Below are 62,723 nucleotides of genomic sequence, written 5' to 3'. Positions count from 1 at the left end.
GAGAGAAGTGAAACCACCTCAAATCCAATTTGAGAAAAGCTTATTTCAGTGTGTTGCTGAAAAAAAAAAAGGTTCATGTTTTGCCACATGCGTTACGCAAAGGGCCAGTTGCTGTCAGGCAGTGAGCAGCCAGCCCCATCGTGGGAGGCCCCGTGGCTGCCTGGCGGATGAGGACTGGGGCTGAGATGTTTTCCACCTTCTCTTAAAGCAGAGAGAAGTTGTAGTTTTCCTACAGAAAAATTAAAAATCCACATATCCTTTGGGGAGGACGTGGAGACATCTCAGTTCCATCGAAGGTTTGTAGAAATGAAGCCCTAAAGTGTGAACCCCCAAAGGCAAGGGCCGCCCCTGTCCAGGGTAGGGGTCAGTGCCAGGGGGACAAGTTTGTTGGGAGGACGGGGATATCTGACCCTTGTGCCTTCAAGATGGGATTCTGTTCAAACCAAACCAGACCCAACCTCATTCAGCGCACGGAGCTTTCTGGCAGGATTGTACTAGGCAGGAGTAGTGCTTTGGCTGGGGAGGAAACAAGGGATCAGAGGAAGCGCCTCTGCCCCTTCTCAGCTGGTGCCATGGGCAAGTCCCTTAACCTCTCTGGGCCCCATTTCCTCACTGGACTAGGAGGGGTTCTCAACTGCCTTGTGTCCTCTCCTTCAGATGCCTGGCGCTGAGCAAAAAGTCACACATGCACATTGCAGAATCAAGATGCTGTGCAGATTCCGGTTATGGGACGACAAATCTGAGCCACGTCGGGAAGTCCTCCTCTGCTGTCTTGAAATAGCTTTGCCAAGGCCTAACAATGGGCCAGACACTTCATCGTTAGAAACTTACTCCCTGGAGGTGAGAGGCTTTGGATCTTTACGATAGTTTCACTAAAATGTGCTGGGGAGGAGAAAATGTTCAGTTATTTGCTCTGGGCCCCATGAGCCTTGGCTGGCAGCAGCTGAGGCAGGGAGCACAGGGAAAAGACAGGCTAGCATCCTCAGAGGGGGCGCCCCATGACATGTGGGGTGCCTGGGAGTGCGCCCACCCAGGACCTGGGGATGGAGCCAAAATGTGGGTTCCCATTCAGGGGGCCTGGGAGAGGCCTGAGAATTTGCATTTTTCTTAACCCCCCACCCCCGCCATGCCCACAGTGCTAGTGTGGGGACCACATTGGCAGAGCAGAATGATAACTAACAGGGACCCCAACTCTCCTGAGAGACAGGACCTTGATCCAAGACCCACACCCTGCAGCCTGTGCCAGTGGAGGAATTCCGGCAAAAAGCAGTTCTCTCTATGACAGCAGGGTCACTGGAACATGGGGATGTTGTTTCTAAATTTGAATCTGTAGTTCCCTGTGGTCCAGGTAAGTAAGTGCACCATGCTCTGAAGAACTGTGAGCCACCTGCAGGGTGGGGCTGCCAGGCCTGTGGGCCCCACCCCAAGCCCAACCCCACCTCTGCCCCATTTCGTCTTGCTGGGCTGGTCATGGACCCCAGTCGGGTTCTCTCTGTCTTCCTAGCTCTCCACCTGCCTCTGTGCCCGGGTGGAATGTGAGAGGGTTGTTTTTCTGTCCATCTATCTATCTGCCTGTCTGTCTATCTCTGTCTTCTTTTTCTTCTCTCTCTCTCTTTCCCCCGCCCTGCTTCCCAGCATCATCTCTATTTCCTCTCTCCCATGGCTGGCTCCTAGGGACAGGGAACTCAGCAAGGGGTCATCGTTTACTATTCTGAAACCCTTGGCATTTTCAGGATCTTGAAGGCGGACACAGGTGAGCTTCTGTCTGGCGCTTATAGCTCAGCACAGAGCCTGGTATGATGTGTGGACAGAGACCTGAAGATGTCCCCGTTGCTTGTACCAGGTGCCACTGGAAGAGGTGGCTTTTATAGGTCTCACAGCAAGTCACCTTCAAACCCCAGTACACTGTGCTCCCCAAGTGCAGGTTTTCCCACTGAGACTGAAACCAGGAAGAGTCACAATGTATGTGAGATCAGCCGTGGGTCACAGTGTGTGTCCGTGTGTAGGGGGCCGTGAGCTGTGCAGCATCTCCGAAGAGGGAGGTTGGATAAACTTATTGGTCTCTCCCTGTCCTGGGCAGATGGTACTTGTTGGGTTCAAGAGCTGCCTCCACAGGAAAGTGGTTATTTGAGCTCAGGATACTGTTGTAAATACTTCACTTAAATTATTCTTTCTACTTTTGTACAGATGTGACATTTGCCAAAAGGGAAAGAAAGAAAGCAAAAGGAAAAAAATCCAGTGCAACTTTCCAATTGGAATCTCACTGCTTTGCTCTGAGCCACAGGCCCTGGGTGGCTTGGTGAGTGTATTTCCCCCTGCAAAGAAAGCATATGCTGGTGAGGTTGGACCAGCTCTGCTCCAAGTGTGACAGGTGGACCACAGCCTGGCTGTGCACCATTTGTTCCCAGGACGTAAGGAAATGGAGAAATGTCCTTTGTGGTCACTCAGCCTTGCCCTGGCCTCCACACTTATGACCAGTGGCCTGGTCTGGTCTTGGTGAACAGGACTTGGGATTCTCTAACCTAAGGCCCGAGCTTCCTGTGGTGGGCCCTGGGCATTGGTCGCGCCCAGTGGGATCTCATGCCAGACCACAATGGCGTGGGAACTTCTCTGAAAAGCACGGCCTCACAGCACATGGCCTGAGCCGGTGGAAGGTTAAGAGGCATGAATCTCTAGTGACCCTGTGGCGCCCCTAAAACACATTTCTAGACCTCCCCAGGTAAGATCCCCTGAGGAGCTGTGGAGCTCCCAGAGGGGCGGCCCAGGTCACCCCCGACCCTCCCTACCCTGCTCCGAGTCCTTCTCACCCCATTTGTCACCGCAACAGATGCCAAGTACACCCAAGGGCAGGGCCCTTTGTCAAGCCAAGTCTGGGTCCCTCTCTTTTTCCAAATTAAAATGGAGCTGTACTGCAACTACTTTTCCCAGATCCTGCTTCCTGAGAGGGCCTGGCAGGGACAGAGGGGCGCTCTGAGCCCCATGCAAGCTGTCGAGGCTGGTCGGGAGGTGGATAATCTCAGAAACCATGATTTAGAGTGCAGAGCAGCAGGGCTGGAGGCAGAGAGGTAGCTGCTCCCCACGGCGCTCATTAAGCGGCCATAGATTGCATTTCCTGCCTCCCCCCCAGCCCTCCAAAGTGCCTGTTATTAATTCATAAAAACACTGCAAGTGTGATTGAGTCCGCTGATTACTGGAGCAGGCAGACACAAGAGACGGTAAAATATTCCATGTCTCTCTATCAGGCTCTCAGGGGCTCAGGAGGAAGGGGAAAAAAATTAAAAGGAGAGAAAAGCAACAGTGCGAAGAAAGGAATATAGAAAAAAAAAAACAACCTCTGTTGTGAAATATTAATCAGAACTGTTTGCCCCCGGGGGCCAAAAATATGAGGCGGCATAATCAATGTAGCAAGAGCTGCCCGGTGACGCATCTTTGAGAAGCTGATTATTGCGGGTAAACACAGCTAAATATTCTGATCTTTGGACTGCGCCTCCGGTGTGGCTGAAGAAGCTGATTCCCTTATCATCCTCCTGCAGGCGTGGCCCTGGGGAGCCTGGGACCCGAGGGCTGGATGTGGCTTCGTGAGAGGGAGTCCCTTGGGCCCAAGGAGGAGCTGTCTCAGGTCCCTTCCAAATACTGATGCAGGATGGTGGCAGGTGGTGGGGAGTGTGCGTGGGGGCAGCCTCCAGTGGCTACTCTCAAGAGCCAGTGCCCATGCTGGCCATCCCAAGGGACCCCCAGTTTCTAGAGTGGCCTTGAAGCCGGCCAGGAGGAGCCTCGGTGGATTTGGGTGACCCGAGGAGAAGGCATGCATTCAGGAGTCCCCAGCAGGCCTGCAGTCTTCCTACCTAAGCTCTGTACAGGAGAAAGTGTGAGTGGGTGCTGCAGGGTAAGCTTGGCACACACGTTGCGTGAAGGGGCCATGTCTGCTGTGCTTCCCTCAAACTCTAGGACCGGGCCTTGAAGGTTGCAGGTATGAGCAGAAGGGAGCACCTGCCACTGCAGCTGGAATGAGACTTGGGACTGTCCTACCCAAGAGTGGAGACCAACAGGTGGAAATTGACATCAAGGGTGGAAAGTGACGATAGACAGCAGGTGTTCCAACCTCCACATTATCTGTGAAGAGGTCTACAGAGGGACAGAGACTTTCCCAAGGTCACCCAGAAGAAGGATTTTTGTCACACAAGCCAGCACTGGTTAGCATACCACTGGGCATGAAGGAGAAACAGGCAAGTAACCAATATCACTTTGCACCAAGACTTTAGGCTAAACAAGAGCCCTCTGTCAGCTGCAAGGAGATTGAACTGGAAGAGGGGGAGCCCATAGAAGATGGTGCTCCAGAACCCCTGGGTCCTAGCTCCAGCTCCATAAGGAAATGTTTGCAGAATTTTAATCAAGTTACATCCTCTCTCTGAGCCTTAGTTTCTTCATTTATAAATGAGCTTGGCTAAGCAGTGAGAGCAAAGGTATCACCAAATCCATGAGTGAGAACATATGGGGTGGACTGTGGCCAGGGCCTTCACCATGGAGGACAGGAAGAGGACAGGGTTTAGCAAGGCACACAGGACCCCAGCAGCATCCCCTGTGCAAGGGTCAGGAGTGCAGCTGCCACCAAGTGACTCAGGGGAAATTACCCTCTGCCCCAAAGTGCCTTGACTTAGCCTTTCCTCTCCTTGGTGTTTATTATAGAAACTCAGAAGAACTCTGTCTCTGTTCTCCATCAGTCATATAGGCATCAACAGAGAACCCAAGGTGGTGAGGTCCCTGGAAGCCAACGGCTCATGGCTTTGTCAAATGGTTCAGCTTCGAAAACAAGTTGTCCTTCTTGGCTCCAAGTGGTGTTTATTCAAGCTACTTGAGAAGATAATGGTAATTATCACCATCATTCACTGAACAAGTGCTTTATCCCCAATTCTGCCAATTTTATGGAAAGAATATAGAAAGGATTAGCAAGGTTCAACAACTTGCCCCAGGCTGTAGAGCTGGCTGGTGTGGAGCTGGGATTTGAATATGGATCTGTCTGATTCTTAAGGCCTACAGAGCCTTCCTCCCATTCTGCCTCCCACTGATATCAGGGGATAAAGAAACAGATGTTTTCCGCTGCTGGTCTCTTAGGCCAGGAAAGTTTCAGTTTGGAAAGCAGAGCGCCATGTGCTGGGAGAACAGCTGCAATAGAGGGGATGGACTAAGATGACTAAGATACTCTGAATCTAATCCAGTCTATCCTGGGAGGGCTTGAAAAGATCACCAAAGAGCTGGCAGTGACCTCGGAAGGACTATAGAGACAAAACAAAAAACAAAAAAAAAACTGAATACCAATATTGTGTATTCATGAGCTCAATATCAATCCAGATCCAGGGTGAGATTGCAGGACAAGTAATAAAAGTCAAAACTTATCAGTAATTAGATGATCATCAGGGGCCATGATCACTTTTCAATGAATAAATGAGTTAAAATAAGCCTATATCAGAATAAAAGCTCTCTTTGACAAGATTATCAGATGGGTTGTCAGAGAAACACAATAAATGTAATGGACATAATTTCAGTAAAGCAATTAGCATGGACTCTCAGTGTCTCCTGATGGAGAAGGAGAACCTAGGAAAGTGGGTTGAGTGTAACTCTGGGGACGTTGACTTGTGCCCAATGCTGGCCCTCTATAGAGATTCAGCAGCATTTCCCAAGCAGTGTCCATGTGGGCAAGAGCTGTGTTTGTGTCAAATAGTACTCTGTCCTAGTCAATGATTTCATCCATTAACTGATAGAGATAGAAAAGTAAGGTTTAATATTAAGTTGAGATGATTTTTAATAGTATAACTTAGTCTTTGGGAAGCCCTCCCTGAACCCTCAAAATAAAAGGAAAAGTAACCGAATATAAAGGAAAAGTTCTGGGAATCCTGATTTACCTGTGGTAATTGTTTTATAATAAGCCTGTAATCATACATTATGGGAATGGAATTTAGGAAATAAAGAGAAAATGACAGGTCAGGCTGATCGAAGTTTTGGTGACACATGAGCATCACGTATGTTCTTGGCTGAGTGACATGGGAAGTCCCCACCAACCCTGGGCTCTATATACCTTGCTATTACTAAAACCCTTATCCATGGCATTGACCTAGGACACAGCAATCCCTTTCCTACTTTCTGGAATCTGGTTTCCTCTCTTATGAAACAGTCTGGCTTAGGCTTGTAGTTTCCAAGCTGTACATCAGAATCAATTTGATAACCTTTTCTAAAACAAGAGATTCAGGGACCAGCCTGTTCCTGACATTGAATTAAGTGCTGTGATCCTTAATTGTGCTACGTCAATTTGACTTGAATAGACTAGCAGAGTAGTGAGTTCTGGGTGTGTGAGTGGATGACTGATGTGTACACTAGGAAACTAAGGGGGAACCCCACCCCAGTAGCCTGAACAGAATAAAAAGGGAAAGAAGAAAATGTGTGCCCGTCCTTTTTGCAGAAGAGCTCCAGTCTTTGTCTTTGCCTTTGGATGCTTGTCTCCAGTTTCTTCAGTCTCCCCGTGCAGACTCTACCTCCCAGTGTAGACTCACACCAGCAACTCTGCAGTGAGCTTCCAGGCCTTCAGCCTTTGCTACTGGATCCTCCAGCTCCACAGCATGCAGAACGCCATTTTGGATTCTTCACCTCTGATCTCACAGATGGCCATTGTGACTCTTCTGCCTCTGATCCTGGAAGCCTGTCTAATAAATCCCCTTGTGTAATTATATTTTTTATTATATATATTTTCTGTTCCTCTAGAGAACCCTAATACTGGTAGCATCTCTGCCCTCCATTGGGTAGAAAGTACAGGCAGTGATGTGTATTCAGCCTCAGGCGATGAGTTCTCCCTTCTAGTTCCCAAGGCACACTATACAGTCCATATGGCATTACCATCAAAGACACAAGACATGGAGGTGCGGGGAGGTGGAGGCCCACTGGATTACACCAGTCTGGACCTCAGTCCTCAGTCTGGACCATGTCTTACACACCAGGTCATGAGTGCTCAGTGCCACAATGGCTTATCAGGGATGAAGAACAGGTAGAGGGAGATCTCATGGCAGAGGGGGCCAGAAAGATGTGCCTGGTGTGCTGTCCAATCAGGGCTGGTAGAGAGGTGAGATGCAGCCCAAGGAGGAGCTGGGATGTGAAAGCCAGGCCCCTGGAAGGTGGTAGGTGCTGCCTTGTGGCTCTGGGTTCATGACATGGGAGCAGGAGTTGTAGCCTTGGCCTCCTGGGTTTCCCTGCCCACCTCTTGCCTGAGCTCCCTGAGAACAGCTGGTCAGGATGCCAGCAGCCCCTCAGTTACCATTCCCTTACCCTCTGCTGTATACCAGAAGCATGCTGTTCCCAGAAGCATGGGGAAGATGCTTCCCTTCCTGAAGGGGCTCCCAGTGGGGAAGGGGACCCCACCATGCTTCCAAGGAATGCCAAGTAATAATTAAGAAAGTCACTAGCAAGGCAGGGCAGCACCCAGGGGAGGCCCTGCCTGGTGCCTCAGGCAAATGACTCTCCCCAAAGTGGGCTCCAGGCAGCCCAGGTCCCCAGCGCAGGGCACCTGCAACCCCGGAGCAGGCAGCCTGGAGCCCTAGACTCAGAGGACAGTTGCCACCTTCTACCTGCAGGGCTGCTGGGACGACTAATGAGCTCCTGCTTCTAAAGGGCTCTCAGCTCTTCAGAAGGGCTCTGCAGAAGTAGAAGTGGGTTATAATTACCACTGCTGTAATTAATGAGTCCAAACTTCTTAGAGAATAAAAAGTGCTTAATAAAAGGAGGAGTGGGAGGGAAAAAACCCAAAGTGTTTGAACTTGGGATTTTTTTTTCCTTTGTAAAGCAGGCTTTGGTAAGGTATCAAATGTTATTATATTCTCTCCTTTCAACAGTGAGCAGAGGCCCAGATGGGCTGTCCCCATGCCAGGGCAGAGTTTCCAGGAATAATAGAATGCTTTGCAGCTCTTTGAAAAACACTGGGCTGGAAACCAATCTTGCCACTCCTGGTAACTTAGATGCAGTAAGTCTGCATCTGTAAGGGCACGATGTCACCCTACCAGGCAGTGTCGGGGGGTCACCAAGCTCAGGGAAGAGAAGCACCAGGCACACAGCTGGCATTCAGTCAGTACCACTTCTGTGACCACACACGCTCCATGGGGTGAAGGAAATCAGGCCGCCTGCCTGGCCTAAATGGGAAAGGATGTAACTACATGTTTCCAACTCTCTCTTTTATAAATAAGCTTATTTATAATATACATGCTTAAAAGCCTTTTGCTTTGGTAGTGGTGGGGATGTTATTTCCTTGGAATGAATTAGCAGGATTGAAGGGGGTTAGCATCCTCAGGGCCCTTGGAATACACTGTTCAATCTCCCTCCAGGCTATCCAATTGGAAGAGTCTGCCTGTTGTACCACCGTTTCCCCAGCACTGTGTATCATTACTATTTCAATGTGCGTACGTGTGTGTGTTCAAGTAACTAACGCTGGAGGGAACACCATTCCTTTTGTGAGCTTTTGTACCATTGGTACAACTACTGGGAGCCTGGGAATTCTGACCCTGCCTCCTGGTAGCTGCTGATGTTGGTCACAAAATTGTTAGCAGTGCTTTGACCTAGTAAAACAGGTAGTAAACAGAGTTAAGATTGCTTCTATGCAGAAGAAATATCTAGCAGATGTTATCAGGAATCGATATGTATCCAGAAACTTTTGTAAAGAAATTGGATTGTGCCAGGTGTGGTGGCACACACCTGTAATCCCAGCACTCTGAAGGCTGAGGCTGGATTATTGCTGTGAGTTTGAGCCCAGCCTGGGCTACACAGTGAGTTCAAAGCCAGCCTGAACTACATAGTGAGACCCTGTCTCAGAAAAAAAAAATTGGATTGTTTGGAAAACTAAACTAGAAATTAATTACATTGTAAAATGTTATTTATTTATTTTGTAATACTAGAGATTGAACATTTGCACTGAACTACATCCCCAGCCCTTTTTAAAATTTTTATTTTGAGATAAAATCTTGCCAAGTTGCCCAAGCTGGGCTCAAATCTGTAATCCTCCTACCTTAGCCTCTCTGAGTACAAGTCTGCATGTCTTTCATATTGGCCCGAGATTACGAACCACCAAGGCCAAAGACAGTTCTACTTGACTTTTCCTTTCCAGTCTTTGGGAGAGGAAAATCAATGTAGAAACAAGTGTCAAGAACAGCTGGAGTCATCGGTGTAGGATGACAGAGCCGCTCTGGAACAGAACAAATTCATCTAGAGGCCGGAAGGAGTTAGAGAGCTTTTCCACACACCTGGAAGGAGGGCTGAGTTGGACAAAGGCTGGTGAGAAGAGCGGGGACCCATGGCCTCATCGCATCCTGGCTCCCTGAGCTCCCCGGGGGACTTGCCCTGGCCCACATAGCCCCCATCTGACTGAGCCGGGCCAGGTGGGCCACTGGGGGGTCTTATGTTCACTCCAGTGCTAGGGTCTCAGTGTGTCCCCAAATTCCTGCACTGAAACTTAATTGGCACTGTGACAGTAGGACCAGGTGGGTCCATTAGGATGTGCTAGGTCATGAGGACCTCATCTTGAGGGATGGATCAGCACCCGTACTGGGACTGGAGGGAGCCGACCAGGCCTTTTTTGTTCTCATCCTTGGTACCTTCCGCCATGTGAGCACCCAGTGTTTGTCCCCTCTGCAGGCTCTGCCTTGGGAGGAGAGACGAGGCCCTCGTCAGACACAGAATCTGCTAGCATCTTGATCTCAGACTTCCCTGCCTCCAGATCTGCACACAAGAAATGTCTGTTGTTTATAAATTATCTAGTGTTGGGTGTTTTGTTGTAGCAGCACAGGAGGAGCAAGACACCCAAGGAGTTTGGAGGGGGGTCCTGGAGACTTTCCCTGTTGGGACTTGAACTGGCAGGGCAGGGTGACTATTTTCTGCTATGTACACAGGCCGAGAAAACTAAGGTTCAAAGAGAGAAAGTGGGATAGACAAAGAGACACAAAGAGAAGAGATGGGATGGGAGGGAGAAGCCTAGAGCACATTGAAGCAGTCAGAGGAACTGGGGACAGAAGCCCTCTCGGTCAGAGAAAGGGGGAAAGCAGAGCAAGACCAACCCCCCGGGCCAGGTCCCCATTTGGGCCCCTGCCTCAGGCTGAAGGGTCCCTGGATTTTTACCGTGAATTCCATGTTTTACCTATAGCTTCCATGTAGCTTTCTGCTGCTTGCATCTAAATAATATCTGCCTAAGACACTCATGGTTTTCTTAATAACTTGACCTCATTTGCTAATGTTTATGATTTTTTTAATATTTAAAAAGTAAAATCTAATGAAAATATGCTAATCTACCCTATTTATTCCTTCTGCAAGGAAAGGTTCTAGTTGCCTACTTAATATTCGTTCCTCTCTTCCTCTGCTCTGGACATAGCAATGTGCCAAGCTAAAAGGCTGCCTATTCCCACCTATCTTGCAGATACTGATGGCCACAGGAGCTAAAAGTAAAAGTCTTTGGGACAGGCCTCCAAGAAAACCTCAAAGGGCTGACTCAGCTTTGAGGTGACTTTCCTTCCTCCTTTTCTTGTTCTCGTTTTTCTGTCCCCCTAGGATCTTTCTGTGTGGAGTTAGGCACGATAGTCAGGGTTTCAGCAGCCATCTTATTCCCAAGAGGATGGGGCCATACTTTGGGGCTAGCAGAACAGGGAGCTCCAAGGAGCCTGGGTATCTGATGAACGCATGGACCACCCTAAGCAGCCAGGAAATTGTTAGCCAAGCCCTACCAACTCTATCCCAGTTCCGGCCCAGGCAGTCACCATCCCCTCTTCTTCATCCCGATCTATGTCCAAGCTCCCTCTTTCCTTTCTGGGGCCCCCGCCCCGGTCCTCCTGCAGCCCACCCTTCCTGGGCAGACCCCCGGAGAAAGCCTGTCCCCACGCCTCACTTCTGTCCACATGGCCGAAGGTGCTCCCTAGCCGGCCGGCCCCACCTGTCACACAGTACTCTCCATCCCGGCCTCCCTGGGCTCTCCTGACAGCCCCTCTGTGAGCCGGCTCCTCACAGCCTTCCTGCCCTCCGCTCACCTTGGCAGCTCTGCAGCCCTCCTTGCTGCCCCTGCAGTCTCGCTTGCTTCCAGTTCAAGTTCTTCTAACCAACTGTCCCTCCTGCCATGACTTCCAGAGCGATGGAGCCTCCCGGCTGCGTGGCCCCTGTCTTGGTCCCCAGTCCTTGATTGGAAGCTCATGGCCAGGTGTGGCCCCCGTCCACCTGTGCTCACCATCTGGGGGAGCATCTGGCCCAGGGCGGCCTTGGGGACTCTGCAGAGTGGTGGGAAGTAGAAGTTTTGTTCTGGCAGAAAGCAGAAGCCAGCGCTTGGGTCCAACAGAGGGCCAAGAAATTCCAGCATCTCCTGGGTCCCACAGCAATGACCCAGTGCTGCTTCCATCCATGGAACTCAGTGGCCACCCCTGCCTGGGAGGAAAGGCAGCCTGGATCAGGACCGGACGGGGCCCCATTGTCCCCACCATCTAGGCCACCGAATATCGGAGGAACAGGGCTTCCTTTCTGTCTTCCTGAAGGAAACTGGGGACCTTCCCTCCTCCACCAGAAGTCAAAACTCAAGGGCCCGGATGACAACTTGGCATTGGCCTTGGGAAATAATCCTGAAGGGCGGGGTAACCTTGACCCCGATAGACATAGAGCACACCTGGTGTCGGTCAGGGACACCCCGGTGCAGTGCTTCCCACCTGAGCTGCACGCACGTCCCCCAGGAGGCTTGTTAGAGTCAGGAGGGCTGAGTGGGCCTGAGAATCTGCATTCCTAGGTGCTGCTGTTGGCTGGGGCCCCACAGTGAGAGTCTGTATGCTGGGACCTAGGGGATCCAGCCTGGAGCCTCTGCCACCCCCTGAGACAAAGGTGTCCCTGGCGGGGCACAGCTAGCCTGGGGCACAGCATGAGGCCACTTCAGCTACTCCAGGGGTGGCTGTGTCATCCCAGTGCACCTTGGGGTGACTGCTGGGCTCCGTTCAGCTGCCTTTTCAATACCTTCCTAAAACCCTTGAAGAGGAGCAGAAAGATCTAAAGTTCTTACTCTGCACTGTGGAAAATATATTAAGGAATTATCATTTAGCCTTAAACCCTATATATGCAAATGTGCTCATTTGAATAACTGCCAATTTATGCGCCCCATCAAATTAGATATTCAAATTCCAGCCGGTGTACGTACAGTTGTCACCCTTCCTGGTTCAAGCTTAAATAGTCACATGAAGGATGAGCTGCGCTTCTCTTCTGGGCCCCTGTCTCTTTAGAACTGAAAGGAATAATTAGAGATTAGTTTTCTGGGGTGGAAATCATCCCTTTGATGGCTGGGCTGGTGCTTTTTGCCATTGCTTCTCTCATGATAACACGACCATCCCCTTCTCCTGTGCGTGAGCTCTTGAAAATGCGTGCTTTCTAATCCCCCAGTTTTCACAACACCCCTGCGGGGTTGTGGCGTGAAAAATGGGACTCCCATTTCACAGGTGAGGAAATCGAGACCTGGGCTTTGGCCGCTCACATGCTTGGGGTCTACTCAGGCCTCGGTGCTCTGTTAGTCCGTTCATGGTGCGTTTTCTTTTTTGTCCCTCAGAAGATTGGTGATAAGTTTAAAGCTCTTTCTTTCAAAGAATTCTTCAAAAAAATAGGAAAGGTCTCTCACTTGGTTTCACCCTGTGACCCAGAGGGCCTGTGGAGGCAGCTGTTCTTAGCCCTGGCACAGAGGAGCAGGGCAGGTTAGAATCAGGGCAGTGATTAAGAGACAGTGCCACGTTCACCAGGATCAGCTGGGCCAGCCCAGACCTGCCTGCAGGAAGACTGGTCACATCTCTGCTCTGCTCTGCATTGGTGCCCTCACATTGCTGCCTGGAACTGAACGTGGTGGCAGTGTTTGTCCCAGTGGAGTTGGCAGCACCACCCAGAGAGGGCCCTGCGTCTCTCCCGCCCAAGCCTAAGTCCAGCTCCGCTGCTCACAGAAACGTCTAGGACAGAAAGCAGCTTTGTTTTCCTGGCAGCTTTATTTTGGGATCTTCCTGGCTGCAGTCCTCAGCAGCCCACTCTCGTCCCTTCATGCAGGCCAAGCATCACGCTGAGAGAGGTGACCCAAGTCCCCATGGCTGCCTTAACCAGGGGACCGTTCACCTGTCCCTGAATGGCTCTGGTCATAACTTGTGGGATCTGCAAATATTCAAATATTTGAGGGGACCAGGACCCCCTCTGTTCTAAAATTATACACCACCCAAATGCTCCCTCCCTGTACCTCTGACCTCTGTACTAGGACCCTGAGTCAGGACATTCACAGCCTGTCTATTCTTGCCTCTCTCTTTGGAGGTAATAAGTTCCCTGTGGCCAAGCTCCTGCAATAATCCAAGCAGTGTACAGTAGGTAGACCAGGTGACCCAACCTGAGACACCATAGCTGCAACCTTTGGGCTTGACTTTTAACCCTATGTAGCCTTTAGACACTAATGCTGTCTCCTGCTGGGTTAAATGTCCAGGCCTATTCTCTGCCAGCCTGCTCTGTCCCATGGTGACCCAGGACTAGTGTGACACAGGCTGGCCACAAGCTACCCCAGCACCATTTTGAGTTTCTCTTTTTTTTTTGGTACCAGGGATCGAACTTGGGACCTTGTGCTTGTGAGGCAGGCGCCGGAACCACTGAGCTAAATCCCTGGCCCTTGAGTTTCTCTTTTGAGTTAAACAGAAAACTGAGTTAGTAAGATTCCCTTTGACATTCACACCAATAGGAAGGATGCCCCTTTAGACGCAGACTCTGGCTTTAGAAGGCCTCTATTACCTCTCAGGTGCTGCCAGAAGACATGGGCTCAGTTGTGGCTTGAGAAGGACTTTCCCTTTATTTCACTGTGTAGTCCGCATCTGTGGGTCGTAAAAGGCAGGCATAGGACTTCGAGTAGTTAATAATGTTACATCCTTCCTTTCTTGAGGCCCTTGCTCATGGTTCATTCTGGCTCAAACTCTCCAAGTTTCCACATCACTGGGGATTGTTTTAGCAGGTCTCTGATACAGTATGGATCCTCTACCAAAAGAGACCCATGATACCTGCATTTTAATAGAGGTGGGAGGGACTATTTGGTACCTTTGAGGTTGATTTGTTCATGATATATACCCTATCTATGTTCTGAATGTATTTAAGGGAGTTTACAATATTTGAAACATATATAAAGCAGCCCAAAACAAAACTTCAAAGAGGTTTCCTGAATCATTTAGAGAATTGAGGAAAGAACACTTCAAGAACCTGGGATTAGACTTGATTTACATCTGAGCTTCCTAGTGGCCAAAGCAAAATGAAACAACTAAAAGACAAGATAATAGGTAATACGAAGAACTTCGAAATGGACATCTTGTCCTTGTCTGGAGGTGGGGACAGGGTTGATGACTCAGGGAGTCCCCTTAGCATAGGGGGCCTGCTATGTGACCTCTCACCCCTCCTTCACCCAGGTAATGCCAGCACTCCCTAACTGACCTTAACTAAACCCCCAGAAATGACAGCAGTGCCTGCTCTATTTCCAAACCAGCTTCATAAATAAACATGGGCGCCTAGGAGGAATTCCCCAAAGAAAGTTAGGAAATCAGAGCTGTGTTTATATTAAGGAGCCATGCAAATACAGCAGCTGCTTCCATCCGTAAATAGGAGAGGAGAGGGATTTGGCGGTTGTTTGTGATGATCAAGTGTGATCTAGACCAAAATAGTCAAGTGGATTTGGCTTGGGATTTTCATACAGATGAACATGGGGCGGCCCGCTGTATGCCATGACTCAGGCTGGAAACATCGTGGACAAACTGGTTTCTCAGAAGAAGGCTACTGTTTGACATGTGCTCAGGGACTCACCAATTGAAACCTCCATTGGCTGAGCCTTGGTGCAGGCTTGAAGCCATCTGCCTCCTTTATCCACCTGGTGCAGGTGACATTTCCAATGGGTGTTTTGATTGCAAGGGAGTCTTGTGGAACCATTGAGTGCAGTCAGTCCGTTTCCTTGCACCTGGATAGCTGTAAAATGCCTTTGTACCCTTCCCTCTCCGGGCCCATGTTCCATTCTCCTCATTACTGTCCCTCCCAATAGCCTGGTATACCTCACTGCCAGCTCCCCCAAAATGTGTCATTGGAGGGAATCTCTCAGACTGGGACCACCTCCTTACTTCTTCTAGGGCTTCTCAAATGGTGGTGAGTTTTGCACCACAGGAGACATTTAGCAATGTCTGGAGATGTTTTTTTGGCTGTCAAGATGGGTGGAGAGAGGTGGTGTATCTATAGGACAGGGGTCAGAAGCTGCTGAACATACCTACAATGCATGACAGTCCCCCCAAATAAAGACATGGTGACCAGTCTGCCATGTTGCTAGTGCCCAGGCTGAAAATCTCTAGCTAATAAGCTACTTGGCCTCTGAAACTTGGCAAACAGCAGCTCTTGGTCTGGAATAGCCTCCCCAACCCCTGTTGCACTGGGATCCCCATGCTTGGGTTCCCAGTCATGCAGAGCCCAACCTCAAGGGACGAGTTGCACATGGCAAAGAGCTCAGGGCTCATGCATTCCGCTCTTCCCTCCCTGGCCTTCTTGCATCTGCCGAAGCCAGGTCCCAAAGAGTCTGCATGTGGAGTTCTCTGAAAAGTGGCCTTCAGCCAGTCCCTTCTGGCCTCAGTTTCCTCCCTGTGAAAAAAAAAGCACCGACCTTTCCAGTGCTGACCTCATCCCATCCGTGCTCCCTCCGAGGTGACAGCTGCCCACTTCCTCGGGGGCCTCCGTGTAAACAGCTGAAGTGCAGAGGGAAACCAAGATTAACTCCGCTCCAGCAAAACCGTGGGACATAGAGAAGCTTGTTAGAGAGACGAAATGAAGGCTGCGGTTTTAATTAATTCCCACAGAAGAGCCTGCTCTCTGGGGCTGTTGATTTGTACACTTCCAGCTTTTTTCTTGACACACGCATCCCTGCCAGCTGACAGATTGGGCCCACAAGGCTCCTTCCGAGGGACAGCAGCTGAGATCTGGTGCAGAGTCTGGGGAGGGGTTGCGTGGGGTACCAGAATGTGCATGCTGCCACTGGAGCTTGCACAAGTCCATTTACCATTTAGGTCTCAGTTTCCCCATCCATACAATGGGAATGGGAATGCTTTGGCTACCATACAGAGTTATTAGAAAATCAACAGAAGATGGGGAAAATGGGAGTGGATGCAGCTAATATTTGAGGACCCTATTTAAATGGCAGTACCTTTATATGCAATATCCCATTGTTCCTTGTGTTAATTCTCTGTGCTATGGAGGGGAAACTGAGGCTCAGCACTGCTGATGGATATCACAGTTCCATGGTGGCCAGCTGATCTGTGACAGGACCAGGGCCACGTTTCCTCTTCCCACTGGCTGGGGGACACCTGCAGGAACCAGGGGCTGCTTCACACACCAGAGTGTTGCTGGCCTTTGTCATCATACGTGCATCTCATCCTGCACCAGGCCTAAGGCCTGTGGGCTGAGGATCCAGGAGAAGGGAGAGGGAAGAGAGGTATTGAGAGCAGGAGGAAAAAGATTGGAGCTGGGCCTAGGAGGATAGGAAGGGCAAAGCCTAAGAACAAAGCCATGGTGGCCAAAGGGTGTGGAAAGCGCATGGCCCCATGGGAAAGATGGGGAGAAGGTGGCATGGGGCGGGGGTGGGGGTGGGGGGCGTGTCAGGGAACAGGCCACCCTCTCCACCCTCTACCCGGGACTCCAGGCTCTCAGATTCCTCATTCACACTCGGGTCAATGACAGACTGGGACCAAAATTAACATAAAAAAATTAACAAGTAGAACCCTTAGAGATAATTAGCATTTTAATTGGGATCAGTGCTTCAGGCTAAGGGAGGATGCTTTCATGGTGGAATTTCAGGCAGCAGCTGGTAAGTCCAATAGGATCTGGGACACTGTTATGGCACCCGGGGACCCAGCCATCCCTCCTCTTCCTTCCCTCCTACCTTTCCATCCAATTAACCTCACAGGATATTGTCCCCATGCCAGGCCTGGAACAGGTGCTTGGCGTACTGTCTCCCACTGAATTCTCTAACAGCCCCAGAGCTACCTGCACGCTATTTCTACCTGGTCCTCTCTCAGCAGGAGGGAATCGGAGACGAGATTTACCTAAGGTCCCTCTGCTCTCAGTGGCCCAGTGGTCGGGCTGGTGCTAGGATTTGGATCTGCTCAGCTTTCTTCCTGCCTCTTGTGATGGTAACTCCTGGCCTGATAGAAAGAATAAAAAGGGCTCCATGGCCTCTCCCCAGGCAAATGGGAATACTCATTGGCCTTGAGAGGGAGAGCGAACTCCACAAACCCAATTTCCAGTTCATTTAAGGATCTTGACTTGAGGACCATATATTTTTATGAGTATGAACCATTTCATGTGGATATTGTAAAATACCATTCTTCCTGCTCTGCCAAGTGGCAGTTAGGGTTCCCCAGGTGCTATTCCAGAGGCAAAGGAAATCCCTGGTTACCTAGAAACAGGATCCTGCCTGGCCTTTGAAGCTTGGAATTTTGCCTTTGTACTTGGACAGTGAAATCCCATCACCCACCTGTCAGATTTGGTCCCATTTTCCAGGGGAAAGAGAAGGTGGAAAAAGGATTGGAGAGGGGTAAAACCATTCAAGGTGTGTTGATTTCGGAGACTCCTCACTACATTGGGTGTTGGATTCCAAGCAAACACCCCCAAAACAGCAGTTCCCCATAAAACCCACAAAGGGGAGGTGCGTGTGCTTTTTCTTCAGCCTGCAGCATCTCATGGCCACAAGGCCTGGTGGGCAACCCTTGTGGAGTCTCCCTATGTTCACCTCCTGCTGCCCAGCACATGCCCTCTTGCCCTACACCACTGCAAGTTTAGAGGGCTCTCAAGGGCTGCTGTGCACCCCAGCTAGGGCCAGGCCCCCAGCCCCTATTGAGGCCCCCCCCCCGCCAGGCCCTTGCTCCTCCCTGTGGTCCTGGATGTTCTGTTTTGTGCTTTGCCACTGAAGGGCTTGCCTGACCCAGTGCTGCCATGTTCCCTTGCTGCAGGGTGGCCTGGTGGCCTGCACTCTCTGCCACCAGGGTGCTGGTTTCCTGAGCTTCTCCCCTCCTGACCTGCCCTTCTCATGGCCATCCGATGCGCTGAGGCTGCCAGCAGGGTGTCCGCAATCCCCTGAGCATCTCCCCAAGTACACAGGGAGGGTCTGCAGCTTCCCCACATCTCTATCAACTGGCCCAGCTTGGGAGGCCTCCTACTGAGGTATCCAACAGTGGGCCCAGGGGAGCCCTTTGATCCAGACTCTAACTGCACTTTATGAGAAACTTTAAATCACCTTTTATCTTTAGGAGAGGAAACTGAGTGGTGACCTAGGGTCCCACATGTGCAGATGCCAGGCTGACTTGGAGCATAAGCTCCTAAGAGAAGAAACAGGTAGTAGATGGCAGGGCAGGAGCACGGACTCAGCCTCATGCTCCTAGCTGTGGGTTTCTCTATGTAGTTGGCATTTTGGGGCCCCTCCAGTGCCAGGCCAAGGGCTAGGTGTGCATAGATGTGGTCAGATACACATCACATTGAAGACAGAAGCCTCTCTGCAACTTGCAGGGCAGTGGGCTGTGGGAGGCAGGGCGGAAGTCTGCGCCAGGGTTTGAGGGTGCTGCAAAGCCACTGCTCCTGCCTAGTCTCAAATCTGCTTCCACTAAAAGATGCTCTGATGGTCCATGAGCCATGTGCTTGGGCACCGGCCACCACTGTCCTGCCACCCACACCCCACTCCCTCCTGAAATGCCCTGCTCAGAGCCAAGGTCAATAGCAAGCAAAGTGCACGCGTTCTCCTTTATCCCGCCTCTCATCCCCAATCCCACCCTTGATGCTAGGCAACGGATGGGCCTGGCATCTTACTCCTCTGAGAATTGGTAATGGAAATTCTTCCTTGCTAGCATGGGTGGGTGGGGTGGCAGGAGAATTGCATTTGGAAAGAGAAGCTCCATGGGGTGATACTTACCGAAAGCGTTGAGGGGGGAGAGCGTATTGGAGTGTTGTGGGCTGATAATGTCCATTTATATGTTCAGTCCAGGTCCTGCAAGTGATAGGGGTCTCCAGTCCTGACAAAAAGTGTAGGAGTGTGACAAACGATGCCTTCGAGTCTGTATTAGTCACTTTCCCATTACTGGGACAAAAAACCAACACCCACAACTTAAAGGAGAAGAGGCTTATTTGGCTCAGATTCCAAAGGGTTCAGTCCATGGTCACCTGGCTCCAAGGCAGAAACAGTGTGGTGGAAAGGCCTGGCCAAGGAAGGGTGCTCAACTCATGGCAGTCAGGAAGCAGAGCAAGAGAAGGGAGGGGCAGAGACAAAGGACATACCGTTCCAGGTCATGCCCCAGTAACACACTTCTGACCCGCCCCACCTCCTAACAGCACAATCAGCATGAACTCATCCATGGATGAGTCCACTCATGAGCACAGCGCCTCCGAGGTCCAATCACCTTCCACACATAGGAGACTTTGCGGGGGATGTTTTAGATCCCAACCATAGCCGTGTCTGCGCTAATAATGACTGTGCTGATTGCTTAGTACTTCTATTAATTCAGCATAGATTGTCACAATACTCTATCCTATATTTGAGTCTCTAATAAGAGTAGCTTTTCGGTGTTTTTTTTGTTTTTTTCTTTGGTCCCAAGGATTGAACTCGGTCCTTGTGCTTGCACAGCAGCCGGCGAAACCACTGAGCTAAATCCCCGGCCCTAAGAATAGGTTTTTGAGATCACAGACTCAAATATTCAGTAGGACGCCACTGAGGCTGGCCCTGCATGGGTGCTTCCTGTTGGAGCTCGAGGCTGTGTGGGGAAGGCACAGTATGGAAGTAAAGGTGTGTGTGTGTGTGTGTGTGTGTGTGTGTGTGTGTGTGTGCGTGCAGGATTCTAAACAGGAAACCTTAACACACGTGGATGATCAGATCCTTGAGACAGGGATATAAGGTTATAGGTGGGGAAACTGAGGCCCAAAGATACTAAGTATGTTTAACTGGTGGCTGGGGTGATTAGATGTCCTTTTCCCAACGGTGAGTGCAATGTTTTCGTTTGTTTGTTTGTTTTTGGTTAAGCGCAATGTTTTTGAGAGCAACTTCATGGCCGGCACAGGAAGAGACATCAAAATGGACACCCCAGCCTGTCTGTCCATAGCTCCCACAGTTTACATTAATCATTCAGTTTTGGGCCAAGCCCTTGCATGCGTGCAGAAACACACACCCTTGCTCCCAGTCTGAGTTTGAGGACAAGCCCAGATGACACAGAGAAGGCCCAGCTCTGCCTTCCAGTCACTCAGAAAACAAGAACCACAATGGTCCGGGCACCACTTTGAAATCTGATGCCCAGCTGGGCTATGCCTTCCCCTCCCTGTGGTTCCCCCTGGGTGCCCCCTGGGGAAGCCAGCCCTGCCCTGGAGCTGGATTTGATCAAAGTCCCCACAAACCCAAGCTGAAGCCTCAACTCTGTGCATTTTTAAAGCATTATTAAAGTGTTTAATAACTTTCCACGACTTCTTCCTCTCGAAGGCCCCGAGCAGCCTGCCGTTCCTCTTTCCTGCACCCTTCGTGGAGAAGGGGGGCTGGGGGGGCTGGATTCGATTTTCCTCACCGACTTCACAATCATAATCGCCATGTTGGCAATTTCCATGTTCTGGAGAGCTCCTCGCAGTATAACAAATGCCCTCATTACCGTGTTTGCCACCCCTTGATGTGGTTTTAAACACTCCGCTCCATTCCAGTCACCCCGTGACGCGGCCAATCGGTGGCTGGTAGCTTCCTGTGTACAAAACAGGTCTCCAGCCTGCCCGGACCCAGAGATTTCAATCTTATCTGGCAAGCAGAGTAATTTGAAATTTAATCATCTTCCTCCCAAGTGAGAACGTCTTGTTATTACTTTTTAGAGAAAAGAAAAGCCTAGAAATCAATCTCCAGAATTCGAGGGTGGAGGTGGAAGGAGGTGGTGACTCAGGCTTGGAACCCTTGGGATTCTCTGAGTCTCTTCTTCCAGGGATTGGGTGACTGTTCTCAGCTCCAGGGCTTGGGCTGGCACAACTGGAGGGCACAGGGAGGCCAGGACAGTGGCAGGCATGTCCTAGTACAGTCCCTCTATCCAGGAATGCCACACAGCCATTTCAATTGCAGCCTGCAAGTGAGAGGTGAGATGAATATTATACACTATTTAAGAAAACCAAATGCTGCCTACAGATTGTGGAGAAGAAATGAGGTTTAAAGGTGCTGAGTCAGAAGCTGGTCTAAGGAAAATTCTTCCTGTCATTAGCTGTACACGTGCCTAAGAGAGGGATAAGACCCTCAGCAACCTCAAGTGGAAATCAAGTTCTTCCTGCCTAGAACGCTTGATAATCCTGCCGGCACCAACATGCAGCACACTGACAGCCGGATGTGAAGGAAATAGGATGGAGGTTTTCCTGAATTTGAGGACAGTGGTAACATTTACATCACTAACAGCAACGAGTCAGGAAGCTGAAGAAACCTCCTTAAATGATCAATAATGAAGAGAAAACTACATGGGAGGTGCCAAAGGGAAGATCGATTGTCCTTCCATTCTGCCCGCCAAAAAAGTAGTCCAAAATTGTTGACAAGGAAGAGGAAAACAAAATATATAGTCAAAAATAGAGAACAAAAAGAGTATCTTTAAGGGCACATCAGGGAGTTTGTGACAGTCAATACTGTGCGTTTTTCTGGACTTTGTCACGTTTGTAGTTTTGTCAGCTTTTAAAAATGTGATTTGTGACTTGTTGTGTTTTCTCATCATAAATAATAACTTGCTCTCCTATCATATTTTATACGTAGCATTCTTTTTCTTAAAAAGTATTCACACCAAAGCTAGATCCAGCTGAGGGCTGCTGGGAGGATGCATGTGGGTGTGAGAGGTGACCAAGGTCGACCCCAAAGTCATATCTTTCTAATGTTTGGAGGGTCAAAAAGAAAATGTCCTTAATTACAGAATGAAAGGAATACTTGGGTTCTGAAAATGACCTCAGTTGGCAAAGGAAACAGCTGGCTCCTTGTGCTGATGTTGCCTTATGCCTCCCAAGCCCTGGAAGTCCCAGCCAGGCAATATTGGGCAGGATTCTCAGAGGAAGAGTCTGGTGGAAGTGCCATTAGGTGGGAGAGCTAGGCAAAGGCCTGGGCTCCAGGAGGGATGCAGGCGCGGCTGTGTTGAGCCAGGAGTGGCCCCAGCACAGAGCCGGGGATGGTTTCCCAATGGCTGGCCCTCCTGCTATTGATCCCATTCCTTAGGACTGCAGCCTGCTGTCTCCCCAGCAACCCTGCCCACATTTGGATCTCACCTGCTCACACCTTGCTTCATTCACACCCACTCCCCTCCAGTCTCCAAGCTGGTCATGATTCAACTTCTCCAGGCTTTTGTTTCTCAGATTATGTCCATTTTTTGCCCAAGTGCCTTTCGGGAGTCTTCCACATCTTGGCATACTGCCTCTGATTTGCGTGATCTTTAACTGGCTTTTCTATGGTTGAAGAAAAAAAAAATCCACAGAACACATTTTGTGATGTGAAAACTACATGAAATTCCACTGGGAGTGTCCACAAGTAAAAGTGTATTGGAAACAGGAATATATGTTTACGAATTGTCCCCAGCTGAATTCACGGTGTGACGACAGAGATGAGCAATTATGACGGAAGCCATGTGGCTACAAAATGTGGACATTATTTACTAACTGGTCACCCAAGAAAAAGTTTATTGACCTCCGACTCAAGTGCTATGATTAACATTGTGCTACACTTGTTTTAGTATGTAAGCATCCAGCTATGCAAAGAGAGATTTGCAAATCAGACACCAGCAGGGGGCTATGTCCACAGTGAGGGAGGGAGGAGGAGGCCTGGACTTCCTATGGGACAGCTTTGGTGGGGACTAAGGCGTCACCAGAGTGACCTTCAGCTGGACCCTGGGTGCACTGGGAATTGTCTGACCTAAGACTATTATGGGTCCTGCTGCTTTTTCCAGGTAACGGACTGGGCCTGTTGGCCATTGCAAACGTAAAGATTTTCCACAGTGTGTAATTATATATTGGAGAGGCTATTTGAGTAGGATAGATGTTAAGCCCCTGGGAGACTGGTGGCTGCAGCAGTGCTACACACCTCGTGCTCAGCACAGTCTGTGTGCATCTACGGCCTCCATCAATATGAGTTAAGCAAATGAAGATGAGAATCTCTGAAATGGGACATGAGTCTCCAATCCCTGCCTCCACCAGTTTACCTTTGCTTGCCTGAGATAGGAACCTCTGGCCCACTCTGTCACCCAGAACAGCCAGGGGCAGCGGGACCTCCAGAGACACTGGAAGGAAAATGCCAATTTAGTTAGCCATTCACCCTGGGCATAGCCACCTGATGATGGAATGTTCCCTGCACCTGAGATGCTGACAGAGAGGTAAGGGTCATTGTGCCCAAGGAGGAAAGGAGAGCACCCTCTACAGGATGTGGCATGCTGGGGTGGGGGGAGCTGTTTCCTCTAAGCTTTCTAGGTAGCTCCTGAAAACAAACCTCAAGTAGTTCCATTAAAGGAAACATGATTGCAAACAGCTGTCTCAGAAATGCATAATATGGTCTGCTATTCCTGAGTAATATATATATATATATATATATTTTTGGTACCGGGGATTGAACTCGGGACCTTGCGCTTTTGAGGCAGGCGCTGGAACCACTGAGCTAAATCCCCGGTGTGAGTAACATTTTTTAAAAAGAAGAGAAGAGCAGTGAGTTTGGGGTAGTAAAACAGGTCAGGAAAGCGGTGTACGGGAAATGGGTGAGAGGCTGGCCAGGCCTGCAGGCTCTAGATGCCCACTCCTCTGCCACCTAAGAGACAGCAGATACTGCTCTTTGATGGTGGACATGCATTGCCCAAGCACAGAGATTAACTGGCCATGCCCTTGGAGGACAATTCTGATTACATTTATTATTTATTTATTTTCATTTTGCCAAGTTAGAAAGGCTGGAGTGTACTCTCCCCACTGATCTAACATTAATATGAGAAAGATGAATGCATCGGGCATCCATTATGTGTTTCATTATTATGCTAATACTTTCATTCATTCATTCATAATAATTCCACATCCCCTTGCCAGTGAGAGGTTTAAAAATGATAGTGTGACTGAATTTGCATTGATAAGACTTGAGGCATATCTTCTGAGCTTCTGGGAAAGGTTGTTTAGGGGTTCCTTTTGGGGTGATGAAAATGTTTTGTAATTTGATTATAGGTGATGGTTGTGCAACATTGTGAATGTCCTCAATCACTGAATTGTCACCTTCAAATGATCCATCTTGTGTTATGGGAATTTCATCATGGGAAAACAAAAGCATGAACACCAGGAAGGGTCTTTTGCCTTTCTACCCTTTTTCTATTGTCATGTGAGGATGCTGGCCTAGAGTATCAGCAGCCATCTTGTGACCATTAGGGCACCAGGGTAGACCACTGGTATTCTGAGGATGGTAGAGCAGAAAGATGGGGAAAATTAGCCTTGATGGCATAGAGCAGCTATAGGCTAGTCATATATTCGGCTATATTACGTGAGCTATTAAATACCTGGATTGTCGAAGTTGTTTGGAGTCAAGTTTTGTCAAATTTTGTGTTTCTAGCAATGGAAAGCATGTTGATTATACATGGCCTGGTCTGTTTTCTTCAGTCCAAGAGAGCAGGGACTTCCCTTCTATTTAGCATCCTGCCGATATCATATCTAGCAGTTAGCAAATGCTCATAAATTTTTGTTGAATGAACAGGCAAGTATTTTACTGAGTTCATTGAGCTGAAATTTTACAATAACTCTGTGAGATAGATAGAACCATTTGATTTTTTTTTTTTTTTGTACTGGGGATTGAACCAAAGTTTTCACATTGAGCTACATCCCCAGCCCTTTAAAATTTTTTTGAGACAGTCTTGCTAAGTTGCTAAAATGCCCAGGTGGGGCTAGAACTTGCAATCCTCCTGCCTCAGCCTCCCCCAGAGGGCTGGGTGGACCTCTTGATCTTAAAGAAGAAACATCTGAGTCTCAGAGAGATGTGATTTGCCCAAAGTCACAGAGGAACAAATCCAAGCCTATCTGATTATAGTGGAGTGAATTGGGTGCCTGTCTTTCAACCTGTCATTTTCTCATTATAGCTTTGCTTTTTATCATTAAAAATGATTAATCATGAGAACTGTCCCATTTGAAAAGGAAAATAGCCTTCTGGGAAGGGCCCCCAGGTGACAGAAGGTGGCCCAGGGCAGCAGCAGGGCCTCACCTTCCTGAGCTAAGCAAGGGATTCTCCCCTCATTCATGTATTTTGGTGAGGATATAAGATCCCCATGTTAGCTACAGCTAGTGGCTATTTTAGATCCATATTTATGCTTAAATGTTTAGTTGGAAATTCCATGCAGTTGATTCTATGCTTATTCTGTCCTTAGCCAGTTCTCTCTACTTTTTACAAAACCTTCCTGAGCTTCAAGAATCACTCCTGGCCTTATGGAGAAGGAGGTAATCCAGCCAGGAAAATCCTATAACACTTATAGTTAAGGATCTGGAGTCTCCTCACGCAAAACGTTTCGGGGCAATGGCAGTTTCTGTAAGTCGGTTGGTTGGCAAGTGAACTTCATGGATTGAACTGTTGTACTTCTTAACTTGGTCGTTCTTATTCTGAAAATATATGAGGTATGATTCAAAAATACTTTGTTCAATTACGTTTGAAATTTTTCATTACAGTAAGACACATTGCCATAAATCCCCCAAGGGAAACTCCCCCTCACTTTGCATACACTATTCTGTCGTTCTTGCCACTTTGATGAAAGTCCCTGTTCCTGAGTGTCTTTAGATGTGCTATAGTAGCTGCCTTGATGTCCCAAATCAATTCAAAATGTTCACCTTTCATGGTCATTTTGACTTTGGGGAAGATCCAGAAATTGCATGTTGCCAGATCCAGTGAATAAGGTGGCTGAGGACACAGCGCCATGTTTTCATAAGCCCGCCTTTCTATAGGATGGCACTTGGTAGCAGTATTTACTGTATTTTTAAAATCAGACCTCATAAAGGTACAAAAGAGGACTTCTAGAACTACTTCAGAAAGTGGCAAGGGTGAGATAAGTGTGTTCAAAGCAAGGGGGAGTATTTTGAGGGGGATTAATGGCAATGTGTCTTTTACTGTAATAAATTTTCTTAATTCAAACATTCACCATATATTTCCATCACACTTTATATATGAATAATTTAATATACAGTCATGCTCCATGCACATCATTTGTCATAGCAACAATCTGGAAACAAGCTAGATGTCCACCAGTAGAAGAATTCTTAAAGCAGTACATCCTCTTAGACTATTAGGAAGTTGTTAAGAATTGTGCTTGTGAAGATTAAAATAGCATGGATTTGCTTACAATATAGAGTAAAAACAAAATATCAAAATGGAATGCACTGTGATTACTATCTATAAAAATAATCACAACAACCCTACAGATCAGAGTAAAATTGGAGCCCAAGTCATGTCTGTGCCAGGATTCAGGTCTTTTGGAGCAAGTGTGGTCATCTCGTGGGCTTCCAGGGGTCCAAATGGCACATGCTGCTCTGCATGGAGTTTTGGGCAAGGCGCCCCCCATAAGCCCCAGAGGGCCGGGGCTCTGGGGACCAGGATCGCCTACCCCATCCTTTGGGACCCCAGCCAGCCCTGAGGTCGAGGCTCCAGGAGAGAGAGCTGCAGGTGGACACTGGGCCTGTGTGTTCGCAGCAGTGGGACAGGTACCCTGGCACCCAGGTGAGCTACTGTCCTGCAGACCAGACCACGGGCGCACTCTCCACCTTCAGCATCCCCATGCCAGACGACCCATGACTGATACCAGGGCCCTGCCAGTCCCTGTGCCTGCTATGCCCTTCCCAACCCTGACCTGCAACAGTGTGAGGAGCCTGGTGCCCCAGGCATAGCGCTCCATCTCTAGGTCGGTGGCCTGGCCACATCTCTGCTGTGAAGGGAAATGCAGGAGAGAAACCTCTGTGACACTCGCACTGGCGTCAGGGTGGCCCCACACAGCCCAGAGAACCCCTGAAGGCTGGTAGCCGGGGAACTAGAATCATAGGAGCTGGAAGGAAGCTATATGAGTTCACTAGGGCTGTTGCGACAAAGTACCATGGATCGAGGGGCTTCAACAGTAGAAATTCATTTCCCTACTGTTCTGGAGGCTGGAGCTGGTATTCCAGGCAGGGCTTCCCCCTCTTCTTTTTTTCCTTTAGTGGCACTGGAATTGAACCTAGAACCACTGCATAGAGCTACATCCCCAGTCCTATTTTATTTTTTTATTTTGAGACAAGGTCTTGCTAAACCACTAAAATTGTCAAGGCTGGGCTTGAACTTGCAATCCTCCTGCCTCAGTACCCCAGGTTGTTGGGATTACAGCCGTGCACCACCACACCCTGCTGGGGCTGGCTTCACCTGAGGCCTCTCTCTGTGGCTTGGAGATGGCTGTCTTTTTCACATAGTCCTCCCTCTGTCTGTGGCCATGTTCCAATTTCCTGTTCTTATAAAGACACCAGTCTTATTGGATTAGAGCCCAACCTAATGACTTCATTTTACCTAAATCACCTCCATGAAGATCTGTTTCCAAGAAGTCGCGTTCTGAGTTGTTGGGGGTTAGGGTGTCAACGTGTGAATTTGGTGGGGACCCACTTCAGCACGTCATAGAGGCCCCAAGATCAGTACCACAGCATTTCCTCACCCCCAGGATAAACAGTGGAGCCTTGCACAGGCCCAAGGAAGGAAGACGCAATCTGCAATCCACAATCCGGGCCCTGGGCTTGCTTCTTTGGCAGAGCCCACATACCTGACTGTTATGGTCTGTGTTTAGCTGTTTCCCAAAGCCCAGAGCACATAAATTACTGGCGGGGCTTTGGAAGGTGATCAGATTACGGAGCTTGTATCTGATTTGCTGTTAGGAGGTGAGGTCTGATCTGGAAGAGGTGGCCAATGGGGATGTGGCTTGGAAAGGTTTATCCCCTCCCCGGCTCCACCCTTGATCTTTCTCTGCTTCCCTTCCCTCTCCTGGCTTCCTGTCCATCATACTATGAGCAGTTCTCCTCCACCATGCCCCCCCGCCGCCATGCCATTTCTTCTTTGGAACCGGCCAGTCCTGGACTGAAATGTGAGCTCAAACAAACCTCTTCTCCCTTAAATTGTGGGTATCGGGTATTTTGCCCCAGCAGTGAGGAAAGTTACCAAGACACTGACCCTGTGGTCCTCCCCAGCATGACCCTTGCAGCAATCTGCTCCCCAGCCACTGCCTCTCAGACACGCCCAGGCTAATAGCTTGGCAGGGAAGTAACAGAGGGCATGGAAAGGCCTAGGGCAGGCTCTGAGCTCCTCTGGCCTGGGGTGTCCTCAGACTCTGAGCTTATTAGCAGGCTGCCGGGTCGGGATCCAACAATGAGAATGACATCGCCAGTGCGACTCGGTAGCATGGCTGCCCTTCCATTCACACCAGCCAGAGGGGGGCTCTGGTTTGCTTCAGAAAAACAAGAAATTCCAGGAAGGGATTAATGACTTAATTATAAACGCAGCTTGGAAATGTAAAGGTTATTAAGAAGGGGAAAAGATACATGCTAATAAGAGACACGCTATTAACAACAGAATAAAGATTCATTGTTGGCGCCGCTGCTGTAAAGTTTTCCAAGTTTGGTAATAAAAACCACCTGGTCCGCAAGAGGGCTGGCTGCCATGGTGACAGAGCCCGAGCTGGCGCTGTCTAATGAGGCCTGTCTGCCCGCCTCTGATCATGCTCCCCACGGGGCCTGGGCTTCCTGCTGAAATTGCCCAATAGGCCCCAAACCACCCCGGGGAGAGCTGGGCCTGGGTCCATCTGTAGGAAGAGCAGCCCTCTCAGCGCCGCCCACTCTGCCCTCGGTATCCTTGGATCGCCAAGGCGAGTTTGCTCCTGTTTCCAAGGAAACAGCACAGACACGTCCCAGCTGTGTGATCTTGCCCACATTTCTGAGCCTTTCTGAGCCTCGGTTTCTTCATCTATAAAATACAGGAATAATACACCTGACTGTAATACACATTTGAAGTACTCTGCGCAATTGCCTGGCATGGGATCTATTCACCAGGTGGGGGTCCCCAAGCCTCCTTCTTCAGGTACGCCCTCCCCCAGCTTGGTGCCCCCTTTCCCCTGGGGACATTTCTGAGGCCCTTGGAGGAGGCAGTCCCAAAGCTCCCCTGCCCCCAGGAGGACTGTTCTGCCTCACCCTAACCATACTGATCCATCAACACTCCGTGCTGCCTGGACAACTGAGCCTGGGAGAGGGGAGTGGAACTGAAAATAAAGAAAGGTGAGACCCCAACGGGAGGAGACCCAGAAAGGGAGAAAGCAGCGTGGGCGCGGGAGTGCGTGGAGTATGAGCCTCTGCTCCTCACCCTCCTCCTTGGAGTCTCAGTTTCCTCATCCGCAAAGCAATGATAATTTCCTTTGTGGGGTTGCCATGGTGATCACAGGAGGAAGTGCTCACAAGGGTCTGAGAGGCGGCTGGTCCTCAGCATCACTGTCTAAAGCTACTCTTGTCATTATCCCAAGTGCCCTTTGCTGTCCCTGGAGTCTGAATGAGACACCCTGGCATTTGGCTTGGGTTTGCTGCATTTGGTTATGAACAAGAATTTTTTTTTTAAGAGAGCTTTCAAGCCTCCACCCCAGGCATCACCACCCGTCCCAGGGGTGTTCTTAGCCCCATGAGTGCCAAGGCCTGTCGGGGAGATACCTTCAGCCCCAGGCAGGTCAGCCCTGCCATCAGCTACCTCCCAGGAAGGGGGACAGAAGGGAAGGGAGAGAGATTGCATTTAAAATGGGGTAGTAATGAAGAGATCTCCATCTAATTAGACAGGCTGCAGTTTTAATCAGAGTTTCCTTGGCAAAACCTGTTTGCATGTTTTCTGTCATTCAGCCAACATGTTAATTAGGCAAATAATATTAATAATGATATTCGCTTCAGGAAACTTAAAAGGGGTGGGAAAAGGTGGAAGTGACAGTTTGGGGTTGGCAGGCAGGCATAGGAGGGGTTTAAGTCCGTGCGGTGTGAGGGAGCAGAAGGCGGCGGGTCTGGAAAGGGGTGCATCTGGGTGAAGAGCCCAGATCTTCCCTACTGTTGGCGCTCCTGCTCTCCTCTGAGCCTCAGTTTCCTGATCTGTACTCCAGGAGTGATGCCACGAGGCCATCCTCACAAGCTCTGGGAGGATTAGAGGGGACGTGGACACAGGAAGTGGCCCTTCCTGCTCTCTGCTCTTCACCACCCACCTCCCCTTGCTCCTGGGGCTGCCTTGCCTCAGCAGAGAGGAGGGCACGGGTAGGATGGGAAAGTGGGGGCATCCGCATCCTGGGCCCCACCTCTCTAAGAGTCCCTTACAGGGAGCCCCTCTGTGGACAGTGGCCAGTGGTCCCCAGCTCAGTCTGGGCGCCAGCTCCCCTTTTAGATAGTGGAGCTCCAGGGCTTGGAACAGGGGTCTCCTGCAGGTCCCTCTGCTTCTACCTCAGGTTCCCCAGACCCCACTGGTACCCCAGGTCAGAGGACTCTCCCAGGCATTAGGAACCAGGCCTCACTGCACACCCTCCAGCCTGGTTTCTCAGGGGAGCCCTTCTTTTCTCTCCTGCTCCCACAAAGCCAGAGGCCAAAGCCAAACCTCTGTGGTTCCCTGCTTGGGCCACCTGGGCCAAGATTGTGCACAGCAATGAGGCCATCATTTGGGGGAATCTAAGAGGCCCCACAAAATGTGTTCAGCACTCTAAATAATACTGCAAGCAATGCATTTACAAAGTAAAAGGAACATAGGATTTTTTTTTTTTTTGCAATAAATTGGCCTTCAAGAATATTCCTTCAGGACATCATTTATCCTGATTGCTGAACTGAAGCACCCTTAGGGTTTGCCCCTGAGACCAGTTCCCCACTCACCTCACTCCTGTCTGGTTCTGCTCCTCAACTTGGGCTCTTGAGGCCCTCCTTGACCAGTTCAGGGTCCCCTGCACCATGAACACCCTCAAGCACCCTCAGGGACCCCTGTGAACAGGCTGTCCTGCACAGGCAGGACACCCTGAGGCCACGAAGAGGAGACTCCTTCCCCTTTGAACTCCCGTTGCAGCCTCTCCTCCAGGGCCATGTCCTGGAGGCAGCTCTCTGTTGAAAGGAGGTGAAGAGGTGAACTTTGGGGTGCAAGGAACCCTGGGCCATGAAGGTTGGTTTCCCCTCAGACCAGAGCTGCCCCGAGGATGGAGCCAACCCTCCTGCACGGCCTCAGACATGGGCTCAGGGCCCAGACGCCTCAAACACCAGTGATGCTCCGGCCCCATAGGCCGCCTGGGCTGGGACGCACTGTGACAGCTGCTCACCCCCTGATGCTGCCAGCCGGCCCATCAGGTCCCCTTCCCTTTGGGTTAGGATCCTTCTGGCTCCACACTTACTTAGGTGGCCATTTGTGCCCTTCTTGGGCACACTGCAGTCCTGCCTTGGCCTTGGGATGCTGAATCTGTGGCCACATGAAGCCAGCTGGAGGACTCCCCAAGGCCCCTCTCCAGGATGTGTGGCAGGTCCTCCTGAACCAACACTGTGTCTTCTGGTGGCCACATTGAGGCCAGGCCACATCAGCCAGTGCCCGTCATTTAATCCTCCCAGCGAGCTCAAATGGGGCTCACAACCCCATGTTACAGTGGAGAAAACTGAAGCTCAGAGCCACAAAAGTCACCCACGCTTTCTCAGGTGAGCCATCCAAGAGGGACAGAGAGTGGGGACATGACATCATTCCCTACCATCCTTCCAGCAGGGACCCGTGGTGTCTGAGCTGGTGTGGGTTCATTTTTGATCATGTGACACACAACAGTTGTCATGCTGCCCCTTCTATGGACCAAGAACCTGTGGCTCAGAGAGGTATTGTAAATGATCAAGGTACAGCTCTCCCAGGCCTGCCCCTCTGCATTCTGGGCCAGGGGAACCAGCTGTTGTGGCCCTTGCGGGCTACCATCCACTGTTGCAGAGCATGGACAGCACTGGCTCTAATGCCCTGGCTGTGGCGTGGTGGGGCTGGCACCTCTTCTGTTAATGCCTCCTGCTGGCCCTGGAAAACCCCAACCCTTCCTTGTAGTTTATCTGCAGGGAGAGGCTGCTGTGCTCTTTGAAGTGCAGCCAGAAGGACATGGCCGGTGTCCTCTTGGCTGAGGTCAGACGCACTGTGCACCTCCCAGTCAGTCATGAACAAGGTGATTATGAGCTAATAACTTCTAGTTCAGAGCCCCAGTGAGTCCTGACCGGGAATAACCCCGAAGGTGGCCCAAGGAAAGCGTGGGCGCCGGGACAGCTCTGCTCTGCAGCAACAGGGAGGGATTCGGTGTTGTGGCACAGTGCCTGCGCCTCTCTTGGCCTGCAGTCATTAATCAGGTGGCCAGGTATGTCCCAGGCAGTGGAGGGTCACAGGGGCCTGCATGGGGTGAGAAAGAAGACCAGTCCAGGAACAAGGTGGCCCGCACTCAAGGTCCCCTGAGACTTTGTGACAAAGGGGGCCACAGCTCTGAGGCTGCAGAAGGGGCTTGTTGGTTAGTATGGGGTCCAGGCCCCTGTCCAGGCCACGAATCAGCCCATTCTGTCCTCGCTCGGGCACAATTACTTCCTTCCCCTGCTAATGTTATCTGTATTTTAGACACAGCCTCGATTGCTGAAGGCGCAAAGTCATGGCCCCTCCAAGGTCATTCAAGGTGAGCAAGAACGCAAGGTGGGCAAATCGGGGAGAATGGGGGAGGAGAGGAAGTGGGGGGGCTGCCGAGGAGCCCCGCAGGCTAGGGCATTAACTTGTTATGTAAATACCTTATTCAATTATTCCTCCTCCTCCAACACAGAGGCAGCTAATCACTCATGCCTGGCTGGTTCATGAATATTAAACCTGGCTCCCTCGATAGAGTTTCTGGGTGGTGGGAAACAGTGGTCTCCAGGGGAGAGAAGAGAAAAGCGGCACCAGAAGTCTAGCTTTGGAGGCCGGGTGCTTCCTGGGGCGAGGGGGTGTTGGTGGCTCAGCTCCACTGTATCGTGTAAGGTTAGGACAGTTGTGCACAGAGCCGCCAGGCACCTGTGGGGGTGTGGGGCCACCCGGCTGGGCTGGGACTGGCTGTGCAACTCGTGATTCAATTTATCTGGGCCTCAGTTTCCTCATTTGTCAAATGGGAGAGCAGCATCTACCTTAATGGCGGTGGTGATGTGTGAGTCTGGTATCTAAAGTGTGTCTGCCCCGTGTGTGCAGTTGGGAGTTCCGCACTGTCTGACCCTGTCTGTGGGACACAGGACCATCAGGGAGCTCCAGGCCTTGTTTCTAGGGTGGTCCACAGAAGAGGGAGGAGCCTACAACCCAGAGTGGGGCAGGGAAGGGCCCCCTAGCCTGGGGCTGGTGTTGAGGGCTTCCAGACAGAGGTGGGCTTGGCATGGACTATAAAGATGGCATTGATTGATTTGGCATGGATTTATTGAGCATCTATTGTGTGCCAGGTACTTGACAGAAGAGCCACTAGCAGAGCCTTGTCTTGTGGTTGTTTTAAGCTACTAAATTCTTAAGCAGTGTGTTACATCGAAGTAGATGACAAGAGTATTTATTGCAACAGAGTAAGACTGACAGACAGATAGCAACAAATAAGTCATTAGTGTCTCCAGTGATGAGAAAAGCTAAAAGGAAAATTGAGTGTGTGTGTATGTGTTTTATTAGTGTGCCCAGGACATACTCACTGAGGAGACAACATCTGACCAAAGACCCATGAGAGTGAAGCAACACCCCGATCTGGAAGAAGAGTGTTCTAGGCAAAACAGCCAGTGCAAAGGGCTTGGGGTCAGAAACATGCCTGGCTTGTGGCTGGGGTGGGGAAGTAGCTGCCTAGTGTGCACAGTGGTACCTTGTCCTCAGCAACAGTGCCCTACCAGGGCCACATGGTATCTGGTTTGAGCCCCCTACCCCCCCCCCCCGCTGTGAACAGGAATCATTCCCTATGGTTGGCACTCCCATTCTCCACCCTCAGGAACTGAGGGCCAGAGGGTGAGGGGCCCAGAGGCCCGCAGCACGGGTGGGAGAGCCAGGTGAGCCATTCTCTGGCGCCGAGGCCAGACTCTCTCGCTGCTTCTCTTCTCCCTTTCCTGCCTCTCCCTCCCCTCCTCCACCTTGTCTCCTTCCTCTCTCCTTCCCTTCGCTCCTCTCTTTTCATTTTTCTGTCCTTCTGGAGCACCAGATCCCCTGCCCTAACTCCAGCATTGTCCCCTGGAGCCCGCCCGCCAGATGTGGTCACCCCATTTTGAAGCTCCCAGCATCAACTCCTTGAGCAACCCTAACCCTATTTCCTTTACACACTGCCAGCCTCAACGGCAAGGTTAGGTCAACAGAAAACAGAATAAGACACCATGGAAATGCTTCATTGTTTGCTTAGGAGACAAAGAACAGGCAGAAGTTATTATAAGAGACTTCAAAGAACACCCCCAAATTGATCAACCTTACCAATAACTATGGAAAAGAAAAAGGAAATAATAAAAAGATGCTTTCATCAATGTGTCTGGAAAAGAGTTATCAGACTCATAAAATATTGGGAAGGGGGAAAAGAAGTGAGACCAAATCTATTTTGAGAGGCACATTGGCCAAAGAGGATAGCTGTAAAATATTCATGTCTTCCATCCAGCAACTCTACCTCTGTGCACTGCCACATCTGTTGCAAACATATTTGTTGGTGTGTTGTTTGCGACTGTTGAAAATTAGGCAATTCCTAAGTGTTGATTGATGTAGAATTTGTTAAATTAATTAAATGGAGTATTACAGAGTTGTGAAAAAGAATAGGATATTTTTCTGTCAAGTGGCATAAAACAAGGGTAAGATACTGTTCATTTGGGGAAATGTCACAAAATAGTGTGTATGGAACAGCTATACTTTTATTTCAAAATATATACTTATTTTTATTTACTTATGTGCTGACTTCACACCTGAACTTAAGCCCAGCAGGCCATTAGCTTGATATTTTGAGAGAGGGTCACAGGCCTAAAGACTTTTCATCTTTTTATGCTGTGATGTTTGAATTTTTTTTTACTATGTTTTCTTAATATTTGAAAGCAGAAGAAAAATGTAGAGAATGAATAAGTCATGAATTACAAAAGAAAGAAAAAGAAACAGGGTCAGATTGGCGAAGGCGAAAGTACTGTAAGAGGGAGGAGGAACTCAGGGAGTTGGCGGCCAGTGACAGTGGAGCCATCATGCAGGGCAGGGACACCAGCAGCTGTCTGGGGTGGCCAGGGAGTGTGAGAGGTGAGGAAGTCCCCACACAGAGCAGGATGGGCTCAGAGGGGAGGTCCCCAAAGCCTTCCACGGGGCAGCCTGTGTAAGTGGAGACGGATAGAGAAGGAAAGTCATGCTGGAAGTGGGGAGGCCACCTGGGCAGCCCCGAGGTACGGGGTGGAGGAGCACAGACCCTGGGGACCGCCTGGCCCCTTGGTGCAGTGGGATCAGTCCTGAGAACCTCGGTTCTCCCCAGACCCTCAAGTCCAAATCCCTGAGGATTGGGTCGAGGAACTGCATTTGAACCCACTGCTGCTAGGCATGCTCAAATCTAAGGAAACAACAGTTTAGAGATTATCAAGCCTACTCTTCTGTTTTCAAATGGAGAAACTGAGGCACTAAGAGGCTGAGCCACTTTGCCCAAAGTCGCCTGGTCTGCATGCAGAGCTCAGCTAGCAGTCAGGTGTCCTGGAGTGTCCAGAGCCCTGGATCTTTCCATTCTTTCCAGCTGGGCTATGGAGGCAAAGGGTCTCTGGGGCCTCCCAGGCATTGAGACCTCTGCAGTCGACCTCTCGTCCCTGCCTCCCAAGCAGACCCTGGGTGGGGGTGGCACTTGTAGGGCTCAGACTCAAGTGCTTGCCTCTCTTCTCATTTCCCTTTACTCAGTTTCCCTAAGTCAGTGCAGAGCAGACTGTGGCAGAAACATCATTGGCTCGGCTCTGAGTCTCCGTGGGTCCAGTGCTCACAGTCACGTCAGGTCTTCCTGCCCCAGTCCACCCCTTGGTGACCTAACACGAGTGACGGTGGTGGTCACGGTGTGGGATTCAGCCACAGGCCAGCCCCTCTGCTCAGCCCTCTCCCTTCCACTGGCGGCTGCCAGGCTGCGGTGTGGAAGTCACAGGGGAGATCACCTGGTTCTGTCCCTCCTCATCCCCTCCAAACTCACTATTTATGGCCTCTGAGGCTCAAAAAGCCAAGAGCTGTCTCTGTCACTCATTGGCTTCACAGCCAGGAGCCTCACTGCAGGGGTCTGGCTGGAGAACAAGCCAGGGGCTGGGAGCAGGTGACACGCATGAGCCAATGCTCTGGGACATGAGCCTTCCTCCTGGCTCCGGGATGCTCCTGGCCCACGTTGGCCCCAGCAGGACCCCCCACACCTCTCTGAAGGCCCTGGGTCAGACCCAGGGCTACCTCTTCCAGCAGAGCCTGAATTGCTCTGCTAGTCTGTTCACCTTGCTATTTCACAGTCTGCTAGGTGTGCAAAGCACACGTATGTATGTGTGAGTATGCACACCTGTGAGCACACATACATGCACATTCTTACACTGCAGGCTTCGAGCTTCCTAGCTGCACCGGAGCCTGACCAAGTGTCGCCTTTGCCGGTGGTCGGTGTATGATGGAAGCAGCCGCCCAGGTGTCAGGTCAAACCTGGTGACTGTAGTTCCGGGGAGTCAGTGCCTATTCTGCCCTCGGTTTCCCTATTTGCAAAGACAGGAAAGAAGGCCCTGTCTCTGCGGGGCCTCAAGGGTGCATGATTTATCTAAACATAGCAACACAACTGTACCTATCTCAAATCCTGATTCCCCCCTCCCAGCCCCAGCTCTGGGGTGGGGAATTGAGAATTCAATAAATATTTAGCTGACTGATGTAAGCACAGCATAAAAGTCACTGAAAGGGACGTTAAGCTTCTAAGAAACACTGGAGCCATCCATGGTATCTCTTGTGAATTCACTCAGAGGGCAGCAAGCATAAATAAAGTAGGCAGCCGATTTTTTTTCTCTTTAAAGTCAAAGACCCATAAATCATGCATGTACAAATTCATTTCATAATTAACATCACTGGGTATATGTCTGTGAAAGTTGTGTTTCAGCTGGGTGAGATGTTCTGCTAATTAAAGGCTTATTTTGTGATGGGAATCATTTTGTGGAAGCAACTGCATTCGCACTAGTTTAGATTTTTTTTTTTTTAAATGACCCACAGGCTCTGGAAAGTGAGTCAACTGATAGCGTGCAGCAGCTCATGGCTTATTAGGCAGCAACACTGTGCACACCCCAGAGCTTCCATTTTCCAACCCAGCCAGTGGGAAGTGTGTTCTCGAAGCCACAAAGAACCCACGCAGAGAGCGCCGCAGAGCAGAAGGAAACCAGCGGGTAGCAGAGATAACTGCGTCCAGAGAGGGAGTGGGATCTGCCCAGAGCTGCCCAGCAGACCAGCAGAACCCAGTTTGAGAATGTCATGTTTTGATCATCCCCTCTGCGGGCCCCCACACAACACACGCCCACTGGCCTTAGGTGTCCCAGGAGGGGCCCTGGATGTGGCTGCTGCTTTACCTCGAATGTAGAGACGCTCAGTAGGTAAGCTGCTCACCGCTTTGCTGAGCACTCCCCGGAAGCAAGAAAATTGGAAAGAGACAGCTGGAATGGAGTCTTAACTATTTTAATAATGTTCGGGACCATGGCTGTTGCCAGGAGATTAGCAGGGAAATCTAACGGTGTGTAATTTTCCCTAAGAATTCCATTAACAAAATCAAATGGGCAGGCAGAGGTGGGGAGGATGGCGAGCTATCTGGAGGTTTGTGTGGGAGGGGTTTCTAAGCGCCAGCTCTCAGCAAACCGCTGCGATGGGAAGTCCAGGCTCCTTGACGCCTTCTCTTTCCCAGCCCTGAGGGGAGGCAAGGCAGTAAAGACAGCACGGGGACTGAGTTCGAATCTCCAGCCATTCCCTTCCTCACCATGTGGTTTTCTGCAAGCCTCAGCAGGTGTCAGTTCCTTGCCTGGAATGAGGGATGACCACGACCACCCAGGACTGCCCTGAGGGTCAGATGTGATGGGCTATAGTGGCCCACACAGTACTTGGGCAGAGTGGCCCTACAGAAATCACCAGTCACTGGTCACCTCTTCAGATGTCCACTCCTAGGCCCGCCCAGGCTCAGACCATTCTCTCCTCTTTCCTCAGTTTCTACAACTGCAGCAACCCCTCTGCATGGTGGGCCAGAGCCAGGTGCCAAGGACAATGCCAGAGAAAGGAAGACATGACACAGTCCTTACCCTCCAGGTCCTTGGAGGTGGGAGGCCCAACTCGGACATTCACTTTTTTTCAGCCCAGCTACAGATTTAAGATGCTAGAGACAGAGTGTGATCTTGACCACTAACACATGGTCCTATGTCAAAAACCCTGGGAGGAAGGGGTTGGTGTGCCCATTTTACACATGGGGAAACTGAGGCTCAGAGAGTGTTATGATTTATATCGAGAAGTCCCCCAAGCCTCATGTGTCATAGGCAGGGCTTTTGAAAGGTGACTGGATCATGAGAGTTTCTAGCTGACTTGCTTTCAGGAGGCAGAGCCTGGTCAGAAGAGGTGGGGCACAGGCAGTGTGACCAGGAAAGGCCTAACTCCCTCCCAGCTCCTCCCCTGAAACGCCCTGCTTTCTGGGCCCCATGCCCTTAGCAGCTCTCCTCCACTATGCCCATGGCCACACCATCTTGCGTTAAGCCAGCCAAATGTAGACTGAAGCTCCAGCCAATAGGCCTTTCCTTCCTTATATTGTGGATGTTGGGTATTTTGTCCCAGCAGCATGGGAAGTGATTAAGACAGAGATTGCTATTTGCCTGAGGTCACACTGCTAGTCAGTAGCAGAGTTTAAAACAGAGCCCAGGATTTGAAACTCCAAACTCTTTCCCCAATACCCCTTACTTGTGTCTGTCTCCTCCCTGCAGTTGCGCTAATTTTCTTCCAATTTTGTATTTGGTTTGGTCGTGCACCATCAGTTAGACAGGAAGTTCCTTGAAGGTAGATGCTCCTTGTGCCTTCTCTCTGCCTTCCATGGACACAGAGCACATAGTAGGTGCTCCAGTGACCTTCTAGGACCAAGTGGACAGAGACCCTTAGTGACACAGTCTCCTCAATACATCCTTAAGATTCTTAGACTTGTCCCTGTCCCTCATCCTCTAGTCCACACACACACACACACACACACACACACACACTCCCTGCAAAATCTAATAACAACCAGTTTAAAAACACACTAAAAACAGAAAATTTATGTAGCATGACCCAAATTGAATTATACATTACAGCACTATAATTGATTTTTTAGAAGAGAGATTAAATTTATTTTATGCCTCACTAACTAACAGCTAGATTTACCTAATTGCTTGGAGTGCGGAGTTAGTATGATTCATTAAACTCCATACATGCTTGGGTACGCTGCACACTGAGTAAAGCTTCCTGCTCGCAGCAATTAACGAGGAGAAACCAGGCCGCTCCAGTAATTGCTGAGAACAATGCTGCCCCAAGTTTGCTTCGAGTGTTTTATTCAGTTCTCCGTGCAAAATGCAGATATGGTGCCTTCTGGTAAAGCTGCTCTGACAAACTGGAGGCAACTAATACTCTTTCTCTCCCTAATTCTGCTACGGTGGAAAGTGGAAGACAGAGAGAAAAGGGGAAGAGGAAAAATGGAGGTCTTATCTTGGTTTAATTACATCAATCATAACAGTTCTTTTAAAAATCTCACCATCATCTGACAGCAAGCAGGCAAAGTCAGCCAGGCTAACAAAGAGTGAGTTTGGGTAGATCAGGGAGTGCTCGGTAATTATATACACATTATCAAAAAGGTAGCAATTTAGGAGAACTGGAAAAAAATATGCTAATTTTGATAGCAAGAGAAAATTATAACTCTCTGAGCCATTTATTTATTAATTATTAGTAGTAATAAAGAACATTTCCAAGTGGCATCCATTCACATAATAAGTGTGATTCCCGTCCTCGGTGCACATGCCTGTCTGAACGTGTCTACAAGTTCTACATTCTGATTTTTCACACAGACTCTCAGGACCAGGGAGATGAATGTTTTGACTGGTCCATCTATGAAGTGAGGTATACATTTCTCCATCCCTATCATCCTTTCCATTCCAGGCTTTTGCAGTTATGGAAACGGAACAAAATGCATTTGTATCCCCTCCCCAAATCTCTAGGGTGCCTGTGCCCTGTATTTTGGGGTTGGAGCAATTCGCTTTGCTCTTAGAGAGGCATTTAAGAATATAAAAGTGTCAACCATGGCTTTCATCTTCTAGGAGTGGACAATAGACTCGGGGAGGCAAGATAAACTGCACATCAATTATGATACCCACTTTCCTGTCCATGCGGAGCTCCCAGAGTATGGACCTGGACATCTCACAGCCTGCCAAAGCTGACTGGGCTAAGGATGGACATGTGACCCCACAGACCAATCACAGTCTTTCTTCTGGGAATCTGGAATTGAAATGACAACCACAGAGATCAGTGGTTATTTGGAGTTGAGGCACATGGAGGTGGACACTGCAGGGTGATGTTCTACCAACTCCTTCTTCTGAGGTCTCCAGAGCTACTTAGGCCTGGAGGTTCTGCTCCTCCATTAATTCTGTAGATGCCCCAGGATCTTTCCCTCAAATCTTCCTTTTGGCTCGAGTCACCTAGAGTCAGTTTCTGTTACTTGTACCCAAATCAATGTGGCAGAGCCTGGCTGGAGGCAGCAAACACCAGCCATGCCATGACCTGGGAGCATCCCTGCCTCTGTGTCACAGACACTTGGTCATGCAGGGTCTGTGCTGGTGCACCAGTCCCTTGAATCGACACAGCTCTTCAGGGCAGCCTCACTTGACAGATGGGGAAACTGTGGTGCAGAAAGCCCAAGTGACTGCCCTGATCCAGAGATCTACAAAGTAGCAGAAGCAGGACTTGAACTTGGGCCCACCTGATACAAACAAAACTCAAATGTTTTCCTCTGTGACAGCTGATGGAATTGACCCAGGGAGGCTCTGGAAGCATATACATATATATGTCAGTTGCAAGGGAAATAGATTTAATACAGGATGCATAATTTATAGGATTATTTTATGTTATTTTTTGGTATTGGGAATTGAATTCAGGACTTTGCACTTGCCAGGCAGGCATGGTGCCACTGAGCTATGTTCCCAGCCCCAATATAGGATTATTCTATAATAGTCACCCAAAAAGTCAAATGCAGAGTAGTGCACACTAGAGACCCAAAGAATCTAGCTGAGGGCCTGGATCTCACAGCAGTGTCCCACACAAGTCCAGCTGAAGGCCTAGAATCCACGGCAATGTCTCATGCTTGTCTGTATGGAAGATCTGCATCAGGAAGGCCCAAAGGTCAGTGATGGAAGCTAGAAAGCCAGCGCCAGCAGGGTGAGGGATTTGTGCACCAGGCTGAGGGATCTACAGTGGAGCCAGGAAGTGATGCTCATGGCAAAGATCAGAGCTCCCCTGATGAGAACAGCAGCCTTTCTCAGCAACAGCAAGGACCCGAGATCCTTCTCTGACAAGAACAGCCAGGTTCACATCAGGAAAACCAACCGTAGCAAGCTTCTAGAAAATCAAGAGCCCATGGTGTTCACCTCCAGTTCTCTTTCTATGCCATTGGCAACAGTCCTCAGGTGGGTCTTCCACACCCAGACCATGCTGATTCAGTTCAGCTGAGCGTTCCAAGTTGACCATTAGTTAATCCACCACACACACACACACACACACACACACACACACACAGAGGTTTTGAGGGATCCTGGAAGTCCAGGCATGCTGAACTCTATGACTCTGCGGTTTGATGCATCTGGGGTCTGAGCTTGTGTCTGAGGCTGTGTGAGGGAAGAGCTGGCCCTGTCCTCACAGAGCCTCTGGTCAGAAGGGAAACCAAGCTTCACGGCCTGGGGCTCCTTGCATCCGACATCCATCTGTTCATGGCCCTAGAAGAGAGGCCTTTGCCCCTGGAAACCCTGTAATGGGTTCCTGAGGGAAGAGACTTGCCCACATACTGGGTAAGCACCCATGGCCCCTCGGTGTCCCACCTGTGTGGTGCAACCACTGGGAAATGCAAAGGCACAGCCCCCTATCTGAGGATCCTCAAGGATGCTCACAGTACAGAGGGACCTCAAACTGTCAGGGAACTGGTCAGGGATGGCCTTGAGGGCCAGGGCTGATGCCTTGATAAAGCAAGACAGGAAAACCCCTGAGCTGGGGGCCTGAGACCCTGCCTGGTGCCTCTTTCTTGGAATCTATTGGTGTGGCACTTTCTCGCTGTGGGCCTCAGTTTCCCCACTGCAGATGGAAAGGGGAGGCAGGAAGCCTCAGGCCTGGCTCTAGAACAGTTTGATCATGCAGACTTCCCGAGCTAGGCACTGAGAGCCCTCGCAGGTGTGCAGAGGAGTCTTCTCTCTCTGCTACCAGCCCCGGGTTCCCCCACTTGGCCATGTGGATACTGAATGACCATTTCCCTCCTATCTGCTCCCTCCTCAGTGGCCCACACCTGGTGCTGAGGATGGAGTGTCGGTCAGATTCAGGGCAGCAGGAGAGCCAGCCAGCCAGGTCCATGCAAACAGCTCTTGGCCTTGGCCCTGCCTCTCGGGTCAGCCCTCTGGTGGAGGGGTGTCTGTGTCTGCTGAGCCTGGGGTCTGCACAGTAGCAAGCCATCTCTGTCCCTCTCCCATGGAGTCAGAGAGCAGTGTTTCAACAAGGCCTCCTAATGGGAGGGCAGGCGGCCTCTGCAGTGTCCTGTTCGTCTTGCTGTGACAGCCAGCCCAAAGCCATAGCCCTGCCTCCTGGGCAGTCTCTCAGTTCCCCCACCATGGCCACACTAGCCACAAGACAGCCAGCTGGATCCTACAGCAGCGAGGCACGCTCCAAGCCGCCTGTTTAGGAAATGTTGTGGACATGCAGGGGAAGCCTGTCGGGTCAGCATCCTGAGGGCCTGAGTTCTGCCTGTACCCAGGGACTGCCAGCGGGACACACAGCTCACCCTGCCATCACCATCCAGTCTAATCAGGGAAACCTCTGGTTCAGAACCAGTGTTTCAGCAACGGAACCTGGATCTTTGCTCCTTCACTAAAAATCAGCAGGATTCTGTGTTTTAATGTAACTGACCCAAAGCTTAGTTAGGGTGAGGCCCTTCAAGTCAACCTGTGAGTTTCTCAGCGTTCCTTAGAAGATGGAGGAGTCCCTTCCCCACATCCTGGTTCTCCAGGGTCTAACTAGAATTCCTTCTTCTCTCTCTTCCTCTCTCTCTCTCTCTCTCTCTCTCTCTCTCTCTCTCTCTCTCTCAGGGCCTTTGTACACCTCTAGCCCTTTTTTATTGTAAGATAAGGTCTTGCTAAGTTGTTAAGTTGCCCAGGCAGGGCTCAAACTCATGAACCTTTGAGTAGAAGGAACATTCCAGAAGTTTCTTTCATCTTGCCTGGCATGTGCTTGAGCTAGGATTGAGGCCAAAACATCAAAACAGAGGGGCTCAGACAACACAGACAGGACAATGGCAGCTTCTATCTCTGTTGAGCTGCCCTGTCCCTTGGGCAGTCTCACCTTCAGCTTTGTCCCCTGTGAAGCAGGTATGACACCTCCCCCAAAGCCACCTCCACCAGCTGGGGGCCTAGGTGTTCTGGTGTTGACCCCCATGGGCTTTCCTTACCACTGCCACTGCCACCGCATTCAGGCAGAACCGCAGCAAACATGGCAGGCCCAGAGGACCGGAAGTGGTGCAACTGACTCTGATTTCAATGTGAAATCACTGGGACATGAAGGCTTTTGTGCTGTCGCACACCTGGGAAGGTGCCTGAATGGGGAGCTTTTCTGTGTGAAATCAAACCTCGCTCCCTGTGCATTAGCATTGTGGGCACAAAGAGTTGTTGGTGGCATAAACAAACCTGAATCACCGCTGAATGGGGTAAATTTAAGACATAAATTCCACATTTCCTGCTCTCAGGATTGGCATCATTGAAATCCATTTGCTCTCAAAGAGGAGACAGCTAAGAGTTGAAGTAACATTTAAAGAGAGTCTCAGGAATCTATTTTGTCCTTCAGTCCTCGGTGGAGGCATGGTAAGAAAGATGTCTAAATTGGCCCTATTTATATCTTTCTAAAGGCAGTTTCTCCTTTCTGCAGAAGCTCCAGCCTTGTAAGCAATAGTTTGGGGGAAAACTTGGGGAGGTCGTTGATGACTGCCCAGAAACTTGGGGGCGCCTTTTGATTGGGAAAGCAGGGAGGGGGCAAGAAATGAGTAGCTATCAAAAGAGGTTTTATCAAACTTTTGCTAGCTAATGAGTGCATTTAATGGGAACAGCTTTGAGTGTCAATGCCACATAATGCTAATTTAATCTAGTTGGCTGGGTTTCTGTGGCTTTCAAGGAGGAAAGAAAGGAAGACCTGCGTGAGCCATTAATCACTCTGTCTTTAGCCAAACTTCATTTAAAATTTCACCGTGTTCCCTAAACTGCGCCAAGGGACCATGTCATGTGCTTCATGAGTCACTTGTAACCAAATCTAAAACAAGCAGGGGACTCAGGCTTCCTTCCTCCTATTTGGACTTTGAATTTCTGGTTACACGTGATTCAGAGCCACGCTGGGGCCTGATGAAATTATAGTGGCAGAGACTGGTCACTGGGTGCCTACTGCATGCCTGGCCACATTCTAAGAGCTTGAGGATGTGCAGATATTTAGTGGCACTTTATAGAAGGGGAAACTGAGGCTCAGAGAGATTAGGCAGCTTGCCCACAGTGGTCATTATGGTTGAAATGGAGCTCCACACCCTCTCCTGCTTGATGGAGTCTACAGTCCATACCAGTGATGGGGAACCTATGGCACATGTGGTGTAGCTAGCTGTTTGTTATTGAAAGGTTCACTACCACTGGTCCAGACTCTTCATCAGTGAGCCCAGAAACCAGAACCCAGAGCCAGCCAAGTTGGTTCCGATCACCTCCCCACCCCACCCCAGAATGTACCTACCTCTCTGCCCCTGCCCACCCAGGAAGCCATGCTCTGGGCAAACACACAGGACAATGCTCTGCACACCATTAATGTTGCCCTCTCAGTCTGGGTGTGGATCTCAGTGCAGAGCTATTCTACAGCTGGGAAAACTGAGACCAGGGAGGTTAAGGAATATCAGCCACAGTTCAACAGCTGTGCGGGGGCGGGGAGGGGGGGGAGTCCACGCAGCTGGTTGCTGTTGACACTGGGGTTGATGCATGGCTGTAGAACCAAGCTCCCTGTTCTTTCCTTCCTTTCTATTGAGGAAGAGAGATTATTTCATGACCTGTATTTGACAGAAGGCTAGATGGAAGCCATCAAATGGAGATGCCCCTCTGGGCTCCTTAGATCAGGGACATTTCATGTATGAAGCTGGATAAATGGAAGCAGCACAAATTGACAACAGCTGACCATGAGTGTCATTGCATACACAACACACACCCTTCCAGGAAGCATTGATGGAGCTTTAAATAGAACATGGGCTATTGAAGAATGGTGCATTTATCTTCCTTTGTTCCTTCTTCCCTCCTTCCCTCCCTTCCTTCCTTCCTTCCTTTCTTCCATCCTTTCTTGGTCTCAGTGTCGGTATTAGGATGTGGGGGCCTTTGGGAGGTGATTAGGTCATGTGGGTGGGGCCCCTATAAAGGGGATTAGTACCCTTGTAAAAGCAGCTCCATGGGACCCTCACCCATCCACCATGGAGGCCATAGCACGAAGGCTCCACCTACAAGTCAGAAGTGGGCCCTTGCCAGACACCTTGACCTTCAACATCTAACTTCCAGAACTGTGAAGAATAAATTTCTATTGTTTTTAAGTTATCCCCTTTACAGCATTTTGTTATAGCAGTTCAAACAGTTTGAGGACTTTTCCTTTCTTCTTAATTTCTCTTTCTTGTTTGCTTCAGTGCTCGCTCTTTCTTTCTTTCTTTCTTTCTTTCTTTCTTTCTTTCTTTCTTTCTTTCTTTGAGGAAGCTGCGGGATGGACATAGTAATGTCTTGCTTTTCTGGCTTTGTGCCAGGATTAGAACACAGACCTACCCAGCCCTACCCTGGAGTTCAACCCAACTACCTGTGTCCCTCCCCTCCTGTGTTATGTGCTCTGGCTGGCTTTTCTGTCCTTGCAGTAGCAGTCATCTCTGCCGTAATCGACACCTGCACACCTCACTGGCCTACCGGACTTCAGTCACTCAAACATTGGGCCCATCTTTCCACCCAGAAGAAATTCTCTGAATGGAATTTTGTATTGATCTAAAAGCCAGATTCTGCACATGGAACCAATAGCATTCCAGGCTGTCTGGTTCCACTCATGAGCTAAGTGTTACTTAAGATCCGTGTTCCAGTTCCAGTCTGGCTCTAGTGAGGATGTTCTCAAGCTGAAGAATTTCAGAGTGAAGCCAGGGACCCTTGGGCCTGTTGTTGGGTCCATCCCTTAGCAGTCTCCCAGACTGTGGTGGCATCCTGCTGCGAACACTGCCTGGGACAGGTAGGGAGGCTGCAGATAAGACTCACCAAAGCCTGGTGGCCTCCGTGAGGGGCCAACTCTCTCAAACTTGGACGGGACCAACCCAGGCTTGTGGCTCCCGTGCTCCCTGCACCAGCCCCATATTGGACACTGTGTCCTCTCTATGGTGAACTTGCCATTGTACCCTTTGCAAAGGCTGAGAGGGGAGAAGGGAGAACAACCACACCTTTTTCTGATTGGAAGCCTTTCCAAAACATAGAGGGGCAAGGGGACTTTCTCATGAGAAGGCTAAAAATACCCAGATTGGGGAATGCAATGAAACCCGGTGATGAGGTCCTGGAGAGGAGAGGGCTCCCTGTCCTCCGGAACATTTGCTTGTCTGGTGTCTGGGTCAGCACTTACAGGCTGCCCTGCCATTGCACCGAGGCAGGGGAGCAGGGACCTGGCTTCCGGCCCCTGGGTGAATTTCCTCTGTCCTGTGCTAAAAAGGTAGGTGGATAAGGACTCACTTCTAGGCCTGTGCGGGACAGGGCCTCAGCTCTGCTCCCCAATTCCCTGCCCTTTGTCCCCACAAAACTCCTAGAAATGAAAAACAATTTCCTACAAGCAACCAGAGACCCTCTGCACCCCGGCCCCACTCTGTATCAGCCTGGTTCCATGCCCTAGCATCCTTCCCAGGGCTCTGCTCCAGTGGCCCCCAGTCCCGCCTCTCCAGCAGCTCAGCCCCACCTCCTCCCCTCTCTGCAAGCCTTCCAGTTACCATCCATCCAGCACCTTCTCCATGCCACCTACAACCCTCAGGAGCACAGGTTCCCACTGGGATCACCCAAATCCACCATGCCCAGGCCTCTGCCTGTGCTGTCCATGAACAGGTGCTATCCATGGACAAGGGGAAGCCGCTAGGAGCAGATGTCTCAGGTGGGAGCTGAGCCCCAGCAAACCTCGTCTGGCCTGATGCCTGGTCCAGACGCTAGGACACTCCTGGCTCTTGCTGTGATCAACTCTTCCAGGAGGAATTGTCTAGAGAGTCTTGAAATAGCTACCAATGCTATGGATTGCATTTGCACTTGGGCAGACAGGCCGTGGGGGTTCCCAGCGTGCAAGTGCCCCAGCCTCAGGCCAGGTCACAGATGGCAGAGCATCTCCCTCCGGAAGGTCTGGCTCTTCACAGAGGTGGCTGGGACCCTCCCCACATGCTCTTCCTCATGGGCTGCCAGGCTGCTCAGGGCCAAGTCCACGGAAGAACATGGAGTTGGATATGTGGACAGATGCAGGGAGAGTCCCTGCTGCATGCCAAGCACAGTGTTACATCTGGGGACACAGCAAAGGGAAAGACATTGACCTCTGGAAGAGCTGAGTCCAGCATGATGCTGCCCCGAAAGGCAGGGGAAAGTGCTGTTGGCCAGTCTGGGCATCCTGGAGGGCTGCTCAGAGAAGGCAGCGTGGAAGCCAGAGCTGAATGTGTCAATGACTGGTGGCCAGAGAGAGCACTGTACAGAAAGGCTGGACACACTTCTGTACGCTGGAGCACAGGACAATAGGGAGGGGTAAACTGAGGTTGAAGCCACACTCCGGCAAAGCCAAGTTCAAAGCAGGCGCCAAGAATTACTCACCCTGAGACCTGAGAGGGCATCTTTGTCTCCTTGAGAGTTGGTTAGCTCAGCTCTGCAAGAAAGACAATGGTTGCATAGGGTTGCTGTGGTGACCAGCTAAGTGCCTACGTGGTGCCAGGCACGCAGCAGGGACTGGGCATCCCCACCGCAACCCTTCCCATGCCCTACTCCTGACCCTGCAGGGTCCATCTGTCCCAGCCTGTCTGAGTCCTGTGGGCGCATAGACAGGCCACAGTGCAGCTGATGGCCCTGAGTCTGTGCTGAGTCCCAGGGTCCCTGAGCCCCCAACCCAGCACCCAGCCCTCCTGACCTTCGGGAACCTTGCTGTGGCCTGTCCCCTGCCTAACCTGCCCCTGCCCCTAATCATTCAGAATTATTTTTACTGCCAAAAACATTTACAGAAAGAGATATTTACAGAAGGAGAAATGGGTACAGCAATGCAAGTGTCCATCTGGGTCCCCCGCTTGGCCCCTCCCCCCCACAGCCCCCCCCTCCAGCCATGGTGGGGTGACACAGAATTCCTGGCTGCAGGGATCTCTCATACTTTGCAGACAACAGAAGACACTTGCGCATGGCCCCAGGACTCAGCAGAATGGTCTTGGGGACGGAGTTTGAAATCTAATTCTTATGCCCCCAGTCTCCCATAAGCTCATACACTGAGAATTCTCAAGATTTCTAGGGTTTTGGTTTTCTGAGCTCAGTTTGCAGCCCTGCCCACCCCACCTATATGCTGTGTGTCTTGGGGCTCATTTCTTCACCCAGCATCTCCATTTTACCTGCCCTTCCTGATGCCCCACCCCCACCCCAAAAGACAGGATGCTCAGCAAATGTGAATTTCAGGTAAACAATAAAATTGTCTTGTTTTCAGTGTAAGCGTACCCCAAATTGCATGGGATAGGCTTACACTGGAAAAAGATCTTCCTTTGTATCTGAAATTCATGACAAAGCAGGTAAGCTCGGTTTTGTCTGGCAACCCCATGGGCAGGTTTTCTGAACAGCCAAGAAGAAAAAGGGGCAGAAGTGAACCCCAAGAGAAGAAGGCAGGATGTGAGGTGACACGGGACAGCAGGAGGGGGCAGGGAGGTGGAGCTTGGGGGGACAGGCCTCGCCTCTTCTACAGCTGCTTCTCCTTTCACCGCCTCCTCCAGCGACTGGCAGGGCAGGCATGCGGGCACGTCTCAGGAACCTGAGTGTGCTCTCTGAAATGTCAGCAGAAATAAACCTGGCTAATCCTCCACGATGGCCTGTCACATTAATATCCTTGAAATTCCAAGCGGATTAAAATAACCACAAGCATGACACCATTTGGAAGGCCGGGGATTTACTTGGAAGCGGTGGCCCATTGGCGAGCATTCCTCTAATTGCTGCTTCGTATAAATAGAGAGTTCTTTAATATCACCACCAGCCCTGGCTGACAGATTTAGATCGGAGCTGTTGAAGTCATTAGTGCCCAGGCCGTGGTAAACCGAGGCTCCATAAAGGGCTGTAAATGGGATTCTCGAGGGCCAATCAATCTTACCAAAGCCGCCCGCACTGCTTGTTGATCTGCAAGGTCCTGAGTGGCTACAGCTTCCCAGAAATGTGCTTGCATCTGTCAGAATTATAAGCAGCTGGCAGCTGACACAAAGGTCATATTTGCTGCTAGTGTGGAAATAGAATCTCCCCAGTACAAGCAATGCTACTTAGCAGTATATCAATTGCAGGCGGGTCGTTAAAGGAGGGTGTGTGTGTGTGTGTGTGTGTGTGTGTGTGTGTGTGTGTGTTACAGCTTGGGTTGCCTGGAAATCATTTTCCCTGTAGGTCCATGCAGGGCTTAATATCAGGCACTCAGATGAATAAAATTAAATAGCAATTGGTTTCCAGAGAACTTTGTAGCATTATCTTCTTATGATACTTTCCCTTCTGCCACCTAGGAAGCACTGTGTGCTCCTGCTTTCCCGTGTGCTGTTCCAGACACAGTACACAGACTTGGCTGTGTGGCTTCGGATGTGTTACTGGCCTCTCTGATCTTCAGGCTGATCATCTTTAAAATGGAGATGAGAACACTTACTTGGGATAACATTGAGCAGAGTGACGAAACCAAGTTCCTGAAGTGCTAGGACAAATGCTGCTTGGTGTGCAGTCGCCAGTAATGTGCTTCTAACTCCCATCAGATGGCCATCCAAGGAGAAGGCAGTAGAGGAAGGGAGGGAGCCAGAGAAAGATAAGGCAGATGTGGAGGTGGTGAACACATTGTCAGCACCCCATGAGAGGTGACTACAGATTAGATCACTGCATCTAAAGCTGGGGACTCAGGCTCCCTGTGAGGGGCAGGTATGATTTAGGGAGAGAGTCTCACAGCAGTGGCAAACACCAGGGTCTGTGGATGTTATCAGATGGGGCAGGTCTGTGACACTCTATCGGTCAGGGCTGCAGCCTCAGGGACGCCAGGTCCTGCTCTACTCCAGAGAGGGGGCCAGAGATCTGCAGGTGCCAGAGCCTCCAATCTCAGACAGGCGGAACCACCAGGAAGCAGGCAGCCTTCTGGACGTGTTCGGGTCCATTTACCAACTGTAAGGCCCATCGATCTCCAACTAGTTGCAACAGTGGTTTTGGAATTTCTTCTCCAGGGTTGAATTGGATCTGGGTCAGGCAGGCCCTGTAGTTCTTGGCTGAGCTGGCACATGACACCACGGGCAAGGCGTCAGTTTTCCGTGTTGTGACGGAACTGCCTCCACTCCAGAAGTCACTGCAAGTTTGCCTAGCGAGGATTCTTTTGCAAGAGTCCACGAGGGATCTGTTCCCTGGGCGCTGGTGGTGGTTCCTGCTCACCATGGTTTCTTTTTCTACACAGCGTGTCATGTGTTTCTGGCTTCCACATTGGCATGTACCAGGTGCCTGGGTGGCACCGTGGCCTGACACAAAGCACTTGAGCTTTGGGACCCTCAGGCCTAGGGTTACACCTCACTCTACCTGCTCAATTCCATAGGCCACTGGGTCTAAGCCCCACCTTTTTGTGCATTTTTACATCTCTGAAATTGGTCTGTGACTTATAATCAGTGATGCCTTGAAGTTATAACTGGCAGTTCCTTTTCTCTCTTTGCTGTTTATAATTAACAAATGGCATGTGTTACACTCTACAGAGTCTCGGATTCCTTTAATTAGGTGTCTGGCCCTTATCAAATCCTTTCTGTGTGATTGTTTCCACATCCGTAGACTGGAGCTAGGTGCACCTCCCTGCAGGCCGTGGTTAAGACTAAATAAGACACTCCAGGGACAACACCCAGGCATGGTGACTGCCAGGTGCAGAGAGCTGCGGCCACTGTTAGCCGAACAGCAGAGGTGGCCTCCTTTTACAGAGGGGACGCAGGACCAAGGCCACATTGTCACAGGCAGAGATCAGGGCTTTCAGAGGACTCTCGCCAGCATCCTCTTATCCTGGGTTTCTGAGCATCCTGGCCAGAAACAGGGCTCCCCTGTGCTCCAACCCGGGTAGCTGGCTGGGGACAAGACAAGATGGCTCGGGAACACTCAGGTACTGGTGGTCTTGGGGCAGAACCCAGCAGCACGACCGATGCCACCACCTGTGCCAGCCCCATTTTACAGGAAGTAATGGCCATCAGGCCATTATCGCCTGAACATTGGATGTAAGGAAAGTCAAGTCAGTGTTTGCCAGTAATTGAAGGGGTAGGTGCTTAAAACTGTTGTTTTTACTACTATGTTTCAAATTTCTTTTTAAAAGAAAAAGCCAATTTCTCCCCCATCATCCATTCTGCATTTGGCAGCACTTCCGTTTTGTTCTATTCAGGATTTCCCCTTCTGCTTCTCCCAGAGGCTGTCCCTTTTCGGGTGGGGAAATGTCACCTCAAGGCATCCAGGACAGCATGCTTGGTTCTCAAAGGCACCTGCCACACTGGCATCGTCATCTGTCTTCGGTGGCAGCTACTTCTGGTGGACAGGTAAGTGTTCTCCTTCTGGCTCCCTGGCCCTTGGTTCAGTTTGCATCTGCTGTCACACCACACCGCCCCAGGCCAGAGGACCTCCGGGCCATCAGATGCACCCCCCAAACCTCCTGCTGCTCCCCACAAAATTCCAGAGCCATGAGGGCTTGTGACATGGCCTGGCCCCTCAGGTAGCCACACCTGGCCAGTGGTCCCTCCTGCTGAGTACAGGGATTTCTCAGTGGAGCTTCCTGCCTCTCAGCTGCTCTCGGGGAGTGGGGTGCTCATCAGCCCTGCTTGTGGGTCCCCCAAACTATTGGACATGCTGTCATCCCCTTAATGTCAAGGTTCAGGGTGTGGAGTGTGTGGGAAGGGCCATTCCCAGAGACTCCTGCCAGCATCTGTCACTCTGTTTCTTTTGGAGGACTTTTTACTCCTTTGCTCAGGGAGTCATTAATCTGTGTAAGTAGGGGAAAAAACAGTTTAATAAACTGTACACCAGTCCTCCTGAGGTCTGCATGCTCAGATCTGGACGCCCCAAAGGCAAGACTTTGAGACTCTCAAACTCTTCTCTGCCGTGGGTTTCGAAAGGATTTTGCAATTCAAAAGCTGCATGTTTGCGTCTTTCCCTGCCCTTGTGCTGTGGCCACTCCACTATAAGGTCAAGAATGAAGGAGGATCCAGCGAGCATGGCAGTAAAGTTTTCTAAATATGTCTAGATATCATCCTTACATCGTAAGAAGAAATACTGAGGAGACCACCCCTCTGTATGGAATTGGTTAACTGAGCTATTAGGCAACTATAGGTTAACTAGGTTATTGTGCTCTTTGTAGAATGTACCCAGGTAGTCATAACAACTTCTGTAATCTTCACCAAAGGAGCATAACACACTCAGAAAGTCCTGGCAGAACTCTTTGCTGTCCCCCATTCTGCTGCTCTGCTTTGTGTGAATCCTGCTTGCTATATTCCTTTTTGGGGGGGTACCGGGGATTGAACTCGGGTCCTTGTGCTTGCACAGTAGGTGGCGAAACCACTGAGCTAAATCCCTGGCCCACTTGTTATATTCCTAAGGAAACTCCAATGGAATTAAGCTTCGTAAATGTAAAAAGAGGAATATAAAGAAGCACAAACTTCTATTTGGGGCTCTCAAAACTGATAGGAGTCACTTGCTGAGCTGCTGGCATTAAAAAAAGCCTCCTATCTGTGTGTTAAGAGTGGTCTGCCCGGGGTCCTCACAGTTTCCTGCTTCACTATAACAAGGTCCATGTTGTAAATTCAACTAAGCTCTCAAACATTTATACAAAAGACCTTGGAGAGGAGACAGGATTTGTAACCTCACTCCACCCCCAACCAAAAGGCTGAGACTTCTGGTGGGAGACAGGTTCCAGAGTCATTGCAGAAGCCCCCAAACCAGATCCCTGTCCCCCAGCCCAGGTCAGCAGGGAGGATATGGCCTGTGCCCAGACCCTCAGCTGCTGCACTGGGGCAGACACAGGAGCCCTGGGTCAGCTTCCAGTGTATCCTGGCCGGAGCCCATTCAAGCTCGTCTAATTTCCAGTTCTCTGCCCTCAGCAGCCCACTTTTCCTGGGCTCCTGCCTCTGTCCTGGATCTTGCTCTCCAAGCCTGCAGTGGATTCGTTGTATTCCCAGAGCCTCCTTACCCAGGTGGCAGTCAGGAATCCAAAACCAGCACAGCACTGGCAAACTAGGAACAAGGGGCTGACCTGGGAGACCTCATGCTAACTTTACCCAGCTGCAGACAGGAGAACATCTGCCCACCGCCTCCATGAGCTCAATAGGAGAGAAGGCACGATTGGTTAGAAAAAGGAGCAGAAAGTCTTGAGGACAGGGTGTGTATTTCATCCCCAAAATGAAATAGCAAGCTGACATAAAAAGGGAAACGGATGAGAAATGGAAGAACTGCAAATTAACTAAAAACATGTTTGAGGGCCGGGGATTTAGCTCAGTGGTGCCGCCATCTGTCTCACAAGTGCAAGGTCCCAAGTTCGATCCCTGGTACCAAAAAAAAAAGGTAAAACATGTTTGAATGAAAAACCACTTTGGGAATGGTTAACAAAAAATAGACTTGATGACCCAGAAAAGCAGATCTGCAAGAGGGAGAGAACTTGGCCAGGTCTCCTGGGGTGCCGTGAAAAAGGATAAAGAGGTGACGAAGATAGGAGTCTCTTGGGGGAGTTCAGGCACAGACTACAGGACTGGGCTCTCAGGTGGACAAGGCTTCAGTGAGAGGAGTGGGATGCTGGAAAGGAGGAGGATCTGACCATCAGCACGGGTTGGGGTGGAATAGGAGGCAGCATATAAAGAGCTGGGGCCTCACAGAATTGTGCCTGCATTTTGCATGGTCCAGCATCGCGGGCGTTGGAGTTGCTGTCACTGTTCCCTGGAGTCCTGCACGTGGTCTCCTGCAGGCTCCATGTTCAGTGCTGTGAACTTCATCTTTTTCTACATCTTCCTGGAGATGTAGAGGGACGGTGGCAACCATACTAGGTGCCAGGAGCTGGGGGAGCCAGGTCATGGTGAGGATGCTGGGTGGGCATAGAGGGCCAAAGGGGTGGTGAGCAGACGGTAAAGATGACCGCCTTCTTCATTTTGCATAGGATGAGGAGTGCTACCCATCAATTAAGAGAAATGGCCCGTGAAGAGATGGTTTTGCTCAGCAGAGTACAACGCTTTCAGAATCACCCTGGCAAATAATGATGCATCGATCCAGAAGCCCAGCCCTCTGACTCAGCAAGCTGATAAGTGATGGAGTGTGGAGGGGAGGAACATGGGAAACCCTGGAGGGGCCATCTGGCCCTTCACGCTCTGCACTTCCATGCGCTGGCCTCACCAGTGTCACCTGGGGCTCAGCCTCACCCTTGTCCTTCTGAAGAGACCCGCTGGGGACACAGCTCAGCACGACTCTTTTGAACACATGCATTGGAGTCAGAAATCCTGACCTTGATGCGCCGGGGTACTTGACATCCCTGACATCTCCAGGCCCAACCCATGGAAGTGGGATCAACAGGCCTGCTTCCATCTCCCCCCAGGAGCATGGTGACACCCACTGTGACCTTCAGTAGAAAAGTGCTTTGGAAAGGACAAAATTCCCCCACTGATGGGGATCAGGAGGATTCTCAGAATATGGGGATTGAAAAGAGAGGCTAAGGGTAAATATTCTAGAATGAGGCATAGTAATGTCAGAAAACCATTCTACTTCTAAGAGGAAAAAACATCGCTGAGGCCTGTTAACGAGAAGGAAAGATTTCCAAACTGTATTTAAGTGTGGATTTGGATGGACACCAGCTCTGGGACCACCCCAAGGCCCTTTCTATCTGTCTGACTGGACTCCCTGTGATGTGTGTCATCCACTGTGAAGTGGCTGCCTGGGAGGCTTGAAAAGAAAATCCCAATTGTCTTCTTTTTCTTTATCTATAGATGACAGTTTTCCAGCAGGTTGAAAACTGTGGTCTGTCGAAGGAGGTTGGAGGCAGAGGGAGCGCTCTCCTTTGGCTGGACATCTGCTAACACAGTCTGCCTTCTGATTCTTTTTTCAATTCCAAAGCATATTTCCTACAGGCAAGAAGCAGCTCTTCACCAATGAGTACTGGAGCTAGACAGGGTGGAGGAGACCCAGGCCTGCAAACTGGGGGGGCTCTGCACTGGCAGTGGCCTTGAGCATAAGAAAATGCCCTCTGGTGCTCCAGCTCCTCTTTACTGGGATGATTAAATGTAGAAAAAGAAAGGAGGAAGAAGGAGTGAGGAAGGAAGGGAAAAGAAAGTAAAAAGCATCTAAACTTAATGAGGTCTCTTGGATTGTATCCTGAAACAGGACAGGAACATTAATGAAATCCAAATTAAGTTGTGGTTTAATCATGGTACAGTAATATTAACTTTTAAATGGGGACAGAAGTACCTTGATCACCTAAGATGATAAACAGCAGGGGGACCTGGGGGACAATTTAGGGGACTCTATACTATTTTTGCAATTTTTCTGTAGATCTAAACTTGCTCCAAAACAAAAATTCATTTAAAAAATATAAAGTGCTTAGAACAATGCCTGGCATAAAGCAAGCACTTGATAAACATCGACTACTATGTAATGATGCCATTCAATTCTAACCACTATCACTCAGTCATTAATTATTTTCCAGAGAGTATCACACTTTTCTGCCAGCCCTGAGGCCCTTCCTCCTGGGGCCATTATTGACCCCTCCCCTTTGCCCTTCCTTCTTAATACCAAGACCTTACTTTTAGCTATTCTATTTTCAGGTTTATTGTCTCTAGGTTGCACGTTGTAAGTTGCTCCAGTTTCCTTGCGAGTCACTAGGATATCGATTAATAATTAAAATATGCATAAGTGGATGAATCGGCTTTTCCCTGCTCCACACACCCAGGGTAAACCCTTCCCAATCTGCTGCAAGCTGGGCCACCTTGTCTCTCTGCCTTCCCACCAGGTGGCTGCAACTGAGGAGGGGGGGTGCACATGAATGGGAGGCTCTAGGCACCAAGGGTTGAGGCAGGAAGGGGGGTGGGATGGTGGCCTTGGGGCCAATGGCCATCCTGATCTCAGGATCTTGGGCCCTTGTCTAAGGACAGGAGACCCAGATCCAATCTCTCGCACATGTCCATTTCTGGTCAGGGGATATTCTCAGTTCACCATTTGTTCACTCTTCATTCATTCATTTGCAGAGAGAAAAAGGTGATTCAGAAGAAGGAATTTGGGATGTGGTCTTTCTCTACCCAAGCAGGCCACTTTTCTGTCCTGAGGAAAGGGGAGGGAAGGACAAGCTCCTCACCCCTTCTCTGTCTTGGTTGATTCTTCCCCTCAAGTCTTCATCCCTCCTTTCTTCTTCAGGTCACTCCTTGGACATTTCAAAGTCAAGTTTAAGGAGTGATATAGTTCACGGGAGAATCAGGCCTTTCCAGAAGCACCGGGGGATTGCAAGGGTGGAGTGGGGAAGATTTGGATAGAAATCTAAGCTAGATATTTCCAGAGGGATGGAACAAAAGAATGATGGGTATCTACTGAGCTCGTAGGATATGCCAGAAACTGTGCTATTCAATTAGTTTGCATGGAGATGATGGGACACAGAGCTGTTAGACATGAAGAATAAGAGATGCAGAAAGATGTCACAGCTACCTAGGGTCACAGAACTGGATGGTCTCAGAGTTGGGTTTTCGATAGAGGCAGTGAGTGTAGGATGTACCTCTGCCCTTGGTGGTTAGGTGGTATGGAGCTCACAGGAAGCCAAGTGGTCTCCTCAGGGTTGACTTGGGAGAGACTCCAGGAGTGTGTGCTCATTTCCACCTGCAGGGCGGGGTCAGGAGAGGGAGGACAAGGGCCACCTCCAAGAGTGTTGGTCTGGTCTCGTACAGCCCCTCAGGCCTCCCCTGAGCCTTTGAGGCTGTGGTCCTCAGGCACTTGGGTCCCTGTTACTCCGAATCCTGGCTAAGTCCAGCCCAGTAGTCAGAGGCCTGGGTGAAGTCAGGGATGTGGGTGTCCGGTGCCGGTGATCAGGACAGAGAGACCTACTGAGCAAGCAGTCAAGGTGGCAGCACAAAGTGCCAGTCCCAGAAGGGGCACAACATCGAAGGCATTCCCACTTTTGCCCAGAAGGACCTCACATCCTCCCTGCAGGGAGACGCCAGGCTCACGCCGGGGCTGCCCAGAGGGCCAAAGGAGGAAGTCAATTTGCAGAGTTGTAGGAAACCCCAGGTGCCACCCTTAGGCAACACATTAAGCCCCAGGCTCAGCACCAGATGTTTTACATAGGTTTCTCTTTTCATTTTAATCTTCAAACTACTGGAGGTCTGAATAGCTATCTCCACTTTGCAGAGGCAGTGAAAGCCCCACAAGGGGACAATGGCATGCAAGGGGCCACGTGGCTTCTCCTCAGCATCCTAGCTCCAACCACCATGGCTCCAGATCTAGCTCTTCCTTCCCCAGGCAGTCTCTTGGGGTGCGGCAGCCCTCCCTCAGGTAGAGTCTCTCCCCAAGGCCGCCCCACCCCACACTTGCTCATCTGCTTACCTCCCCTCAAGCCTGAAAGGCATTTTTCCTACCTGCCTCGGGACTGTGCTGTGAGGGAGGCTGGCCAGGTGTTCTCCCATTTCACAGGCAAAGAAGCTGAGGCTCAGAGAAATGGAGCCGTTGGCCACTGGGCCCAGACTATCCAGGACAAGGTGGTCATTCAAATCCATCCCTCTACATCCGGTCCTCCGGGCCGTCATAGTACCACCTGCAGATTCAGATGCATCTATGTTATGTCTCCACCTGTCTGCAAACCTCTTCTATGGCTCTAGGGACAGCTTGCCCAGGGCCAAGTGCAGAAGCAGGCTCTGTCCCCAGTCTGCAGAGACCCTGGAGGTGCCCAGCTGCTGAGTGGGGCCTTCTGTCTCCCCAAGGTGTCTCTCTGCAGGGAAGATGCCTATCATGTGAAGCGGGTCACAGAGCAGACACTGGGGCCTGTGTGACCTTGTAGGTGGCTTGGCCTTTGTCAGGGCTGTGTTTGGGCCCTCCTCCAATTGCAGAGTTCACTGGGAGGCTCCTGTCTGCTTGGGCTGGATCACTGGGGTCCTTGATGGTACTGGCCAAGTGAGAGTGTCCCAGAGAAAATGGGGCACCCTACCAAGAAACCCCGCCAGAGAGCCAGCAGGATGCTCATCCCTCTCCCAGAGCCTGGCTTCTGTCCTCTAATGTCTTCCTCCTCAGAGTCAGAGAGAAGAGCTTTATTGTTACCACAACACTGGGGTCATGGCCCACGGTGACGCAGAGCGAAACCAAGGACAGTGGATGCAAGATCCAGGCAAATTTATTTAAAAGATGTAAAGGCAAGAAGGTAAAAGATATAAAGCCAAGAAAGTAAAGACAAAGAAGTAAAGCTCCTGCTAGCTGGGAGGGGATCCCAAGTAGGGTGCCCATGAGGGCTCTTTGTTTTGGGGCCTTTAAGGGGTGTGTAAGGGAACTCGGCTGCTGTGTAAGCAATATGATCTCTACCCTGTAGGAGACCACATAGGACCCTAGAAGGGCCCATGCAGGGCCTGTGTGCCCTTGAGCCAGTGGCCTGCCTGATCATGCTCTGGGGAGGTCCCTGCCAGCCGAAGGACACCTGGCAGATGTTTTGTAAGATCCCTGGAGGGTTGTGACTCAGCAGACTCCACTTTGGGGCCACTGTCCTTACTGCCTAATAGAATCTTCACTCCTGTCTCACTCACTCTTATCACCTTACGTTTGTTTGTTTGAAGCTTATTTGACAAATGAGGAAACTGAAGTCCAAATAAACAGTCATCACTGGCCCGTGGTGATCCGAGACTATACTCCCTGCACTGAGGGAGGCTGAGGAAGGAGGATGGTGAGCTCAAGCCCAACCTGGATAATTTAGCAACTTAGTGTGACCTCGTCTCAAAATTTCAAAAGAGGGCTGTAGTTCAGTGAGGAGGGCCTGGATGCAGGCCCCAGTGAGGCAAACATTAAAATAAAAAAGTCAGGAGAGCCAGAGAGGCCTCAGAAGGGTACCAACACCCAGAGCGGCCCTCCTGTTGAGTGACCTGACCTGGCACTCGCCCTTGGCCACCCGGATTTAGAAGTGGGGACCCATACGCAGCCAGCAGCCCAGGAATGTGGCTGTGCCTGCCCTCCCATGAATGCCTGGTCTGTCCCTGCTGCAACCCAGCCTCCAGCCTCTGGAAGGTGGGGCTAGAGGGATTCCCGGACGCTGGCTGCCTCCTTCACCACTTCCAGCAGCCCTCGAGGGTTCACCTGAGCCACGAGGGTACGAGGGTTTGATGTCCCCAGCTCAGACCCCCACGACCCTCCCCCAGGGCTTCCTCCCTCCCTCTCTTCCCTCTTCTCTTTCTCCTTTTCTCCCTCTCTCTTCACACCCTGAAATGGTTTCTCTAAGAGACTGGGGCAGCCAAATTCCACAACATTTAAATCACAGTTGCGTTTAATTCTGGCAAATGACATTTTCATAGAGTCATAGAATGTGAGAACTTGAAAGGGTCTGATTGATGGTTTCTACCAACTCTTGTCTTTTAAAAGACAAGGACAATTAATAGCTGAGGAAAATGAAGGGGCGGGAGGCTCACCCAGGGTCAACCAGCAGGTCAGCGCAGCAACAGGTAGGCCCCAGGACTTGGATGCCACTCCCGATCCACATACCCCTTCCCGCTGCCAGCTGAGTGGCATCAAGCTGGTGCCCTGAGAGGTCAGTGGTCCAGCAAGGGCGAGGGACAAACCCAGCTGCCTGCAGGGGGCCCACAGGCTGTGTCTGGGTGGAGTAAGCAGGACTTGGTGTGACTGACTCAGGCCAATGCCATGGAGGCCAGGGATTTCTAGACATTATAATTTTTAAAGATGAGTTAGAAAGTACCGTTTTTAAATGTAAAACATTCTCATTTTAAAACCCAGAGACAATTCACATTCAGAACAAAAACACTGGAGACTAATCTGTGGCCTCCAATGGAGCCCAAGTATCCCTTTTTACAGATGAGGAAACTGAGGCACGGACCACAGACAGCCATACAGTTGAGTCATCTCTGGGGAATGCCACATTGGGATTGCTGTCCTGTCACCGCTACCATGACCTCATGTGAGAGTTTGTCCCCAAGCATGGGGACCCAGCCCTTCCTTCCCAGGTCCTCTGTGGCTCGCCCTGGGAACTTTAGCCTTGGTCTTCTGTCACTTTCTCCTTATGACCCATATTCACAGAATCTCTGAGTATTTTTTTGCCTGACGCATGCTACCAAGTCTCAAAAGTGGGCCAGGACCTTCCAAGAACCCTGCTGGGGGCTGGGAAGGCAGCAGACACATCCACCCTCCGGCAAGCCCTTCCCACCGGCTGCACCCCAAATAGCACAGCTGACACCCCAGAAAAATCCCATAAAGCCGAATTCGGACCTTGTGCACCAAAGCGGAAGATGAGATCATAGCTGCCCTGCCGCCTTCCCTGGTCGGCTAAATCCGTCAGTAGTCGTCGGCCACCAGGCCCTCCCTGACCCCTCCTGCATGTCCAGCCTGGAACCTGAGACAGGAGGGGGCGGGTGGGGAGGGGGGCATGACACACAGCCTCATAAAAGCATGGGAGAGTGGGTGCTAAGATGAGTATTGCAGATTTAATAAGGGCTCCGTGAGTCTGAAATAAAAGATGGTTAATTGGGGAAAATGGGTCTGGAGGAGGCTTGAGTGATGGTAGAATTCGTATGGATGGAGAAGAACAAAGAAGACACTGAGGTGGGGCAGGGTGTGGCACATTGGGGTCCCCTGCTGCCTCAGCTCCTGGAGGCTCAATTGTCCTGAGCTTTGCTTCCTCACTTGGGCTAGATGAGCTCAGCCTTCCATTATTCCCGCGCTTTATTCCTCCAGCACCTAGCCTATGCCTGACAGAAGCCTCTGCTTGAATGAATGAACAAATGCTTTAACATGAACATCAAGCTAATGAGAAAGGCATGATGGCACATACCTGAATAAGGCAATTGAACACTTAACATTTTCAAGGTATCTCTTTGTTGCTGTTTGTGCCATTCCCCTAACAACCTGCTAGACAGAATGCATGGGTTTTACTAATCCTGTTTGACAAGCAAGAAAACTGAGGCTTGGGGCGTGGACAGGAGCAGTGGCTCACCTGAAAGATGAGTCTGGGTGAAGGAACTGGGCCTGGTGGCTCTGCCATCCTGGGTCCTGCCTGCAGGGCCTGTCACAGGTGGCAAGGAGAGTCTGGCTGTCTCAGGAAGCAGGAGCAGCCTGTTCATTCATGGACTGTGCCCCTTCGGTCACCTGGGCAGCACTTAGCAGGAGGAAGCTGGCAGTTTGACACCTGTCTGATGACCCCTGCAGCACTCTGATTTGTCCGGAATTAAGCGGTGGAAGGGTCAGAGTATCGTTCATTGTTTCCCCCAAGTTACTCTAAGCAACTCGCCCACCCTGATCATCCAAGACTTTTCCTGAGGTTCTCTGGCAGTCAGCTGCTGATTCTTTCCAGGGGAAGTCACCTTGTCCCCAAGGGCAATAGGAGAACCCTAAGAACCCTTTAAACAGTGACTTAACCCAACACTGGCTCAAAGACTGCAGGATTTATCAAAGCCATCAATCTTCGCCTGGGCTCTGTGACCCTCCATGTGAGACGAGAAACATGGGTCATTTCTCAGTCTCCTTGGACCACAGGTCATTTTTCTTGAGGACTGGTATGGAGGGCTATGTTTCACTGTTTTGGAAAGGTTTCTGCACACAGCCACTTGTTTCTGGGTGGCCTTGGACAAGTGCCTGAGCCTCCATGTCTGTGTCCTTCAGTCAGGGACACCGTACTGGTTTAAGGATTAGGTGACCCAGCACATATCCACAGCCAACCGTCCCACCACCACACAGGTGTATGAACCTGCACCCCACCAGGTGTGTGGTATGTGAAATTTACTGGAAAAGACCAATGAACAAGTCACTTCTTAGTTAACCAAAGGATTCTCTGAGGTGCAAAACAAGCAACGTTTTCTTAAATTGTAAATCTGCCCATTTCTCTCTCCCACGCTGATTTACACAACATGGTACAATCTAAAATACTCTCACTCACCGAAAACATTGTGCATGTAAACTGGAGGTGTGGAATCTGTGAATTCATCCCCAAGCCTCTAAGGTCATTTTACGATCTCAGGACCTCCAGGGGAGATGCCTCTTGAGGCTGCCTGGTCATTAAGGCCCTG

At 50.3% G+C, this 62,723-nt stretch overlaps 2 long non-coding RNA genes across 5 annotated transcripts; one reads left to right on the top strand and one right to left on the bottom strand.

Annotated features, from left to right (window-relative positions):
• Positions 1–2,792: 2,792 nt before the first annotated feature.
• On the bottom strand, positions 2,793–59,838 carry LOC101700587 (uncharacterized). 4 transcript variants are annotated; one of them, XR_015446517.1, is made up of 6 exons: positions 58,095–59,838; positions 48,109–48,160; positions 40,378–40,498; positions 22,309–22,485; positions 18,974–21,140; positions 2,793–15,761 (listed from the first exon to the last, which is right to left on the bottom strand). It is a non-coding gene; the product is annotated as an uncharacterized LOC101700587 (long non-coding RNA). The 4 variants fall into 4 exon arrangements; XR_015446516.1 differs by lacking the exon at positions 58,095–59,838 and adding an exon at positions 49,628–49,912; XR_015446515.1 differs by lacking the exon at positions 40,378–40,498 and having other exon boundaries at positions 58,095–59,835.
• Positions 32,290–34,720, top strand: LOC110344112 (uncharacterized). Its single transcript, XR_002386419.2, has 3 exons — positions 32,290–32,405; positions 32,657–32,711; positions 33,707–34,720. It is a non-coding gene; the product is annotated as an uncharacterized LOC110344112 (long non-coding RNA).
• Positions 59,839–62,723: the final 2,885 nt, after the last annotated feature.

This window comes from Heterocephalus glaber, unplaced genomic scaffold, assembly GCF_053883595.1.
Source record: "Heterocephalus glaber isolate CG9 unplaced genomic scaffold, H.glaber_assembly_v1.0 deba00001689, whole genome shotgun sequence".
Taxonomy (NCBI): Eukaryota; Metazoa; Chordata; class Mammalia; order Rodentia; family Bathyergidae; genus Heterocephalus; species Heterocephalus glaber.
This window is presented reverse-complemented; position numbering and strand designations above follow the sequence as displayed.